This window comes from Eucalyptus grandis, chromosome 2, assembly GCF_016545825.1.
Source record: "Eucalyptus grandis isolate ANBG69807.140 chromosome 2, ASM1654582v1, whole genome shotgun sequence".
Classification (NCBI taxonomy): Eukaryota; Viridiplantae; Streptophyta; class Magnoliopsida; order Myrtales; family Myrtaceae; genus Eucalyptus; species Eucalyptus grandis.
In genome coordinates, this window is record NC_052613.1 from 10,269,074 (window position 1) to 10,340,724 (window position 71,651).

At 39.7% G+C, this 71,651-nt stretch overlaps 5 protein-coding genes across 7 annotated transcripts in view; 3 read left to right on the forward strand and 2 right to left on the reverse strand.

The window, feature by feature from the left end:
- The first annotated feature begins 5,960 nt into the window (after positions 1-5,960).
- LOC104421971 (DExH-box ATP-dependent RNA helicase DExH3) lies at positions 5,961-17,924 on the forward strand. Of its 3 annotated transcripts, none has more exons than XM_039304376.1 (20): positions 5,961-6,512; positions 8,193-8,347; positions 8,447-8,534; positions 8,734-8,973; positions 9,095-9,190; positions 10,291-10,479; positions 10,587-10,746; positions 10,830-10,960; positions 11,496-11,663; positions 11,746-12,018; positions 12,159-12,221; positions 12,279-12,353; positions 13,700-13,903; positions 14,059-14,128; positions 14,240-14,388; positions 15,293-15,601; positions 16,012-16,071; positions 16,204-16,356; positions 16,509-16,619; positions 16,742-17,924. In XM_039304376.1, exons 1-20 carry the CDS (start codon positions 6,147-6,149, stop codon positions 17,219-17,221), a joined length of 3,540 nt encoding a protein of 1,179 aa, XP_039160310.1. In that variant the 5' UTR covers positions 5,961-6,146; the 3' UTR covers positions 17,222-17,924. The 3 variants fall into 3 exon arrangements, 2 of the variants coding, with proteins under 2 accessions (XP_039160310.1, XP_010032464.2); XR_721116.3 differs by having other exon boundaries at positions 5,962-6,512; positions 12,159-12,353; positions 16,742-17,299; positions 17,422-17,924; XM_010034162.3 differs by having other exon boundaries at positions 5,962-6,512; positions 12,159-12,353.
- Positions 17,925-18,369: 445 nt separating this feature from the next.
- LOC104421979 (beta-1,2-xylosyltransferase XYXT1) lies at positions 18,370-20,325 on the reverse strand. The gene is made up of 3 exons (XM_010034181.3): positions 19,961-20,325; positions 19,744-19,830; positions 18,370-19,627 (listed from the first exon to the last, which is right to left on the reverse strand). The coding sequence occupies exons 1-3, from the start codon at positions 20,100-20,102 to the stop codon at positions 18,459-18,461; spliced, it is 1,398 nt and encodes a 465-aa protein (XP_010032483.2). The 5' UTR covers positions 20,103-20,325; the 3' UTR covers positions 18,370-18,458.
- Positions 20,326-32,488: 12,163 nt separating this feature from the next.
- On the forward strand, positions 32,489-33,298 carry LOC104434458 (organic cation/carnitine transporter 3). The gene has a single exon (XM_010047377.2). It carries the CDS (start codon positions 32,489-32,491, stop codon positions 33,296-33,298), a length of 810 nt encoding a protein of 269 aa, XP_010045679.2.
- A 113-nt stretch (positions 33,299-33,411) lies between these two features.
- On the forward strand, positions 33,412-33,969 carry LOC120290489 (organic cation/carnitine transporter 3-like). Its single transcript, XM_039306760.1, has one exon. It carries the CDS (start codon positions 33,412-33,414, stop codon positions 33,967-33,969), a length of 558 nt encoding a protein of 185 aa, XP_039162694.1.
- A 37,429-nt stretch (positions 33,970-71,398) lies between these two features.
- The window catches only part of LOC104421990, a 2,464-nt gene continuing 2,211 nt past the window's right edge, over positions 71,399-71,651 (reverse strand). Inside the window, exon 4 of the mRNA XM_010034192.3 lies at positions 71,399-71,651. This exon is cut by the window's right edge and continues 312 nt beyond it. The gene's annotated coding sequence lies outside the window, so the exon portion shown is untranslated.

The window sequence follows — 71,651 nt, forward strand, 5'->3', positions numbered from 1 at the left end:
CGCAACTCAATAAAAGAGTCAATAAGTCATTGTTGATAAGCTTTATACAAAATTCTTTCTCATTTCTCTCACAAAGTCAAATTTAGCCATAAATTTAAACTCGTAAGTGATGCAAATAGTATAATAGTGTTTGGCACCATCGAGCATGTCAACCTTGTTTTCTGTTCTTTTTTGGTTTTCCATCTCGCATAAAAGATAATGAAACATGTCCACTTTTTTCTCTTTACCACGATTTAGATTATACTAGTGCAAAAACATATGGTAGTTTCTATAATTAGTGTGAAAATACTTTATGTCTTTAATTATGTATTGAAATATAGATAGGCTTTTTCAAAAATGATAAAATATATATTTTATTTGGAAATAACATTTCGAAGGTGCCTAACGTAATTTTACTTCTTAAAATAAAACTCAAGAACTCTATCATCTTCTTCTTTTTCATAATGTAATGGTGGCTTTATGCATATCCAAATACTACTTGAAATTATTGAAAATAAAATTAACTCAGTATCAATTGGGGCCACCTCCTAGTCCCCACTAAGCATGTGATGCACATGAATGTGTTAAGGTGTAACATGCACTCTCAACTAGCCACGTGATCTCGTTTGCATATGCTAAAACATGTATACAATGTTGTCCTTCCATTGTCGGTTGCCTAAAACATGTGGGGGTAAAATGTACAAAAACCTCAAAACATTTGCTTCCTGTGTTTTGCACAATCCATGAAATTAGCAAGGTATTTCATAGGGAGAGCATGTGAATTTTTAATCTACATGTGTCTTTTCATTACCATAATGTTGGGTTCATCCTTGTTAGGAGAGAATGGACACATAAAATATGGTATGGGAAACTACAATAAAAGTCTTGAATCTATGTACGGAATGCAATCGAGTGCTAACCTTAAAACGTGGTGATCAAGTTGTCATTGTTTCCTAAAAAATATCATAGAATCCCGAATCTTCAAGTTAGAACGACTGAGTCCACAAGTTTGGTCGAAAGATATAGTTAGGTCCGAAACCCACATCGCAAGAACTCAATTCAATTCGTTCACGCAATTTTCAATTTTGCTGTTTGAAAGGACACGGTCGCAACAAGCCAAAAAGGGTTTATGACCCAATTACGCGCTTTCCTTTTTCCTTTAGAGGATGGTCATTCGCCATCAAATGGAATGGGCAATGGAAATATCCGGCTTTCGTGTGCGGTTTGAACAGAAATGATTGAGCTAATCAAGAAGGGGGAAGCAGAAAACGATCTTATCGCACAAATGGAAATGGGGCCGATGGCTACTAGAATCGCTCCCATCACATGAGAGAAAAGAAGGGGGTCTCTCTCCTTTTGGGGCTAGTGGGTGACACGAATTGATTCATTCACGCTTGTCAGGGTCCAATGAGCGAGACTGATGTTCTTGGTGGCTCCAGAGATGGAATCTGATGGACGGGCTCTGTTCAATCCATGCTTTATTGGACCAGGAAAAACCCCCCAAGTTGGCAGTTTTCCAATGTGAAATCGACTGCGAGTTCGAGAATGTCTAGGAACTGAAAAGCCAGTCTTTCTCTGTCTGTCGATGTTTGATTAGTGGAGGTTGTCCTTCGCTTGGTCGAATGATGCCCTTTTTTGATACACTAATGGAGGGGTAGCCTGTCCTTGCGTTGAACCCGGTTGGTTGTTTTTTCCCAATATGTAAAAAAAGGGGTTCCACCTTATCGTACAAATAATTCAGACCAGACTTCGTACTTTTCCATACACAAACAAAATAAAATCCAAATTCTCGGTCCATATCTTCTATAAATTTACAGCTGGATTTGTTTATCAGAAGATAGATGACTTAAAAGCTTTTCTCTAAAAATAATTACTTGTATTACTAGAAATAATTAGGTGACGAAAAATATGTCATTATAGACAATAATTTATGAGTAAATATTTTCGTAAACAATAAAAAAAAAAATTTCATTTGTTCATTTTTGTTTGCAATATGAGAAATTATTTATAAGATTTTTTAAAACATATATTTTTCACAAAATAAACACATCATAAATTCACTAAATAAAGAATCGGAGAAAAATTACAAGAAAAGTGCCAAGATATGACTCGAGGTTTTTGTTGTTGGTCAATTGGGGATTTAAAAATTTTATGTTGATCTATTGAGAATTTAGAAAAACTGAAATTAGATCTTGAGCTCATCGTCAGTGGAATACAAGTTTAAAAAATAACACGTGACAAATGACCCAATAGTGCATGTAGATGCCATGTTGGCTCTTTGATGCTTGCATTGCACTAGCAACAAGCTCGAGACTTGATTGGGGCTTTTAAATCTTAAATCCTCCATTAACTGAAATAAAATTTAAAATCCTCCATTGACCAATGGCCAAAACTTAAGTTATGTCCTTTAATTTGCTCTTTTTTAAATTGAGAATAAGAGTATCATAGTTATTTGAAGGGTGCACAAAGTGTGACACACTTACTGTAATTTTTTTTTTTGACACAAAAAACCCTAAATTTATTTTATTGACACCAAATTTTTAGAATAAATGTATCACATGGATATAAGTGTGGGGTTTTCTTATATCACAAGAAGAAGTTTGAGATGAATATGTTATACTGTACAAGTTTATGATAAATATGTTACATAGGTACAAATTTGAGATTTTTGGTGTTATAATTTTTTTTTTTTGAGGTAAACATATCACAGTGTCATGGTTTAGGATTTTCGGTGGCTTTTACCCTAGTATAGATACTATTATAAGATATACATAATATTAATTTCAAAAAGGTCATTATATCTATTATAAGATGTACATAATATTAATTTCAAAAAGGTCATTATGTTTGTTGTTCCCCTAATTTTAGATTCGAATCTCTATTATCCTATATCTGTTTAGACAATATTAAAAATGAATCTAGTACAAGGTTATTACCTTTTTACACTTTTACAAATTCCTTTCACTTTTTTCTGTTTTAAAGAGAACACAAGTTTTATTATTGATGAGGTTTACAGAATATGTTGATTGAAATCAAAGAAAGTGTGATGTTTAATGATATTCCTTCAAATGGTTCATCTAATGTTCTAGCAAGTAATGTTGTTGGTAAAATCACTATTCAAATTGTAGTGTCATACAATTTTACGATGCGAAATACGCTAAACAATATCGCTTGTACCCAGAATCATGAGTCAATAGAATATTATGGAATTGCAGGTTAAATCCTTAACCTCGGTAAATTAGTAAAACCGATACAATTTTTTAAGGTTGCATCTTCGTCTTAAATGGGTCTTTTTGCCCAATCCTTTTCAATTACCATGAGAGGGAGAGAGAGAGAGAGAGAGAGAGAGTTTTAGGGTCTGTTTACTATTCTATTACGTAAGCTTGAGGCCCACTTGCAGTTCAAGTTCAACAATGAAACTAATTATGTTGATAATGCCAATTCAAACGATGACAATGGATCCCATGAAGAACTTGATGAGGATGATGATGATGGCGGAAAATGGAAAAGATTTTAGTCTTGTTTAATTATTGGATTTGTGGGTTTCTGTTGTTGATAAATTATTGAGTGCAATTGGATAGCCACTTTGTTTTATTTATTTATTTATTTATTAATATTATATCATGCTTGAACAGTAGTTGGAACAATAGACTAGTGTATTTGTATGTTTCTGTTATGATTTTTGCTATGATAGTCCCTTATTCTTGTATCATATCTTAATGACTTCAGTTTATAGGGAAAACTCACTTCTATGTTATTTTGAGAAAATTGTTGAATCGGTCCTAAATTAAACGTTCTAATTTTGTTAATTTGGGATAACACATTTACATGAAATTTCAATATGGTCCTTTTATCCAATTTTTGTTGGAAATTACTTTGTGATAGAATGTCACATATAAAGGAAATTAGATTGTGCAATCAATAGAATTTGGACGATGCACAACATTTCCATGGATTATTTTTATTTTCGATTTTTCCCATTAATTGCCATTATAATGAAAATGTCAAAAGGGAAAGAAATGAAAGGGAAAATTGAAACCAAGCCATATAAATACAAATCTCAGCTAATATAAAAGTCGAAACGTTAACATACATGACTCAAAACCTAATTTGCATAATCATATTGTTTCATGTACAGCTCTCTCAATCATCCACATGCTGGTCTCCAATATTTCATTGAACTTATTCCACTTAAGAATATGCACCGGTAATTTGGCATGTATTATACTCTTGGAAAATGAGAAAAAACAATAAAATGTTCGGACGAAATACTTAGTTAAAGAAGTTATGGGAAATGTTAGAAATCTTCATATTTGGTAATTTGCAATGTTAAAACTCATTTTTGTTGAACAAAACTCACAATATTGAATGTGCCTTGAATGAGGCAATCATAAAATCCTAAGTGGCAGCAAAAGTAGTGTAGAAAGCAAGAGAAGTGCCCATTGCAAAGAGATAAATCAGCCTCTTGGTTATGTAGAGTCCTGTGTCAATGTTAGATGACATGAGCGCATCTCAAATTATATAAAGTAGATGTATTCACTAATTTCCTGAAAGAATGTCTTATCGAAACTCATTAACAATCTTTTTGCTCAGAAACCAAAAGTTAAGATAACTTCCCTTTCATCCAATCCGTCCACTCTCCCAAAAAAAAAAAAAAAATCAAATAGATGAGCTTATTAATGTCAATTATTCATACATGTACCAAATGAGCCATGGCCTATAGCTGCAAGGCAAAGCAGAGACTCTCATAATTAAGTTTAGAAAAAGAGAGAGATTACATAGATTTGGTTGTCTTCCATGTGGTGATTGTTGGGTTGGTTTATAATTTAGCAATGATTACTCTATGAATTAGGCATTGATCATAGTGCTCATTGCTCCTCCCTATGAATAGAAGATTTTTTCCTTAAAGTGCCGCAGGAGGGAGCTCTTTATGGTGAGACAAGGTCCCACAACTTGGGAATGACATGAATCAGTCAACAAGAACATTAATTGGGCACAGTGAGGGAGTGTGTTCCCATCACCCAGCCGTCCAAGTTCAAAGTCTCCATAAGTTCCATTCACCAATCACCATCAGTCATATCACTCGTTAGGATCATCATCGGTCCACTCATCCTGGCGTTGCAATTTCTTTATTTTTCTTGGTTGGAAATCTCAAAAAATTATCGAAATATGCAGTATCATCAAATCTACTAACTAATTTCGAAAACACAATTAAATCATTATGTTAATTTTACTAGTATAGAATGACATAAAAAAAAATGGCGTGCCTTATAGAATAACCAGAACACGTTCCTAAACCTGATTATCTTGATATTAAACTCATTCCTTCATGAATCAGCAGCTTTTCTATTTTAGTGCCGATATGCAGGAAATCAACGTCTTATAGGGCCAAAAAAGGGGAAGAAGGCACCGGTCTCTCTCAGGTTCATTCATAGATAAAAAGCCACTCATGTTGAGAGTAAGAAGTCAACAAGGAATCACTTAACCGTGACGAAAGTCTTATGGAATAGAATCCAACCTAAGGCACTCCACCTTTCAAAGATGCAAAAACCGCTCGACCGAGTTGATTGACTCGACAAAGCTCGACTCGACAAGGGCTCGTGTATCTATCTTCTCCCATGATAGGCCCGTATCGACTCGGCATATCGACTCGGCATAACGATCGAACACTTTTCTCTTATCAAAAGGTCAAGAGGGGCTTTGCAAATTGATCAGTAAGGCAACTGGTGTCATTCTATTCCTCGCCTCAATCAGCAGTACCTCCAGAGCCCCCACTTCTTCCCCAAACTGCTACCACGAGATAGAGAGAGAGAAAGAGGAAATGGGAAAGACTACAATTAAATCAGCCCAAGCAAGCAAAGGCTTGAGGGCCCAATTGAAATAGGCCCAAAATCATCAAAAGCCCAAATCCCAAAGGCCCAGAAGCCCAAGAGCCCCGAGCCCACTGTATCGTCTCCCCCATGCGGCGTTCTTTCTGTCCACAAACCTAACTTCTCGGAGCTCTTTTCTGCTCCTCCTCCGACCAAAGTTCAGCTGCCGATAAGCTTCTTCCCTCCGCCGCCGTGCAGCCGCGCTCCGGTGCCGTCGGACGCGGGCGGAGCAACCGCCGTGACGAAGAATCGGAGGCGCGTCCGACTGGGGAGAAAGCCTCGCCGGAGCCGGGAGCGATGGCGTACTCGGCCATTTTCCACGGCTGCCTGAGGGCCGCAATGTCCGCGCGGCCGCCGCCGCCCGCCGTCGTCCACCTCCGCAGGGCTTGCAGGGCCTCCGCGGCTCCCCCGCCCGCCTCCGCCTTGAGGGCTCGGGCGGCGCTGCTGAGGTCGGTGCGCCCGCCGACTTTGCTGGAGCGGCGGATGATCGCGTGCTTGGCCGTGGAGGTGGACCGGAGGCGGCGGAGGGGCGGCGGCGGCGGCGTCGAGTCGCAGTTCCAGCGCCGGCAGAGCTCGAGCTACGGCCGGTTTGCTTATCACGACGTGTCCAGCGACGAGTCGGACCTTGAAGTCGGTTCATCTCAGCAGCAGCAGCAGCAGATAGTGAGTTTGGAGTTTTCGTGATTTTAGTGGAGTGAATGAGTGTCGGTCGTGGTTCTGATTGAGCTTAGTATAGTAAAATTCGGTGAGAACGTTGGGATACGGCAAGTTTCCAATGTTGACGTTTGGGACTGAATTGGGTGTTAACTATGTGTTAAAGCAAGCCTGCAGTGAAAAAATTTCCGCCATTTGGTTTGAATTTGTCGCCTGTATGCTTCCCAGTAGTTAGTTTTTGAATTGTGCTTACGATGGAACTTGGTTAGACTATGCTTCCACTTTTATTCATGCCACCGAATGCCCTTGTAGGACTTTGTGTACAATTTGTTCCTCAATATGGTTTAAGGTGGAGTCAGGGATGAGTATGCTAAAACATGTGGATGAGGAAACTGCAGTGCATGTGCTGTAAACTAAAAGAGTCCGAAAGTTTGAAGTATTGAAATCCCATGTACACCTCAGCTTCTTCAAGGTGTGGTATGGACTTGGAAATAAGATACATTCTGGATGCCTACAGCTTGAGCACTAGAAGGAGTGCCTTTCCATGGCTAGTTATTTGTAGACATAAGCAACAATCAGAAATGAGATTAATGGGAGGGCAATGGCTATTGTAAATAAGCACATTCTATCTGGCATGGTGGTGCCATTTATGACTCAATCAGTCACATTTTAAGGAGATTATATGCCTTAATCAGTTATGTTTTGAAGAGTTTATCTGATAGAATGATATATGATATGATCAAAGCTGCAAGGAATATGCAGGTAGTTTTAAGTATTTGTCTGTTTAAATGTAAAAGGGCTTTGTCAATGAGGATCTCCAGGACACTGTTTAAGGACACTTAACAAGGAAATGTTTTGATTTTCAATGCATTGCTACCCTAACACAAGATGAAAAGTGCCTTGGGAGTTAGATTGTTTCCTTAGATAGGTGTTATTCCTAGGAGCACTCATTAACAAAATCCCATGTAAAATTAGATGGTTTTGTCAGATATTCATAGCATGCTTGTGCCAATCTCTTGTTTAGCTGTGACATTACATTTGCTTGTATGCATTCACTGCTGTCTTTAGGAGGTTTGAAAAAGGCTAGTATTGTTCCTTTAAATCCATATCGAACAATTTAATCAGAGGAGTCTAATATGCAAAGATTTTACGTTGATTTTATATTAAGAAATCAGTATAAGAAGTCTAGAACATGGCAATAACGTGTTACTTGTGGACTTTCACTATGGTATCATTTCAGCTAATTTGCTGATGAATGTAATTTTTTTGGTAAGTTGAATAAACAGTCCTAATTCTGATGTCATCCTGCCTTTTAACTCTTTAAACTTATTAGCTTAATAGATAAGCTTAGCAATTCTCAGGAATTTATTTGGTATGTTGGAGTAGTAGCCTACTGGTCTTTCTGTTGCCAGTAAAAAAAGAAGGCTGTGGATCCTTTGTGCCAAGCAACATGGCCCTTGTCTTAAGTGTCGAACAATGATTGCACTTCATAATTAACAAAAATTTGAAGCATCTCGTGAAATATTTGTAGCACATAGCCCCATCCATGTATGCACCTGGATAGCAGATGGTTCTTGCTGGCTTTTATGCCTTCTCTTTTTGGGACTTTTCCTATTTTTGCTTAGTTTGTGGAGTAGATTTCTTGTTTAATCTCGATTTATACTATTTTGGTGTTCTGTCGTGTTCTAGCACGCATCAACCCTTGACAATGTGGAAGAGTGGAAGTGGAAGTTGACCATGCTTCTTCGTAATAAAGAGGAGCAGGAGATGGTATCTAGGGAGAGGAAAGACAGACGTGACTTTGATCAACTTTCAGCCCTGGCAACCAGGATGGGATTGTATAGGTACTTAAGCTTATTGCAGATTGTATTACAACTACTTAAGACCAGTCCGTCCTTGTTTCATCAATTCTGCTATTTCTGATAAGCAATTTCCATTTGCAGCCATCAATATTCAAAAGTAGTTGTCTTTAGCAAAGTCCCTCTGCCAAATTACAGATCTGATCTTGATGACAGGCGCCCACAGAGAGAGGTACATTCCTGATATATGTACTTTTGTTCCTCTCTTTATAACTTTATTTCCACATGCTTATAGGAAGAGAGATATATGGATGAAGTGCCTGGCTAAAGTTCTACTAATAATGTAGTCATGGTTTTAAAACTTGGTGCTTCCGCATGGTGAATTTTCTTGTGCAGTGAAAATGTAGACTAATGATTTTGTGTGCATCCAGGTGGTATTACCTTATAGATTGCAAATGGAAGTGGATACACACCTCCAAGCACACCTTTCCCGAAAGCCCAAAAGTAGGGATAAGTTATTGTATTCTTCAAAATCATCTGGCGTTGATGGAGGTATTGCTGTTGATGATCTTTATGGCGAGCAGGAGCGTATTACGCCAAACAGTGTAGTTGTAGAGAAAATTCAACGCCGGAGAAGTTTACAGTTGCGTAATAAACAGCAAGATTGGCAGGTGAATTTAGCAATGCATCTTGTGGAATATTTTATAGATTGCCACATCTGTTTGCATAGTAAGTTGGGTCTTGATAATTTGCAACTATTCTTATAACTGACAAGTACTATTAACGTCCTAGGAATCTCCTGAAGGCCAAAAGATGCTTGAATTTCGTCGAAATCTCCCTGCATACAAAGAGAAGGATGCCTTGCTGAAAGCCATTTCAGAAAATCAGGTTGGTAGGATCTATAAGCTGGTTTCTGGTTTTGCTAAATTTTCATTTGTTCGCCTGAAGTGGAAGTTACATTGTTTGCTGGGGCTGCCCACTAAATTTTCGTAGCACAAAATAATAGTTTGATTGGTTATATCTAGTAAGTCTACGTTGGCTCTCTAAAACGTTTGAGGTTAATGGACCTTTTGCTTGACTGTGTGCCTCGAAGGAAGACAGTGACAGTAACTATGATAAACAAATAAAGTTTTCATCACACAGGTTGAAGCTGTAGTTATTTACCACATGGTACTTGCTCTCCTAAGATGCTCCTTCAAGTTCCTCTTTTGATAATTTCTTAGTGCAAACTAAAGCCAATGGTAACAATTAAACATTTCATAAATTACAGACTAGATACAAAAGGATGGCTTGAAGGATCTCCAATTGTTGCAGAGTCTGTTTGTAAAGCCTTAGAGGAAAATGTCATTACCTGCTTTATATGACGAAAAATTAGGATTCCTCTTCAGCATTTTGGTTGCATGTTGTTCTGATCTCCCTTCATGCGACATGAATTGGGCCCTTTTTGAAACCTCGCTTATCTAATCAATGAAGTGGCCATGAGCTTGAGGAACGTGCCTACCCATGCGTCTTATTTTGACAAATTTGTTTGGTATGCCTTTGTCACTGAGGTGTACCAGTTCTTCCTCCCGAACTACAACCCATCATTCAGATAGATGGAGGTAAGCTAATGAGCTCGGATGATGAAAAGTTTTTTTTTCGTTTTCTAATTGATTGTATTGCAAACAACAGTTGGGCAGACACCAAAACAATGAGCAGAAAAATCAGTTTTGGCATCATAGCTCTCCTTTTATCTTTTCATTGAAAACTTTTGAACTTCTTGGTGGTGTAATGGTCTCCCATGTCCCTGGAAAAATCCATATTTTCTTTTTCAAAAAAGCGTATTTTGATGAGTTCAACTGGTACAGAGGCTTGCTTGAATAGTATCAAGAAATTTACAACCAGGTATACAGTGGTTAGAATTTGTTAGGTATGAAGGTATTACATGATTTCCTTTTTACACTATTTTCACGGATAATTGTTGATGGAAAAAAATGTGTATCTTTTAGGTGGTGGTTGTCTCTGGTGAAACTGGATGTGGTAAAACAACTCAACTTCCTCAATACATACTTGAATCTGAGATTGAAGCTGCTCAAGGGGCTGCATGTAGTATAATTTGCACTCAGCCAAGAAGAATATCTGCTATGGCTGTTTCTGAAAGGGTTGCTTCAGAGCGAGGAGAGCAACTGGGAGATTCTGTTAGTTTTTTCATCTGGCTATGTGAATCTTGCTTTTAACTAGTTATGCAAGATGGAGTATTTACTGTCCTGTTGCTGAAGTATTTGTTGTTTTTTCCTAACATAAGGTTGGGTACAAGGTTCGGTTGGAGGGGATGAAAGGGAGGGATACTCGCTTACTTTTTTGCACCACTGGCATATTGTTGAGGAGATTACTTGTTGACAGAAATTTGACTGGTGTAACTCATGTTATTGTTGATGAGATTCATGAACGTGGTATGAATGAAGGTAAGTATGGAACTTTAGTTTTTTGGGGGGGCTATTTGGATATTCCTTTATTGCTGTTCTCAGCTGAATTCTGCATGTTTCAGATTTCCTTCTCATTGTGCTCAAGGATCTTCTTCGTCGCCGACCTGAATTGAGGCTGATTTTGATGAGTGCAACCCTCAATGCTGAACTTTTTTCTAATTACTTTGGTGGTGCTCCAATGATCCACATACCTGTGAGTTTGAGAAATTAGATATAAAATACCATACCTCTTTTTTCCATTGGATGCATTTTTTACTTTGTCTTATTGTGAGCTAGAGGTGTTTGGGCACCTATATTAGCCTGTAGGTTGCTTTTTGAGGATTATTCCTACGTTTTATGACATGATACAGGTACCTATTTTTGTCATTGGGGAGGTTATAACTTGATACTGCCTGAAAATTAAATTGCTATATTATGTTATTAAATGGCAAGCATAAAACTCTGTGTCAAGATGTAACTTGAGAAGAATTTACAGTAATTCGGCGGGCTTTGGAAAAAAGTCTCAAAATATGATGGTTCGTTCTCTTTACTGTTGCGCATTTTAAAAAAAAAAAATGGTCTTAATCTGTGATTTTGTGGGTAGCCATGAATTTTGTGGTCACAATTATGTTTGTGATATTCTCCTAATGGCTTAATATTTTCATTGTCTCCCTTACTATTTTCTGGCTGATCCACTCAATTAGAATTGTGTTCTTGTTTGTTCTGTGTGCTAATGTAATTTTCTTCAGGGTTTCACCTACCCTGTCCGAGCTCATTTTTTGGAGAATATTTTGGAGACGACTGGATATAGATTGACTCCACATAATCAGATTGATGATTATGGTCAAGACAAAAGTTGGAAAATGCAGAGACAAGCTGTTAAGAAGAGGAAGAGCCAAATCGCTACTGCTGTCGAGGTACGTAAATTAGTTGAGCTAGTTTAGTTATTTCATCACTGTTAAATTCTCAGACAATCCAATCTGTCTGCTTTTGCAAAAGGATGCACTTGAATCCGCGGACTTCAGAGGGTACAGTCGGTGGACACGTGAATCTCTGTCTTGTTGGAACCCGGATTCCATTGGCTTTAATCTCATTGAGCATGTACTTTGCCACATAGTTCAAAAGGAAAGGCCTGGAGCTGTATTGCTTTTTATGACTGGTTGGGATGACATAAACTCCTTGAAGGACCAGCTGCAAGCCCATCCTCTCTTGGGTGATCCAAGCAGAGTTCTGTTGCTTGCCTGTCATGGATCTATGGCCAGCTCCGAGCAGGTGATACTCCATCCTCCGTGCATCTTTCAGTCCGTTTGTAACATTGGTATCCTATTTTCATCTTTTGTGACACTCTCGAACTATTTTTATGTCCTTTAAATAATTAAATTGGTGATTACTCTTCTCCTTTTTCTTCACAGAGGTTGATATTTGATAAGCCTCCAGATGGAGTTAGGAAAATAGTCCTTGCTACCAATATGGCTGAGACTAGTATCACCATCAATGATGTAGTCTTTGTGGTCGACTGTGGAAAGGCGAAAGAGACTTCCTACGATGCGATCAATAACACTCCTTGTCTGCTTCCATCTTGGATCTCAAAGGCTGCTGCTCGACAAGTAAGATGATTCCTATTTATCTACTTTTAGGCTTTTGGAGAAGTGGTTCTTTATGCTTTATATATTGCTCATACCTTATTGGCATGAATCTCTTGCTTATAATTGCAAGTTCTGATTGGGGCCCTTGATCTCACTATGCATCTGCAACGTAAAGTTATTGGGGATGTTCTCGCCATTATCATTTATCTTGTCAGCTGATGTTCTCACAATTATCAGTTGTCTTGTCAGCCTGCTATGTGTCCTCTCCTTTCACCCATGGTCCTCTATACTAATCTTGCATATGATAGGGATATTACATTTTGCTTGCATTTTATCCAAGTGATTGACTGAAATATGCATCGTTTGGCAGTCTATCCTTTTTACTGTGACACTTCTATTGAGGACTAGGATGTGGTAATTGGTATGGGCTAGCGTATGGATATTCATCTCTAATCTCTACTTCAAACTGGCTAGCTTTCACTTCTTGTTATTGCAGTACTACTCTTGCCACCCAACCATCAAAATAAAAATTGTGAAAATGGATAAAAATTGGAAAGTTTTATTACTGAACATCCTAGATATTATTGAAATTCCCCCATAAGTGCACTTTGATGGTGAACCTTATAATTCCTACATGGATAATATTTCCTATCACCATCTTATGAGCGTCGCCCCCATGTAAACTTATTAACATCAAATGTGGGTGAGATCCATGCTCATAATCAACCAATTATAGGCATGGTTCCTCCTACCAGGGATGGAGGAAAACATAATGCCCTCTATGTTGTTATTTTTTGAAGACTTCTAGTGTTCAATTACGATAGATACACATGCAAAGTCATGGACATGGCAGACACCAGGAACATTTTCTTACCTGACATTCAGTTAGCATATGTGCAATTGGTCCAAGCCATTTGTTTCTGGACTCTACCTATGGATTCTGCTGTCGCCACTGCTTTGAGAGTCAGACACCAGGATACATATTCATATCTGAAATTCAATTCCTGAGTCTGACTAGAGTATGTGCAATTGATCTGAGCCATTTGTTCCTGGCCTGGACCTATGTATTCTGCAGTTGCCATTACTTTGAGCTTAGCTAACTTGTCTAAACTATGAAGTGACTGTTGCTGGCACAATTCTGATGTTTCTCCATAGAGAATTTGATAAAAAGGCATTTGACATTCTAAGGGTTTGAGCAGGGAAGTGTAATCAGTCGGGCGCTTCTTTTAATGTAGTGGTCATAGGTTTGAGTTAGTCCTCCAATTCTTTTGCAGCATGTGGCCTTCTTTAATTTTTATTTATTTATTTATTTATTTATTTTTTTTAGAATTTTCACATTCATTTCAAGTTTGATCTTTTGTTTGTAGAGAAGAGGAAGAGCTGGTCGTGTTCAATCTGGAGAGTGTTACCACCTCTATCCTAGATGCGTTTATGATGCTTTTGCTGACTACCAGTTGCCAGAACTTCTGAGGACACCATTGCAGTCCTTATGTTTGCAAATAAAAAGTCTGCAACTTGGAAGCATCACAGAATTCCTGTCTAGGGCATTGCAACCACCGGAATCACTTTCGGTATCAGTTTCACTTCCCTGTTCTTATTTGTTTGTTTCTACAATTTCTTGTGGTTGCTAACAGTTTTCAATTCATGTGATATGCATATGGCTTCTGTCTTCTAGTAGATTTATATTGATAATTTCTGTGTTGCTTTAAAATTGTCTCTCTTGTAGGTCCAAAATGCTGTAGAATATCTGAAGGTGATTGGAGCTTTAGATGAAAATGAGAATTTGACAGTGCTAGGTGCTGAAATTATATATTTCCTCCTTATGTTAATTGTTTACTGTGTATGCTACTCTTCCCTGTTTGCAACTGAACTTTTGGAAGGACCTGATCATGCTTGTTTCTTAATAGGTCGCCAGCTTTCAATGCTTCCAGTTGAGCCCAAACTGGGAAAGATGCTTATACTGGGGGCCATTTTCAACTGTCTAGACCCAGTAATGTCAATTGTTGCTGGTCTCAGTGTTAGAGATCCATTCTTGATGCCATTTGACAAGAAGGATGTAAGTTTGTTCTCTTTTCTAGCCATATTAGTATTGGATGCTTCCTCTGGCCATTTTGCTTTAACGTTTACTTCCCCATCACTTAATCATGTCGACTGTTTTGGGAATATGCTTAACATCCTCCCTTGTTTTCAGTGATTTTAAATCCAGACCAAACCGACTGGTTCAAATGGTCAATGTGCTTGACCAGATCTTTAACCATCCTAAATTTTGGACTTGCTCTGGAGATGGTTTAAACCCATAAGCCGTGATATCTGGCAAGAGATGTTGCACTTTGCCTCTTGACTTCTAGTATGCTTTTAGTGTTAGATGCACAAAACAATTTACTTAAAGCATGAGGAGGTGAGGGTAATCGATTGCCTGACCTCTTTCATGGGTGCTCAGTGCCTGATCTTGTGCCATGAGTACCTCAACATATGATTTGAATATTTTAATGGTTAAGTGTGCAACCTGCTCAACTGGCTGACCCAGTGTGACCTGGTCTTTAGTCAGCATGGGTTAAAAACACTGCCCATTTTCAATTAGGTGGGAAGACAAGTCTGCTTTAAAAACCCTGTTTTCATGGAATAATTGTGCTGGGAAAGCCCAATATGAAGCTTTTCAGCCATTTTCTGGCTGCTTGTGGAAGGCGAGGATCAGTAACTAGAAACTTACTCGAGAGGAATTGGCAGTTCATCATAAGGAAACATGTTAATTCCTGTGCTGAGATGAGTGGTTTGAGAGTCGTATTGAGCAGAAGTGCAGTGGCCTGTGGTAGCTTACAGTTCATGCAACCCCAGGGTCATATGATTGGCTGAGAAAATTTCAAACTTCTGTATTCTAATTTTATTTGGGTTGATATCTCCTTTCGACTGTGCTATAGAATTGTTGATGATATTCTCATTGTAGTTTCAACTTACTGTAGCTTGCAGAGTCTGCAAAAGCCCAATTTTCTGGCCGTGACTACAGTGACCATCTTGCACTTGCTCGAGCCTATGATGGTTGGAGAGATGCTGAAAGACAACAGGCTGGCTATGAGTACTGTTGGCGAAATTTTTTATCTGTGCAAACTATGAAAGCAATAGGCTCTCTGAGGAGGCAATTCCTTTCTTTGCTCAAGGATAGTGGCATTGTTGATCAAAATACAGAGTTTTCCAATTCATGGAGCCATGATGAGCATCTTATTCGGGCAATCATTTGTGCGGGTTTGTTCCCAGGAATAAGTTCTGTTGTGGTGGGTGAGATTGTTTTAACATGGTTTTTAAGTCCACATTGAAATGATTTGTTCTGCTTGTCCCCCACCCCAGCACTCTATTTAAGTTTTCTTTAGTAATTCTATTCTATAAATCTGGGGTCATCGATTGACCAAACTTTGACAAAGGAATAGTTGACACCACTTTATTTAAAGTGACTGCACTTTCTCATGCAGGGTATGTAAAACTATGCCTTTTTGTTTGATGAGATGAATATTATCTATTTGTCCACATTATGTAAGTCAAGTCTCTAATTAGGTGGAAACCAATGCAAACCAATGCAACTCGGGATCCTCTTTTAGTTAGCAAGAGATGTCACCAATCAATAAACATGTAAAGTTGGATTGCCCCTTTCTAGATCTATTGAACTTCTCAATTTGTTTACTTGCAGAACAAAGAAAGGTCAATTTCCTTGAAGACAATGGAGGATGGTCAGGTGCTCCTGTACTCTGTAAGTCTCTTTGTCGCTTTGGACAGCAAATCTTTTTCTGTAGAACATCTTGGAATTGATACATCAAAGTATTTCTTTTAGTTTCTAACGTGGAATATATTTGTGGATTATATTTGTTGACATGTGGAATAGAATTCTGTGAATGCGGGGGTCCCAAAGATTCCATACCCATGGCTGGTTTTCAATGAGAAGGTGAAGGTTAATTCAGTTTTCCTTCGGGATTCAACGGGTATCTCTGACTCTGTGCTTCTCTTATTTGGAGGAAACATTTCAAGGGGTGGACTTGTGAGTTCTCTCATCTCAGTTTTTTCATCCGTTGGATATTTTATTTTATTTTTTGTCTTTGGCTAGTTTCATTGGATTCTTAGATGGAAATTCACTTCCCACTGTATGTTCTCATCACACGATGCATTGTCTAAACTACTTGCATCTGATAGGATGGTCACCTAAAGATGTTGGGAGGATATTTGGAGTTCTTCATGGAACCTTCGTTGGCTGAGACATATTTAAGCCTAAAAAGAGAGCTAGGGGAACTCATCCAGAATAAGGTGAGGGTTTAACTTGTCATCATGAGGTTGAGTCCATTCCAGCAAGCTTTCTTCTTTTCCAGGTTACAATTCCTTTTTGTGTTTCCCGTATTCCTTACCTCAAGGTGCATGTTTGATTGCAGCTTCTGAGTTCCAAATTAGATATACGATCCTCCCATGATCTTCTAATGGCAGTAAGGTTGCTGGTCTCAGAAGACCAATCTGAAGGTAGATTTGTCTTTGGTCGCCAGTTGCCTAAGAAAGTGGCGAAAGTAACATTACAGGCCGCATCATCGAAAGGTGCAAATGGAGCTGCTGGTGATAATTCAAAGACCCAATTGCAAACTCTACTTGTTAGGGCAGGACATGAAGCACCAACCTACAAGACAAAGCAAGTGAAAAACAATCAGTTCCGTTCCACTGTGATCTTCAATGGATTGGATTTCACAGGACGGCCTTGCAGCAATAAGAAGCTTGCAGAGAAGGATGCGGCCGCCCAGGCATTGCTCTGGTTAAGGGGTGAGACTCATGTATCCTCTTCCGATATGGATGCTGTGTCTACACTTCTAAAGAAGAAGAAAGTCAAGAATCAGAGGACAGCACGCAGCAGTAGGTGGGGTTGACTTGACCATAGTGGCTGCTATATCTGTACACATTAATACTGTCAGCCACGAAGAGCAGAGTTCCTAATGGTATCAAAGGTTTGAGAACAAATTCTGGCTCTGAAAGCTTTATCTCTTCAGTTGATGAAGTCACATCAGAGAGTGTCTTTAGCACTCCATGACAGATGCTGAACTTCGTTCGCTGGAAAATGGTTTTACAGGTCAAATTTCTTTTGGTGCTAGAGGCTGGAGGATCAATCCTCTTCAAATATCGCAAAGCTCATCAGCTGGTCCTAACTACTCTAAGTGGTATCTCTGCCTCCTGTCTGAGGCAAGAATTGCTAAGCAAGTCTGCCGGCAATATCACATCCAAGACTCCAACGACACAGCGTACCTAAACCCCTGATGTGTTCTTGGCATGAAGGGAATATTCTTCTCCTTATGGTTCTCTCTCTCTCTCTTCTTTTTTTCTCCTGCAGTTGATTATCTTGTATATGAGTAATAGCACAGTTGAAAGTTTGGTGGATGGAAGAATTGCCTCCTCGTATCAAACCATTTGTCGAATTTAGATCGGCAGTGCTGTGCATATGGAAATGATGGATTGAACGATAACTAGCCTTCCAAAAATTCGATACCCTGGACAGTTGTGTATAATATCGCTTTTGTATTTCAAATTGTTCTTGGCCAGATTGGCAAAATATATATTCAAGGTAAACTTCAGTAAGTACTAGACGGATGCAATTGCATAAGGGGCTTGTAAGTATCCCGTCTCTCTCGAAGTGTGAAATTATCATCTAACTCCATTTCAATTTCAATTTAAATCTGTCGGCGGTTCCGCACTATTTTTATCCTTCCGTGATGCTCAATCTGTGCCTAAAGATAGTCACTAGATGATTCCGGAGGGGGCTAGGCGCCAGCAAGAACACCGTTGCTGTAGTCCTCATGCCCAAATTGTTTTGGAGACTCGTGAAAGAAAGCCACTTTCGTCGTGGTGTCAATTCCTGTTGGGCACTTTTCAATAACTTGCGACAAGGAAAATTTCGTGATGCCAGGATGGAAAGATCTTATGAGTGACAAAGGTGCTAAGCATGAATTCAATCCCCCAGACAGAGTTTAGGGCCCAGTGGACCAACCTCTGCAATGAGCACGAAAAATTGAGAAACATCATTAAAATTATGAACACTAACGTCTTCTTCTTGCGCCTAACAAGAAAAAGAAGCAACCTCTTCTATTAATGGACAATAAAAAATATGTTCACTCAATGCAAAAGCTCCATGGCTTTAACCAATGTCTGTCTGAACCTATTCACATCAAGCTCTACATTCTGCTTTTCCAAGTACCTTGACTTGAACAAATTCCAATTATGCTTATGATATGCGACTGGGTCCTTGAAAACCACATGGTCAAGTGGGAACTCCTGTATGAGACTGCTCTCCTTCTCCTTTATGTTGTACTCCAAATACTTGATGTTCATATGCCTTGCAGGATCACCAAAGCAATCCTTGGCATGCCATTCGAATTTTCCAATAGGGAGTATCTGAATGAGGACCGCGTTTTCTGGGAGGAAAACCAGGTTCGTTAGGCCAGCTCCGTGAACTCCCATCATCACGTCGCAGGAATTCATGATCACTGGGGTTCTCGACATGTTGGAGTCCAACTCGGAAGCAACCACTTCGTACCCCAACGTCTCAGCCATGCTCGTGATTTCGGCAAGGTTGGTGAAGGAGCGTGACCGCTTTCTCGACACGATCAAGAGGCGAGGCCGTCTTTTGAGCTTGCCGTCCTGTAATTTGATTGCGTTCTCCTTCTTTAGCGAGTAGGCGCTCCTGAGGAAGGCCCTGAAGTCGCTTATGGAGTGGGGAGATCTCGAAGGATCAATTGTCATCTCCTTGTGATGCTTTAGCCCCACAATCACTCTTGGGAAGCAATGGATGTTCTCCCCTGCACTGTCAATGTCGATAATTTCATACTTCGACAGATTTTCTAGTATGGCGCGGAACTTCTGAAGCCACCGAGGATTTTTATTTGTTACTAGGAGCTTGACTTCTCCTCCAAAATGCCGAGTAGTCGTAAAGAGCGGAATGATGATGTCGGTGAATGCATGAAAATTGTTCCCTGCATATCCTCCTGTTGAGAAAATGACTCCCGGAACGCTGTGGTGTTCGGTGCAAATGGGGATAGGTTGACGGGCCACGGCCGACGGTAAGATCGACCATTTCCTGATTGGACCCATTGCCGTTTCGTCGCCTTTTCGTGCATAAGGCCTTATGGTCCACGAGTCATTGCCGGTGAGTATTTCGGAGGGCGCAACGAAAACAGTGGAGGAGCTTCCTTGAACTCTAACATCCCCGGTGATCGAACAGTAATCTGACCTTGGATCCATGACGTTGCAAAGAGGCTCCATCTCCCTCGTGAAATTTTTCTGGACTGTACAGTACATGGCAAAATCAATACAATCAGGTAGAACAAGAAGGTGTCGTCTACTATATAATTTCCATCCAAATCACCAAGATGCTGACATTGAGATTGTCATCACAGCTTACCTGTAATAACTTCTTGCTCCTGAGATGCACTTTTCTCTTCAATCAAAAGCATCTTATGATCATCAACAGTTGTCAACCTCAAAGTCACTGCGAACACAACAGATGCAGAGAATTGTCAGAGAATATGCAGAACATGGAGGACTCGAATGCATGATCATCGATCACTAATTCACCATCTAAAGCACAAATAAACGTGTGAGTTATCAGACCGACTTACGAGCTGGTAGAGCCCCCAGGTGAGACTTGAGAGCAGTGAAAATGCTGGCCAAAATGAGTAAGCAAAAAAAGATTGCTCCATAACCCAACTTTTTCTGGTCACTTCTGCTAAAGCTCCTGGAGAGTATCGTGTCATACATCATCTTCACTCTGTTGCCCTCCTGAGCACCCTCAAAGAAGAGTGCAAGACAAAGAATGAATGACGTGTTTTGTTGCCTTTTGTATCTGCAGATTAAAGAAGATCTGCAACCTCAGAGGACTCGCTTATATAGAATGGCTTCCACATTGGAGGATGAGGCAAGAGTTTCAACTCTCATAAAGTTCATTTAGTCCTTGTATTATTGCTCCCCGAGGTACTACCTTGAGTGACAATTTTTCTTTAGGCTTAACCCGGTTTCTCCGAGATTTATTAAATGGGTTTTGAAAGGGACTCAGAAGTCGACTGATGAGACAAAGAACAGCTCCATCAATGATTGGTTGGGTGGACGTGTCTACATGAATCAAGAATCCATGGGATCCTGCTTCCTCGTGTGTTTACCCCTACAAAGTTGGTGAAATATTTTAAACGCTCTTCTTTCGTGACAAGCATCTTCTTTTGGGTTTCTAATACAATATTGGAGGATTAACAATTTCCAAAACACAAAGGTAAATAAGTTGGTTTTGCGGGTTTCAAGATATAATCTGCGCGTCCTCTCTAATGGTTCAAGTTTCTAAAACTAATGGTCGGACCACTTAATGTTAATTCAACAAGTTTAACCTAGTCGCTTACCGAACCATTGAAAAAGCATTTGGCATGGCTCAACCATTAGCACGCAGTCAAATGCAGGACGCAGACACCGACCGAGTCGGACAGAGTTTTAAGCAGCCAATTGAGCGGTGGTTTGTTAAGTCCACTCGAGGTCATTATTCTTACTATTAACATGTGTAATCAACAGTGCAGATTAAAAAAACTGGAACGAGTCACAAGGCGCATAAAGCCTAGATTAGGTGGTTGAATCGATTTGGACGTCTGAACAGTTTTTCTTTAGGTTCTGATTTGGAAGTGATCATTGTGTTAGGCAACCATTATAATATTTTCACCTGTTTGGAGGATTCTTTCAAAGCGATACGTGTGAGCTTAGAGAAAAGAACGATCATGGGTCCCTTTTGGCTTCATTCGTCTATAAAAATGGTGGTTGTTGAAGGGAAGTTTTCACACGATAATGCATTTTCCAGGCGATCTCTTCCCCACATGCTGAACATCAATCTTTCTGCGTAGCAGGTTTTTCTCTCCTCCATCGTGACATAAAATATGACTTTGAACACTCAATGAAGAGAACCTACCGATGCAGATCTTATATGCTGATGAAGACTATAATTCGGTGATTATGTCTTAAACTAATCCCGCCGACAACACGGTTGCGCGGAAGTGGAAACTACATGGTGCCTTAGAACTAATCCCTGGATGTCAACAAGTGCTTAGTTTATGGATGTCCTTGAGTCGTGGCCATGTATGGCCTTCCTCGGTCAGTATAGCTGCTTTATTATTTGTTATTATATGGTTTTGATGGGGTCAAATTCATCATGCTTCGACAGCTTATTTCCAGCATTTGTACATATATATAAGTAGATCCGAAATAAAAGGTTTTTGTAATAGCATGCAAAGGAGAGGGAATGCACTGACTCCCAATCCCTTTTTTTAGAATGTTCTAATGTTGAAATTACAATTTGTAGTACTTTCTTGGTTTGTTGTACTAACTACGTTGACTTTGAAGAGAGACAGATGCAGCCTACACCATTTGATCAGTCCAACTACTGTGTTGTTCAAATGAGAGAGAGAGAGAGAGAGAGAGAGAGAGAGAGAGAGAGAGAGAGAGGTAAAAATGTTTGTTACCAAGACGAAGTATACAATAGGTTTATAAAAATAAAAGATGGCATATAATATGATATATGCTTAGTTGATTGCGTTAGCAATAGCTATTTAGATAGATACATAAGCTAGTTGATGGGAATTTTCCAAAATATGTGAGGCAAGTATCATTGTCAACGAATTGAATCTCTTTAGTGAGTGATGCTGCACTTTCAAATCATTCATGACCAATTGAAGAAAAATAGCATTTCCTTTTCAAGGATCACGTGTACTTATCTCAATCATTTTCATGCGTTAGCATAGCATCGATTTTTTTTTCTTATCTCAATCATTTCATGCGTTAGCATAGCATAAAAAAAAAAAGTTTCTTTTGATGCGGAGGTTGGTAAAAGGTTGAGGTTGTCTTTGTACATTCGAAAGGCATTACTAAAATTGTCTCAGTCAAAGATTTCACCGAACAAAAAAACAAAAAGACACTTTCATGAAAATGGTTAATATTATTAAGAATTCCAAGTTGGCATCTCTATGACTTATTTATCTAAAATTAATTTTCGTCTTATAAAAAAATCTCAAACTAATACCCTATAACACTTTTACCACAAAACTAATGCTCATTTAACAAAAACTTTGAAATTGATATCATAAACTAATTTTAATCTAAAAATGCCTAACTAGTACCCCTTACCCTATCATTTGTCACTATTTCATCTAATATTTTATTAAAATGCATATGTGTTGACACGTGGTAAAAGATTGCAAAATATATCTAATGTGAAGAAATGCAGACTAACATAAAAAATCCACATGTATTGACATATATGCATTTTAGTCAATGATAGATTTGGGTTAGTGATATCGGTTTGAGATTATAAAAATTACTAAAAAATCTTAAACTTATTACAATTTTGTTAATTCAGTCATAAATATTTTACATTAATGTCAATTCAGTCAATCTAGCTAATTTTGGCCGATCAACATTGACTTGAAATTTTTTTAATAATATATTTATATATTTTTTGAAAAATTTATATAATTTTTCTTTTTTTTTTTGCCTTTCTTTCCTTTTTTTTTTTTTTTTTTCTTCTTTCAACCAGTTCCTTCAACCAGTTAGCCATTGGTAAGCCTTGCCCTTACCAGATTTGACAAGGTCATGCCTCACATTAGGGTTGGCCAAGCTCGAGCCTTGCCAATAGCTAGGTGAGGTCAACCTCACTAGCCCTCACCTTTAGCCGGTTGTCGGCGATGATTGAAGAGGGAAGGGAAGAGAAAAAAAAAAAAAATATATATATATTAAAATATTATTAAAAATTATCAATGTTTGGATTAGTCATATTATATAGGACGATCGATGTCCATGTTAGCATCAATTGGCCAAAATTAGCCAAATGAACTAAAATGGCACAAATGCAAATGGTTTTTGACTCAATTGGCAATATATAGGATTTAGGATTGAAATTGATACAAATACAATAAATTTAAAACTTTTTTAATAATTTTCCTATTTGAAATTATTTTTGAGATAAATATTAATATGGGGTAAATGTCTCATGAGTGCAAAACTGGGATTTTCATAAGACAAATATCAATTTAGGTAAATATGTCATGGCTTATGAATTTGGAATTTTTGGCGAAATGATCACTGATTTGAGAAAAATATTTCATAAAGTGTATTAAGACATATTTCTGACATTAGAAATGACAAAGCATGGAAATTTTTTATATGAAGTTCATTTCAGTCTCTCTCTCTCTCTCTCTCTTACCCGATCCGATAACTACGCTACTATTCCTTATTGACTCGATGAGATCCCACATTTCCACTTCCAATTGTTAGGGCTTTCATCGTGGAAAGAGCTAAGCAGCAGCCCAAATCCAATAGGGCCTAGAAAACCTTCGGTCATTCCATCAAGTTTGGGCTTTCTTGTGAGCCTTAAATCCCCATGAGTCCACCAATTTGCAATGCGTGAAACTTGAAAGCTACAATAGGGCCAACCCATCCATTTACTGTGATTTTTCCTTGGTGCGCATTGAGAGAGAGACACCACTAAGTGCTCCACTAAAATCCAGTGGTCACTTGGATTAAACCACTCACCATGTACTCAATTCCCTCGAGTGGGGTTTATCATGTAATTGAGAGGACAAAGGGGTCATCAAAGGCTCAAGAATTTTGTCAATAATTGAGCGCACAGTTCTACACCGTGCACATAATAGTTGTGGCCAATTTCTTTCCTCAAGTCCACATTAAGTATATCTAAGGTCTCCCACCACTAAAATGCACATATGAACAACACACAAAGCAACAAAACCTTAGCGCAACATTCAATGGCCAATTCGGCATCGCCTCTTCTCTCGAGATCTGGCTCGTCGGAGCTGGAAATTCCAGTCGCCGATGAAACCAAATCCGATTTGCTAGACGAGCTGACCGAATGGTGCATCGAAGGTCTCAACTTGAGGCAGTTCCTCCAAGCCATGCTCGTTTCGCTGGCTCGGTTCTTCGATGGACAACAGGCGTGCATCAGCGACTTCACCGATGCCGAGCCGTCGTGGCACTGCACCGGCGGGGCTAATACAACGTGTAGCTCGAGCTCCGACATCTGCGACATCCCCGACGGCTCGTGGGCTTGGGATGGGCCCCCTTCCAAGTCCATCGTGTCAGAATGGGCCCTCGAGTGTGCGAACTAGTTCATCACGGGCCTACCCACTTCATGTTTCTACTTGGGCTGCCTAGTAGGCGGTTTTGTATTCGCCACCCTCGCCGACGGCTCGCTTGGCCGTAAGAATTTGCTCGTCCTCTCGTGTTTCATAATGTCATCGGCCGCCCTGGCGACCTCATTTTCCCCCGACGTTTGGGTCTACTCGGCCCTACGGTTCGCGAGCGGGTTCGGACGTGCATCGATCGGCACGTGCGCGGTCGTTTTGTCGACCGAGATGGTGGGAAAAATTCAAGAGGTCTGATAGGGATGATAGGCTTATTCATGAACACGCTGGGACTACTGTCCTTGCCGGCCATAGCATACCTCCTTAGGGATGCTTCATGGAAAAATCTTTAGGTTGCGACCTCCGTACCCGCGCTCATCTACACTTCGGTAACTTTCTTCCTCGTAAGGGAGTCCCCGAAATGGCTCTTCATGCAAGGCCGCGACAGGAAGCCCTGGCGACACTGACGAGATTCACGTCGCCGGCGAAACACAGCAGGCTGGAACTGTACCTATCGAGGTTGCTCCACAAGAAAGAACCTACAAAACTGGGCCTCTACTCTTCGATAAAGTACATTCTTGAGCAGCAATGGGCTTCGAAAAGGTTGCTCAAGGTGATGGCGCTCGGGTTCGGCACTGGGATGATGGACTACGGCATGCTGTTGGGGTCGGAAACCTCGGTTTCGACCTTTACCTAAGCGTCACCTTCAATGCCTTGGTAATTCTACCTTCCTATGTGGCTTCCTACTTCTTGATAGAGAGATGGAAGAGGAGAGATTCAGTACTCAGCTTCACCATGCCCAGCGGGTCGCTCAGCATAGTCTGTGCAATCGTGGGAAGCGGGAGCTTGTTAGAGCTAGGGCTTGAGCTGGCCTCGTTCTTCTGCACCTGCGTGGCGTACAACGTGCTCCTGATCTACACCACCGAACTGTTCCCCACGCGCGTGAGGAACTCGGCGACATCCATGATGAGGCAAGCTGTGGTGCTTGGGGTGCTGTTGGATCCAACGTTGATATCGGCTGGGAAAGACATAAGGTATTTGACGTTCTTGGTGTTCGGACTGACCATCATTTGTTGTGGCTGTGCCGCTGCTTTCTTGCCGGAGACTCGGGGACTGACCCTCCGTGATACCTTGGATGAACAAGAACAGAGAATCGCCACAACTTCATGAGGCCATGGATAATTAACTTGGGGTTGTTTGAAGCTTCTTCTTTTTTTTTTTTTTTTCTTTTTTGTCTCTTCTAGGCATAATATTGCGAAAATTTGAAAGAGTCCTGGGATAGGAAAAGTTCATCTCATATAAATTGAGATAATCATCTAAAAATTCTAAACTTATTATACAATGGCCAATTCAATCTTAAATATTTCAATTTGGCAAATTTAATCTTAAACCTTTTGATGATTTATCGATGTAATCTTTTTAGTCAATTTTGGCTAGAAATCACTAACGTGGACTCTGGCCATCCTATAAAAAATCTATTTTTTCTTTCATTTCCTTTTACTTTTTTTCTTATTTCCTTCCACCGATCATGGGCCATGGGCAAGGATCGCCCTATCAGCCATAGCCCTCGCCAAATCTAGGCAACCTCAATCAACCACCGTTGAGGCCTAGTGGCTAGTAGAGGGAAATAGGGAAAAAAGAAAGGGGAAAAAAAGAAAAGAGAGAGATTTTAAGAAAATATAAAAAAAAAAAAATTGTCTTTTTCAACACCGACTGTGCTACATAAGATGGCTAGTGCTAACAAGACTACCAAGTTAGTGATTTCCGAACAATTACAAACAAGAAAAACACTTGAATGTGCCCCTCCCATATTTGTATAAATAGAATGAACCGTTTATAGATAATGGTAGAGGGACCCAAATGACCATAGGAATTGACTAGAAAAATGAAGGAAATTGTTAATACTTACCAACTTGATCTTGTTACCCTTGGCAATAAACATGTGTGAACCATTTCCTGAAGTATGTATCCAGAAAGCCTAAAGTCTTGATAATTAGCTCTCACTTGGCAAACTATCATAAAGTTTGGACTAAATTGACTAAACTACAAAATTTAGGACCATTGTAGAGTGAATTTAGGATTTTTTAGACAATTTTCTGGTAAAAATCTAATACAATTGACAAGGACTTGGCATGAATATGTGGCGGAGCAAGAAATGTGCTTGACCGTTGTAGATGCTCCACTACATATTTTGGTCATAGAGAGAGGGATGCTAAGCGTCCCAAAACTGTTTTACGTATATTATTAATTGGTCTTTATATTTGGAACATTAGTCTTTTGCTATATTTATTAGTGAATATCCACACAGAGAAGGAAAGAACTCAGTTAAGCTTATTAGAGAGACTGATTATAGTCAAAACCTAAGTTACGAAAATGGAAAAATAAATTGAGAAAGGCTAAGGAAATGAAGGATTACTTAAAAAATCTTAAACCTATTATAGGAACACTAATTTAGTTCTAAATCTTTTTACAATTTTCTAATGTAGCCATTCTAGCTAATTTTGGTTGAATATTACTGACATAAACGCCAACGGTATCATATAGAACGACTAGTGCTAATGTTGACAATTTTTACAAATTTTTAATTATTTTTCTAAATTTTTTCCTCATTCCTTCCCTTTTTACTTTTTTTTTTTAATTGTAAAATCGATTCTATTAGGCCTACTTGCAAGGAATACATCCTTTTGATATAAAAAAACTATCATCAAGTCTAGGGAATCCTTCATCATTGATGAATGTGGACAACTGGCCCTAGCTAGTATTGCCTGGAATGATTCTATCTCTCCATGTGTAAGATTCCAACAATAAACTCTAATGGTTCATCTTCAAGAGAGAATATGGATTCAAGATCATCATCGTCAAGAGAAATAACTATTGTTTCTCAAGCTTTTGGATCATCTTAATATGCTTTCCAAGAAGAAGAGATATACGTTTCTCTGCAAATCAAAGTTTCTAAGAAGAAAGGAAACTTATGCTTTATTTATGGACAAAATGGACATTTTGCTAAAAGGTGTTCCTTCCTAGGGAAAATCACAAACCATCGCGATTAAAGTTCTCAAAATTCTCAAGATTTTCAAGGGTCTTAGGGTTTGGATTATTGGGGTGGTTTCACGTGATATGTCTGTGGGCTCCCTGATACTTTCACAAACCTCATGTGGGAATATCAGTATAAAATCTTCAGGAAATATGGCGGGTTGAGTCGTAGGATACCTTATAAAGCCAGTCGATCTTGGAGGATTTAGATCTATGGAAAGGGCCTCATAGAGTTAAGGTAACTGGAAGAGATAGATTTGTCTTAGGCATTACTTGATGGGGCTAGCTGTCCATGTTCATCAATGATGAGGGACTCCATAGACTTGATGACAATCCAAAATCAAAAGGACAGGCGTATCTTGTGAAGGTAATGTTATCGATGTTTTGGATAAAGTATTCGAATCATCACTGGAACTTTCTTCAACTTGATATGGCTCAATCCAACAACAGTGTCTTGTAACCAAGTCTTTGAAGTAGTAAATAGGATTACCACTTGCATCTAAGGACGAGACCGAAGGACCTTTGGCAATATGCTCTCCTGAATAGTAGAACCATCCTTAAGAGACCCAGAACTATCCAAATGGGATATTCTATCTGAATTTGTTAGTGGGTTTATTGGAAGTCAAGAGCAATTTTTCTTAATCCACTTGTAAATGGGTTCATAGAATGGGAAAATCCAGACAAGTCATATAGTTTCTTCCTTTGACATAAGTGGCAAATTATTTACTACTTCAAAGGTATAAACAAGTTGCCAAATAACAAATCCTTCAGCAAATTGGCACAACTTTTGGAACCATGCATGAAGGTTTCGGTGGGTCTAGAGAGGAGATCTGCAAGGACATTCTTATCTCCTTTACGTTCTTTTGCAGGTCACAAAAATCCCCTAACAAGAGGATCTCGAGTCGCGGCCCTCACCAAATTTGAGTAAGAGTAAGGATGCCGTGGCCCTCACTCAAGTCTAGTAAGGGTCTCCAAGTCCTAACCTGTGACCGGCGACCTTCGCTAGCCAATGCTGAGGCTGCTGATTGATGGACACAAATAAGAAAATGAAAGAAAAAATTTAGAAAAAATAAAAATATATATAGAAAATTTATAAGAAATTGTAAAAATTGTTTAGGTCAATGTTGGCTGTAGTAGTAAAATGGTCAACTTTCATGTCAGCAATTGTCAATCAAAATTGGCCATAATTACTATATTAAGAAATTGTCTAAAGGTTTATAACTCAATTGGTCAAATTAAAATATTTAATATTGAATTGACATCTGTATAATAAGTTTACGAATTTTTTTGTATAATTATTCTGCATAAGATGATCGATTTATAAAATCATCAAAAGAAAAGAGGATTATCGAGTCCACTTGGAGTCGGTCAGAGCACGTCTTATGCTCATTTGATTGACTAATGTTTGTTACCTAGAATTAGCTTAAAAAATTCAAAGGACGCAAATTTTTCCTTCACCTATTTCACTTTGAATTTGGCCATCGGTCTCACTCAAACATTGCTCAACACACGAAGAAATGTAAATTTTTCTCATGTGGCAAAAATAAATTTGTCTTTATCAACTATTTCTTGAATACTGTCTTGATTTAAAGTAGTTTAAATGGACATGGAAGGTGATTCTGGGAACAAAATGAATAGCTGAGAGCATAGGGATGTGGGAAATTAGGGTTATGATTATGGGTTTTTGTAAATGAGACATCCTAAGAAAGGCCTAAGTAGGGCTTAATGTCATTGTGTTTATCAAGTGTCAACTTAAATGGGCCGCAAAACCAGAGCGAGAGGTTATTGGTAAGTCCATGGATTATTCAGGGGGCATGGAAAGAAGACATGAGGAGTATTTAATTTGTAATATCAATAGGAGAAATAAATGCAGATCACTTACTAGACGGGGTGAAAAAGCATAGAGTACTTAGTGTACACGCCACCTATTAGAAAGCCTAATCGAAAATCTTAAGCTAATAGATAGAAGAAGATCACACACACTCACATATATAAAGCATATAAACTCTCATATACAAGTCGAATTAGGAGTAGTGCGCAGGATTTAATTGATAAAGGTGGATGCACACATGAAAAGAGGTAGAACCCGACTCCAATATCACATTAGATTTTGCAAGACCTTGTCAATTGCTCTAAAACTTTAAATTATTAGATGATGATAGAATTTTATATCTAAATATTTTAGCATCACTTATGTTACTGGAGATAACATGAAATACAGAATGATATTCGAATATGACATAAACATGATACATTTCACCGGTATTTTATCACTAGAAGAAGACACGTTTTCGCCGGAATCCAATCATTCGTCTAAACAAAAATCGAGACTTTGTCATTTTACAATGATATAGTTTTCTTGATGGAGAAAGGACGTGCCTTCATGTCAGATCTCTAGACACACTAATCTGCAACATGTGCAAGTGCGTGACAGAAGAAAAGGGTACTGCTGAAACTTATCATTAAAGTTGCATTCCTTTATTAAAGTTGCATTATTTTAGCGAATCAATGATGAATGATGTAAAAAATATATTACCAAAAACAATCATTTCTATCTCTTACATTGATTAATTATTTCAAATAATACAAGTAATCATTTTTTAGGAAAATATTTTTTAAAATTATTCATTTTTGGCAAAATAAATAGAGTCTAAAATATGAATGAATGAATGAATGGACTCGCCATAAGATGCCGGTCATTGATGAAGGGGAAATTGTTGATGGAAAGATGGAGGCCGAAAATATGTAGCAATAATAATTAATTGGCTAATAGACTATAAAAAAAGTCACATTACTTCAGAAATTAGTATTGGAGACTGAAAAATCTGCCAATTTTCTTTGTATTTCCAAAGAAGAGGAGGATGACATGACTAAATCAGTAAACATGGTTAGGAAAGCACTCAGAATTTGGAAGTAATTCCAAATGATGGACTTGTACACTCGGCAGAACTAATGCGAAACCCAAATTATCATGGCTGCCAAATTTGCATCACCAATGGCCGAATGTGGTGTTTTGGCCAGAAAAAAAAGTAAGATATGAATGTATTTCGGAAATCTTTCACAAAAATGTCTTATCTCTAGTAGAGAGGTACATGTTTATTCAACGATGTTCAGTTAACAAGAGCTTGACATTTGCTTCCGAGATGGAAGCCGATTCAACAGACGGACCGAAGCATAATTTTTTCGGCGTGATCGAGAAGTCAGCTGACTTCATCATTTGTTCTCTAAGATTGATGTAATCTATTGAAAAAGGTAGGTTTCAGGTCTGGCCACCCTTCCCCCTATCGATTGAGCGGTCTACCTCCTAATACCATGCGCGCTAGGACCCCTCACTATCAAATATTGACCCGTCTCTATGGTGATAGAAACACTTGATTACAAGAATGAGATAGCTTGAAGATAAGAAATTAACAGGTGCAATCGGAATAACTCCGAAAGACAGACTTAAGGTGAAATTAGATAGGAAATCATATGAAGTATATCAACAGCGGATATTGACCGAGTTATGCCACTTTCAAGGTAAGGGCTTAGGCTCCATTGCATCCTCCTCCGCATTAACATTGTCACATTGTTTTCCCGAGCAAAGTGAAAGAAAATGTTCGTTTATACTGGACTTTTTGGATCGTAAATGTTAAATCTCCAACTTTAGAAAAAAGAGTTACTGTACCTACCTCATGCAAAAATTGTATTTCCTTACGATTATTAACCCTCTTTAGCGCCTGCCCTACACATGAATTTTCATGTAACAAATCGCAATTCCACGTTTGTTTTTAGTAAGAAATGCCTTTGTTTGCCCTGAATTCAAAGTAAATGATAAACAAGATACAGAAAAAATGGCTACTTCGTCATCACTAGTCTTACTTTTACTTAAATATCTTTTCGTAAATTTGTCAAAGAGGACAAGTAAAAAAAAGAAAAAAAAAACTTGCTTTTCATATTAAATATTAGAGATAACTAAGGAAATAGGAGAAATTCTAATTGAAATTTACAAAAGATTCGAAATTAGCATTGCAAGGACATCATAGATCGAAAAGAAAATGGTTATTATCTTGAAAAATCCCAAACTAGTATATATATGACAAATTTATCTCAAACTTATTTTTTTACCGCAAAAAATCTCAAACTAGTAAATCTGTGACAAATTTTTTAGTAAAAATCCATGACAAATTTACTCTCCTTTAGTTTTCATTAAATTTTATTGGATGACACTTAGTAGTTGACGAGTGTAACAATTTAAGGTTTTAACCTCTATTTGTCACAAATGTGTATTAATCTAATTTAACATAAATTAATAAAGAGTAAATCTATCACAAATATACCCGTTTAAGACTTTTGGTAGTAAAAATAATTTGTTTAAGGAAAATTTGTTGCAAGTGTACCAATTTGAGGGTTTTTATGGTCAAAAAATTAGTATAGGTAAATTTATCATAAGTGTATAAAGTTGAGGTTTTCGGTGATAATAACGAAAGGAAAAATGACAATGGTGAATTAACCTTGAGGTGTCACAACTCAAGTTACCGTCACAACATCCCCTCATAAAGATAAAACTATGAAAGGCATATCATGTGGCCAATAATCGGAACACGTATAAAAGATAAAAGGAAACCTTCGGCAGAACCCACTTTTAGATTTGCCATGTTAAAGGAGTAAAGTCCATCCAAAATTTTAAGGAGCAATTTAATGGAATGTTGGTTGGCATGTCAATTGTCAAAGAGATAGATGAAAATGGGGGTAAGTGGGGCATAGAGTCATCTAGTCAATACCCAAGGTTATTATGAATCTTTAGGGACCCAATTTGGCTTTAAATTCATGTGGTGACCATCCATGGCAGATTGTGGCCGACTGCTTTTCCTAGGTAAATCAATTAATATCCTTCCTATATATACAAGACCTTCCACCCCACAAGAATACATGCCCACATTTTTAACATAGAGCCAGCATCGAGATCAAGCAATGGCGAATTCAACGCCCCTCCTCTCACAAACTGAGTCGCCGGAGTCAGGAGTTCTGAACAGCGACGAGGTCAGCCTCCAAACCCTGGACGAGACGATCGAGTGGTGCGTCGAGGGGTTCGGCTGGCGGCAGTTTGCCCAAGCCCTGATCGTCTCGTTGGCCTGGTTCTTCGATGGACAACAGGCGTGCATTAGCGACTACAGCGATGCCGTAACCGCATGCGACTCGGCCTCGAACGGGACCGCCTACAATTCCATCATAACGGAGTGGGGCCTCGAGTGCGCAAGCTCCTTCGTCACGGGCCTCCCTACCTCGTGCTTCTACTTGGGCTGCCTGATTGGCGGCTTCGCATTCGCCACCCTCGCCGACTCCTCCCTCGGCCGAAAGAACCTGCTCGTCCTCTCGTGTTCGATAATGTCGTTGGCGGCCTTGGCCACCTCATTCTCCCCCAACGTCTGGGTCTACTCGGCGTTGCGGCTTGTCAGTGGGTTCGGACGAGCGTCCATCGGCACGAGTGCGCTGGTCCTGTCGACTGAGATAGTCGGGAAAAAGTCGAGAGGACTCATTGGGATGATTGGCTTGTTCTTCGGAACATTAGGGTTATTATCTTTGCCCGCCATAGCCTACCTCCTCAGGGATGCTTCGTGGAGATACCTCTACGTCTCGACCTCTGCACCCGCCATCTTATACTGCCTCCTCATATTCTTCTTCATCCGCGAGTCTCCAAAATGGCTCTTCATGCAGGGCCGCGATGATGAGGCCACGGCCATACTGAGAAAATCGCACCGCCGACAAAGCATGGCAGGCTGAAGTCGTACCTTTCAAGCTTGCCCCACAAGCAAGAAACCACAAAATTCGACCTCTACTCCTCGATCAAGGACCTATTCCGGAGGCGGTGGGCGCTGACCCGGTTGGCAAAGGTCATGGCGCTCGGATTTGGCATCGGGATGATGTACTACGGAATGCTGTTGGGGGTCGGAAACCTAGGGTTCGACATCTACCTAAGCGTCACCTTCAATGCCTTGCTAATCATACCATCCTACTTTGTGTCCTATTTCTTGCTAAATCGATGGAATAGGAAGAGCACATTGCTTGGCTTCACAATGGTGAGTGGAGTGCTGAGTGTGGCATGTGCTTTTGTGGGGAATGGGAGTGTGGAAATAGGGCTGGAGCTTGCCTCTTTCTTCTGCACGTGCATGGCTTACAATGTGCTCGTGATCTTCACTATCGAATTGTTTCCAACAAGCGTGAGAAATTCGGCGACATCAATGATGAGACAAGCCATCACACTTGGTGTTCTATTTGATCCAACGTTGATCTCGGCCGGCAGAGAAGTACCACATTTGACCTACACAGTGTTCGGAATCGTGATAATTTTTTGTGGATTCATGGTTCTTTTCTTGCCCGAGACTAGAGGGACGACGCTCTCCGATACCATGGATGAGCAAGAGCAAAGAGATTTTGGTTTAAATAATTCATGATTTCTGTAGTCCTTTTTGGGCGTATTTGATTGTTGCCGAGGTGATTGCTATCTTTCTTATTGAAAATTAGAACAACCAAACAGGAACAACATCCTTTTTAGTGATCAGCCTCTTACCGTCGCGGCTATGAAGAACCATCTTTTTAAAGTGGTCAGAGATAAGGCTATTACCTTCAGGAACGTTGATGATAATTTCATGAACAGAAGGTTGCGGCGGAGCTGGGGCTTTGACCCAATTATTTTCTGGAGACCCTTAATCGCCTCCCCAAGTTCAGCTGATGGGTGGAGATGGTTTCCTTTAGGGTGCTGCTGTTTGATTTGGAAGTAGTGGTCCTCTCTCCTCCTTGGTCGAGGTTTCTTGTTTTCTGGTAGCCGGTTGTTCATGCCATGCTTGTCTTTTGTTTTTTTCGGCTTCCTTGGTTTGGTTTGCTGCGTGTTCTAGTTTACATCTCGGCATCTTTCTACTCATAATGTCTTCTCATTTTGAGTGTAAGTTTTTGGTACTGTAATATTTTATTCAATTGGTCTTTCCTCAATATATTTATTACATTTTACCAAAAAAAAAAATCAGTAGCTAATCGAATGCCTTATCCTTACATTTATGTATTATAAGTTCAAGTTATTAACCTTAAAGCCTAATATATAGTTTGATGAGGAAAGAATTAATGTGAAAGTATGAAAAGAACAACATAACATGAAATGAGAAAGAGTTGATTCGGTTGAAAAACGTCAACAAAGGAAGAAGCTATCGTGGTCATTGTAAGAAGGCATCAGTGTGCTCCTCAGAATTATGGTCATGGTGCTATTTGAATTCGCCATAAAGTTTTTTTGCGCCAATCACGCGATTAGCTGACAGCATCATATGTTCTTGAGTGGATAAGAAGAAGAAGAGATGATTGATAATGGTTAGAAACATCTAGGGTCATAGACGTTATGTTATGGTCGTTTTGAAGCTTCTTTTACCTTGTGGACTCATTCTGATCATTTGAGAGGCTCCAAAATGAGAAGGATGATCAGAAGTGATGCATGATTTAACAGACAAAAGACTTAGCATGGATTGTGGAGGAGGAAGAGATAGGGACCTATGGACAGCTGTATGTTGTCGGATGTGATTCCTCTCTCTCTCTCATCTACCTTTTTGTCCTTTTGCTTTTAATTTTTACTGATCAATTTGTCCATGATATCACTTGTCACAATGCTCCACCACTCAAATTTTGTTTCCCAAGATTCCATTCTAGTCGATTGGCCACGTGATTCACAAGCTCCCTTTCCATTTATTCCGTGAGATTTTATGAAGTTATTGTGTCCAATATTCTGAAAATTTAAACTATTAAATGAAAACATAATTGAATATATATAAATATTTAGCACCCCTTTAAACTTGAAAATACACATAATGTGGAGGCAAATAAGGAGTTTGGAAAAATTTGAACTTAAAATATCATATTCTCATGTAATGTGAGATTTTATTGGACCACTACCAGCTACTTACAAAATTTAAATTAACAAGTGGAGGGAGACTGAGACTATCTATATATATAACATAGAAATCTAATTGTCGAGTGATTTATGATATTTTACAAATAACTTAAATTGAATTAGGAGTTGCACATGGAATTTGAGTAACAGGAGTGGATTCACATGCAAAAGGGACAAAACTTGATTTGATACCATAGAAGAATTTTTGGAACCACCACTAACTATTTTAAAAACTTAAACTATTAAATGAATATGTGATCTAATATATAAAAAAAAAAAAAAATCTAATAGATTCCTTACACGGTGTAGTGATTCACAAGTACATCCAAGAAATATTGAACATCGTGAAAATGGATCCATCTGATTCATCATTCATGACCACACTTGTGACATCTTAAAATTTCTCCATTTCCTATGTTATTTAGGATATTAATATAATATATGAGTTAACTGAATTATTTGACAACTTTGACAAATTACGACTTTACCATTGAATTTGTTAAGTTAGGACAATTTATAGAAAATTAATTTTCAATACCATGATGTTTAAGTATGTGAATTTGTACGGCCTATTAAATCTTTTGAAGGGTCAACGCAGAGACAGAATTGATGCAAATGCTTTGAAGGTTCGTGAACATACAAACTTTATAAGAACATAAAATCTATTGGTTTTCGCAGTATTTGAACACATCGTAATTGAGAAAAATCAGTTACTAAAATAATTCTTCTAACTTCCATATGCATAAATGAATAGTAAGTTAGCACATAAGTCGTTATCTAAAACTAACGCTGCAACATGGATCAACATAGTATTTGTTGGACAAGATCGATATACCTTGTAAAGCATATATGGTAATTATCGAAGTGAAATCATCGTGTTAAGATTACTCGGGCATTCTACTAGCCTTGCTATTAATTTGAGTGGTTTCGAAACGTTTCTTTACCTTGTCGGCATTTAAAATGGACACTGAGTTCTTTGATTATTTATGAAAATCTAAAGTATCTTCTGAAAAACAATAATGTTGCTCTTAAACCTACACGGCCAACCATTATCACTAATTTAGTATGCCACATCCCTTAGCTTTTTACCTTGTTTCTTACTATCAAATTACAACATGTATGGTGTCTGTTAAAATATGTCTCAAGTTTGAGCCCGTTAAACAAAAACCCGGCACAAATAAAATATTTCTTGATCGCTTACATTAGATTTGGATGTTGCCAAATATTGGAGTTTGAATTTTCACGTGGTCAGCAATTAGGAAAAGGAACTTAATTCCTCCTTCTAGTCAGTACATGAAAAGCAAAACAGGAAACTAGAGATATTGAATTCTACTAGGATTCGGTCAAGATTCTTATCAAATATATGGGCTGTTCTTTTTGTCTTCGAAACCGTGTGGTTACACCGTTGTTGATGAAGTCTTTGTGCAGTCAATGTCCGGAGAAAGAGCGAAAAGTCTTGAAGCGCCATGGTGACCGAGTGCTTGGCGTGGATTATTTCTCCGTGAAATTACATCAATAATTTTAGTGTTGAAGCCAGATTAAATTCTTGTGGCAAGAATTTGTTTATAATTCTTTCGCGAGATTAAGAGAATATTTCGTAAGGAATTTCAGAGTTAAACACTGCGTGCATTTTTTGTGTAATTGGAACTTGGGAAATACCGAGTGTTTGAAAGACTCAAATGTGTAATCTCTTTGTATCACTTGATTTATAATGAAATTCATTGCTGCTCTACCCATGGACGTAGGTCACTACGACTGAGCTACATAAATCTAGTATCCGATTTATTTTCCGATTCTGTTTATTTATTGTTTGATCGCTTGTTTTTCGCAACAATATCACTTTCAGGCCATTAATGTTCCTGATAAGCTTGCATATCAACTTACCAAGGCTCCTCATTCATGCACCTACTTGGCCAATCAAGCTCTCTCCCCTCTACAACCGCAAGCTCTGCCAGCTAAAGATAGCCACTTATCACTCATTTAACTTACCACATCTCCTAAATTCTCAACCGTATCTTTCAATGAAGAGAAGACATCGTACACGACATCACTTTAATCTTGATTGGTTAATGCATTGAATGGACGAAATGTCAGACTTATGTCTCATTTTCTTTCCAACCACCATTTTTGTCACTTAACTCGTTCCTCGTTCTTGTTCTTCTTTATCAAAACTAAAAGGTCTGTCACTGAAAGGTACTCCAAATCCCTTGAATTTTAAAAATTTGCAAGCTAAGATCAAGAAGTTCAACTTAGCATGCTCCATTTAATCAACGTTCTTTCAGGTAAGATTTTCTCCCTCAAAGTATCATTAGATTAGGTGTGTCATTTGCTTAACTAGTGTTAATTCAATATTGCATCACTTGATTTTAAGGTGGATCAAGCTCTATGTTCAATCAAATCTGTCATCTAAGGTTAATGAATCTTTAGGGACTAAAGTGGGTCGATCCACTTAGGCCTGTTTGGTTCAACATTTATATAGATTTTGAGACTCTATAGTCCCTTGGACAAATGCGAATAATGTTTGGTTCATTTTTTGCTCAACTTTGGGGAAATACAATTGCATTTCCAAAGGGCTCTAAGAGCATTTAGCCCAAGGTAGATCCAAAAGTCCTTTGGGAAGTGGTATTCTCGGAATGCAAGTCTTACCCTCATTGACTATTCATTCACAATTCATCTTCTCTACGGTTTGCACTAAAGAGCCGAACGGAGGCCGACGACTGCCGCTTGAGGAGTCGCACGATCTCGACGACCACCGCCTGGGGTCGCATGACCCAGGCAACTATTGGCTTGAGTCGCGTGACCTAGGCGACTACTGCCTAGGGGTTGCGATTGCCGCCTGGGGTCATGTGACCATTGGCCTAAGTCGCACAACCTAGGCGATGCCGCTTGAGGTTGTGAGAACCAACCTCAAGCAAGGCTATTTGGTGGTGGAGCCCCAGAGTCGAAAATCATTTGAAATTTTTTTGAACAAAAAAAAAATTAGCAAAAGTCATTTACAAAATGTAGTTTTTACCAAATGGCATTTAAGCCAAAGTTGTTTTCCACTGCACTTTAAAATTACAATATTACCAAACACTATTTGCATTTTAGAAAACTCCTTTAGCCCAAAGGTATTTGCATTTTCCCAAAGATATTTCCCCAAAGCCAGACCAAATGAGCCCACAAGCCCCCCAGGTTCATAATGCAATTAGAAGATGCTATAAGTCATCCTATAGATCATGGCTATATTTCATGAATAAAAACATGGTTGAGTAATTTCAAAAGGATTTTGAATGAATTTGATGAGAAAAAATAATAGAAAGATGAAAACTATGCATGTGAAGAGATAAAATAGTAATTTTGTGTAATAAAAAGGCAAAAACATAAATTCACAACATATAAATTCTTGCGCTTTGCTAGTATAATGGTCTTTGAGCTACTATAAGAGTAACAACATGTTGTGAGTCGTATTTTCTTGAAGGAGTGAATACCCCAACAATTTCCAATTATTTGTTTTTTTAGTACAAAACAAGTTATTATTATCATTGTATATTAGGGACAGTTATATTTCTCTAAATTCTTTTGTGAACGATTAAATTAAGTACATGATTATTCGTTAGTGATTAAGTTAAATTAATTAAAGGAAATAAAATTGAGTAAAATATCTAAGTATTGTAGAATAGGGGCAATTTTGTAACTTTCAAATCTTAGGGGCTTCATATTCTAAAACTGAAAATTCCGGGGACTGTTTATATGTTAATGATGGTTATGACAGGTAGGTTCTTAGTTAGTTTTACAATTAATCACCTAATCTAGTCAATTTATTAAACTAGTCCAAATTTGGATTAGATTGCAAAAGTAATGTGAAATGTGGGTTGTTTTGGTAATTGTGCAAAATATATGACATGCACATGATGTCAGTAAGATGTTCATATGCAAATAGCAAAAAAATGGCCTTAGCTAATTAAGTTGATTATTAAAGCTAGATTAAGAGAAAATTTAAGATTTGAACCACATTAGAATTAATGCTATGCGATTTGCATTAATGAATTATGTAGCATGTAGCGTGGAGATATTACGGGGCATAAGATTTTTAAAAGCTCATTTTATTAAATGGAAATCATTAAGAAATTATTGTATTATAAATTGGTGCACTGTTGTGAAGGAAGTTCTATAACGATGTTCTTTGAGACATGTAAATGGTTATATTATTGGTGTTACATTTGCATGTGATTCATGCCATGTATGAGGTGAAATGAGAAAGCTAAGGGCATGTTTGATAACCATTTATTCTATTTTCCAGGACAATTTCTAATCAGAAATAATTCTTTTTTATTTTACTTCTCGAACAAATTTCTAAGCATTTGAAGGCATTTGATAACTGTTCAAAAAAAAATTATTCCCGAAATAAAATTGCAGTTGGCACCGCCTTAAAATTAAATCTAAACTATTTTCTTTTCATTTTTTAATAATTTTATTACTTTTTTTCTTCTTCTTTTTTCTTTTCTTTCTCTTCTTCTTCAAGCTTTGGCCAATCGCCAACCTCAAGATGACTGGTGACCAGCCCAACGAGGGCTAGTCACCTCATTGGAGCGTCGTCGGCCCCCGATGAGGTTGCACCTCGACTACCAAGACTCGTCGGCAACTAGGTGAGGCTTGGCCGAGCCTTGGCTAGTCGAGGCTCGATCACTCGCCTTGGCAAGGCAACTCTGAACTCATGGTGGCCTAGCAAGGGCAAGCCCCGTCAATAGCTAGGCAAGCTCTGCCACGCTAGATCTGGACAAGGTCAACCTCGCCCAGCCAAGGCTCGCCAGCGGCCAGGAGAGGTTCGGCCAACCGAGCGAGGCTTAACCTTGCCTAGATCTGGCGAGGCCGAGCCTCTCCGGTGGCTGCGCGAGCTCGTCAAACCTCGCCCAACCGGTCACCGGTAGCCAACAGCAGTGGACAATGGCGACGACAGTGGAAGAAGAGGAAGAGAAAAGGAAGAAAAGAAGAAGGGAAAAGAGAAAAGAGAAAAGAAATTTGGGTTGCCTTGATTTCGGAATTGTTTCCTGAAATAGAGAAGCAACTTTTTTTACTCATTAATTCTATTCCAAATATATTCCCAACTAAACGGACTTTTATTATTTTTTTGTTCCCAAGAACAAAAGAATAAAATCCGGTATTACATACCCTAAGTATCCATTGTGGCTGGATTCATTTAGGTTTTTAATGGCAAATTGGAAATAATTAAAAACTTATATGAGATGAGATTGTTGTGAACACTTGGATTGAATTATGATTGTTTTATGATTAATAGTTTGTGGGTTTGCAATGGTGGTAAATGGATATTTGGTTTTCATTGTTAATATTGAAAATGCTAAGAGATTCATGTGATATTATTTGCACCGCCATGACATAATTTCACGTCACAAGCATTATGTTATGATTTAGATGTCAATGATACCATATGATAAAGACATTTATCATGACCTATTCGTCAAAAAGTAAACTCCCTTGTATAAGTTCGCATATAAAAATTTGTGAAAAAGACAAATATTATACCATCTAAGACGGTTTTCTACAAGGTTAAAGGAACTAAAGTCCTATGATTCATACATGAGATGATATATGGCTTGTGTAGCTTGTGAAGTCATATGATGGAATAGTTGTCATGATAGGGTTATATGGTGGTTTATTTATCCTCGCTAATATAGAAGACACCTATGAGTGGGGTGGCAAAAAATGTGTTTATGATTTTGTCCCTCAAGAGTTGATAATGGCAATGTATCATTAGTTGAGATGTTATCATTTCATCAGTAACAATGCCTCATTAGTCGAGATGAAACTTGACCAATGATTAGTAAGAAATAGATACTTACTTATGTATATCGGTGAGCTACTATATAGTATATGCCCATCATGAGATTTGTGCATTCATCTATATGCATTTGAGTGTTAAACTGGATATCGCACGTTTTATGTCAATAAGGAAGTTAAGTAATATGTTTTGAAAATTTAGGTGAATATTCGCTGTATAGATTAGGTTGACCTCATTATTACTATGGTCGGCAAGTGCTAGGGAAATTTGAGATGATTGGTTAGAACTTGTAATGGCTTTTATGAATATGTTCGGTGGAACACGTGGAACTTTGACATGTTTCTGAATCTATGTTATGATACGTGCTCACAAAAGACAAAATGATTACTATGTTAGATTGGGATGGTTACAAACTCTTAAATCCTATAGAATACATGCACTTTCCTCGTGCGATCAAATTATTCTATTATGAGCATGTAAATAATAATAGAATAAGTTTAGTATATATAATAAATTTGACAGATGAGTGGTTGGTATTTTGTTTTAGTTATAATGATTCCTTGAAATGATATATAATATTACTGGTTGATTGTTATTATATTATTATGCTCTCGGGTCAAGTATTGAATAGATCTCCTACTTTAGATGTAGAGCTTAGATTTATTGAGTTTAGGATTACTGCAAGATACTTTCCAAATTGGCCAAGTTCAGAATTCAGGGGTGTTTAGATTAGCGCTTCCGAAAATCTTTTTAGTGCGTCTTTTGTACATATAGATTTTATTATGTATAGTAAAAAAAAGTGTGTAAATCATTTGGGGCCCAATATATTAATTCTTTCGACTTTTTTTTTCGAAAGAAAATTTCATTCATTTGTCAAAATCAAGAGAAACATAGAAAACTTTCAAGCAAAGCAAATCGCAAAAGATCTGCAAAACAAAATAAAACCTAGAAACCAAAAGAGTGTCTATAGTTATAAGCACGCTTTCATCTCAAAAGACCAGGGTCATCACAATATTGAAAATAATCGACAATCGATCACTGGAAACATCAGTGATGGTCACACACTACGATTTTCCCCTCTAGGAACTATGGCTTGCAGTGCATGTTTAGATTCGGCATCTTCAACACCATTGCCATGCGAAGACAACAACATATTGAACCACCACAAATCAGACACTTTCAAAAAACACCCATATTTATATTTAGATCGAGAGAGAAAATCTCTCAAATTTAGATCTACACCTGAATTAAGAGACAAGAGTTTCTACTAAATCTCGAAGAAATCATTGAACCATGTATTGGGCATCCTATTGGCTGAATTGGTGATGACGTTATTACAAAATTTTCAGCTACAAGTAATTTATTCACTACGACGACGAAGAAAAGTAACAATAACGAGTAAAAGAAGAAGCTAAACAAGGCAAAAAAAAAACTATCAAATTAGATAGGGAGATAAAAAAAAACACAGGAATTCAAGGCCTAAAAAAGAAAAGCAGAGAAAGCATTGCAGTTGAGAGCCTACAGGTGAAAAATGTTGGGATATAATATGCGGAAACGATAGGATCTTACAATTTACGTCAACGCGAAATCATCAGAGAAACAAACGAGAAAAATAAGGACACCAGAAATTTACGTGGTTCGGTCCGAGTATCGGTACCTTTGTATGTCCACGGGGAGAGTCGACGAAGAATGATCTACTAAAATCGGAGAATCGAGTTCTGATAATCGCCAATCGCCTTTCGAGTGTTTCCCACACCTAGATTTAACCCCAAACCCAAAGTGTTTATAAATAAAAAACTCACTTAGAAATAACCTCACGGCACAAAATTTATCGCGATCTTCAAGCTCAAAGGAAGAACACACGCGGCTCCTCTCCCTCGTAAAGTTGCAGCAGGTTCTTCAACGTTGGCTTCGGCGCTCGTACGTGTTGCTTCGTAGGGTTTCTTTCAGCAGTCCAACGCCCTCACAAAAAAAAGAACAATTCTGTTCTTATATATGTGGGCCAGATCAAAGGCCCACCACCACTTTTGGATTCCTACGCATGGAGGACTTCACGCCGAACGTGTGTGTGTGAGTGTGCCCAAGGTCAAAAGTTTGGCCTTGGGCCCCACCATTAACCAATCTTCAATTGCTGAAGGGAATCACGTGCAGGGGCTTCACTTTTCTTTTCTTCAATTCGGATTCCGCAAGCTTCCATGCCGCAAAGAGGAAACTTTGCTTTCATTTATTTTTATTTCCTCTTTTGTAATCCTTCTTGTAGTCCCACGAAAACTCGAGACATAATTTAATAATTCTCCACCTTGACTCGATGTTTGAAACCAAGTTATAGTGCTCATCATCCATACTGCTCTCCCAACGCCCCGACGGGCGCTCACTCTCCATAGACGCCAATAGAGCTCAAGCAGAGCTTGAGCTTCGCCAAAAGAACAAATTTAGTCATCATGTCTGCCGGGTTATCTGTTGTAGAAATCTTTTTAACAGTAACAATACCCTTAGCTAAGACATCTCGGATGAAGTGGTACCTGATGTTGATATGCTTCGTTCGCTCATGATAAACTGGATTGTACGCCAAATATATCGCACCTTGGTTATCACAGTGTATATCCAGACTTTTCTGTTCTAACCCAAAGTCCGAGAGCAAACTCTATAACCATATCGCCTCCTTCGTTACAAAGGTTAGTGCCATGTACTCTGCCTCCGTTGAAGACAAGGCAATGTGATCCTGTAAGGACGCTTTCCAACTAACTGCACCACCTGCTAGCATAAATACGTACCCTGCTAAAGAACTGCAATCATCCAAGTCACCGGCGTGATCCGAATCCACAAAACCAGTGGTCTCACTACTATTGCTGTCCCTCCAATATATTATACCCATGTCTGTTGTCCCCTTCAAATATCTGAGGATCCATTTCACAGCTTCCCAATGAGCTTTACCAAGACGCTTCATATAGCGACTAATCACGCTCACAGCTTGTGAAATATCAGGCCTAGTGCACACCATAACATACATAATACTACCCACGGCACTAGAATAAGAAACACGGGACATATGCTCCTCCTCTTCCTCAGTCTGCGGTGATAATTTTTCTGAAAGTTTAAAGTGCTTCGCTAGAGGTGTACTTATAGATTTCGCCAACTGCATATTAAAACATGCTACGATCTTCTCAATATATTTCTTTTGAGACAGACGTAAAACTCCTGCAGTCCTGTCACGCAAAATCTCCATATCGAAAAAAAATTTTGCAGCACCTAAATCTTTCATCTCAAATTCAGCATTTAACTGCCTTTTCAGCACATCAATATTAGACATATTCTTAGCTACTATCAGCATATCATCAACATATAAGAGTAAATAAATCAAAGAACCATCATCCAATCTCCTATAGTAAACGCAGCTATCCATCTGACTTTTTGAATAGTTTTGACTAGCCATGAAAGCATCAAAACGTTTATACCACTATTTAGGAGACTGTTTTAGCCCATACAAAGATTTCTTTAACAAGCAAACATGATCTTCCTTACCCGGAATAGCAAATCCCTCTAGTTGCCTCATGTAAATCTGCTCCTCCAACTCACCGTGAAGAAACGCAGTTTTCACATCTAGTTGCTCTAACTCGAGATCCTGCGAAGTAACTAAGGCAAGTAAAACATGAATAGAAGTATGTCTTACCACAGGAGAGAGCACCTCATTGTAGTCAATGCCCTCACGCTGTGTATATCCCTTCGCCATAAGTCTCGCCTTATACCTTGCTGCCTCGACACCGGGAATGCCCTCTTTCCATTTAAAAACCCATTTACTTCCGACAATCTTTTGGCTCTTGGGTACTTTGACCAGCTCCCATGTCTGATTTCGATGGAGTGATTCCATCTCTTCATTCATAGCCCCTAGCCATTGCGATGACTCCGAACTAGCCATCGCCTCAGAGTAAGATGAAGGCTCATCTGTCTCCACCTCATCACCTACAGTCAATGCATAAGCAATATCTATATAACCATAACGTACCGGTGATTTAATTTGCCTTCTCTGTCTATCTGCGGCTATAGTCTGCTGCGGTTTTGCTGGTTGTTCACTATCACCGACTTCAGGAACTGCGGCTTCATCTACAGTCTCAACCTCTGTTACCTTCGAGGTCTCTGGAGTCTCCATCTGAAGCTCCACCTCACTTATGACACCATGATCTGTCTTCTCTGCTGGTTGTGTCTCAGAACTCCTCCGTTGAAGCATTGCAGTCTCGTCGAAGATCACATCTCTGCTGATTAGAAAACCAGGTGATCTGGGATCAGTGCATCACAGCCGGTAGCCTTTCACCCTATATGCATAACCTAGAAATATGCACTTCTTCGCCCTCAGCTCAAGCTTATCATCACTCGCATGAGTATACGCAGGACATCCGAATATTCGTAATCCGGAATAATCAACAGGTTTTCCCGACCATACTTCCTCATGAGTCTTTCAGTCGATAGTAGATGATGGAGATCGATTAACCATGTAACATGACATGTTCACTGCTTCAGCCCAAAATTCCTTGCCAAGTCCTGCATGTGAAAGCATTCATCAAGCTCGCTCAAGCAAAGTTCTGTTCTTCCGTTCTGCCACGCCATTCTGCTGTAGTGTCCCAGGTATGTGCGGTGTCTTACAATGCCTTCTTTTTCGCAGAACTCCGTAAAATCTTTACCACAGAACTCCATACCATTATCGGTTCTCAGGCACTTGATTTGCTTATCTGACTGCTTCTCAATCAAAGCCTTAAATTTCTTGAACCGATCAAACACATCATATTTGTGCTTCAGAAAGTAAACCCATACATTCCTCGAATAATCGTCGATAAAAGTCAGCATATATCGGGCACCTCCTTTCGAAGGAACCGAAGACGGGCCCTAGACGTCTAAGTGAATATATTCAACTGGTCATTTGGTTGAATGAATAGTTGTCGTAAACTTAACTCGATGCTGCTTCCCATAAATTTAGTGCTCACATAAGTCTAGATTTCCTGTTTTTTTAACCCTTCAACAACCCCCTTTCACTCAGCATCGCCATACCTGCCTCACTCATGTGCCCCAAACGCATATGCCATAATTGAATCAAGTTAGAGTCTAACTCACCTGATGAAACTGCAGCGGTTCCGGTCACGGTCTCTCCCGGTAGATGATAGAGAGTATTCACTTTCTTTCCCTTCATCACTGTCATAGCACCTCGAGAGATCTTCATTACTCCACCTTCAGCAGTGTACCTACACCCAATGTCATCGAGTGTCCGCAGAGAAATAAGGTTCTTCTTGAGCTCTGGTACATGCCTCACATCTGTCAATGTGTGCACCAACCCATCGTGCATCCGAATCCGAATTGTCCCTATCCCCACAGCCTTACAGACTGCATTATTCCCCAAAAGAACCCTACCACCATCTGCAGCTTGATAAGTAGTAAACAAGTTCTTATGAGGCATCATATGATAAGAACATCTCGAATCTAGCACCCATTCGTCTCTTGACGAAGTAGCAGTCACACATAAGACAGCTTCTGCATCATTAGTGCTCCCCTCAGCAACGTTTGCCACACTGCATTGTGCTTATCAACTTTATTTCTCCGCTTTGGACAATCTCTCATGATGTGCCCCTCCTCGTGACACTCAAAGCACTTCACGCGTCCCTTAGACTTTCTATGGCGTGATTTTGATTTGCTTTTACCTCTGCTGCTACTAGGCTCTCGATGTTGTTCTCTACCCCGAATCGTCAGTGCTTGCGCTGCTCCTTTCGCCAGACCGTCATCTCGCAACTTTCTCTGCCACTCCTTAGAGAATAAGACAGACTTTACCTCCTCTGATGTAATAGTAGTACGCCCCTGCAACAGCGAATCAGTAAAGTGCTCCCATGACTCTGGTAAAGAAGCTAACAACATCATGCCCTGTTCTTTATCATCAAGTATCTTACCGACGTTCTTCAAATCCAACATGAGTTTATTAAATTCATCTAGATGGGTTCTGATAGACGTACCTTCAGTATATCTAAATTGAAACATCTTCTTCAACATATACAAGCGATTGTTCAAACCTTTCTTCACATAGAGTGCTTGAAGTTTTGCCCATAATGCTGCGGCATCCTTCTCCTCAATAACCTCTAGTAAGACCTCATCCGACAAATTTAACAGGATTATGCTCTTTGCTTTTTCCATCAGCTTTACCCTCTCTGAGGCTTTCATTATAATCGGCAACTCATCTTCGCCATCTAGTGCCTTGGCCAAACCTTGTGTTGTCAATAAAGCCCACATCTTGATGCTCCATAACACAAAGTTATTTCTCCCATCAAACTTCTCAATCTCAAATTTCCTCTCAGACATAATTGCAATAACAGAATTTCCAAATAATAATTAGACAAGCAAAAGCCCCAAATCACAATCAAGAAATCCAACCCCAAGCTCTGATACCAATTGTTGGGATATAATATGCGGAAACGACAGGATCTTGCAATTTACGTCAACGCGAAATCACCAAAAAAATAAACGAGAAAAATAAGGACACCATAAATTTACGTGGTTCGGTCCGAGTATCGGTACCTACGTCCATAGGGAGAGTCAACAGCAAATAATTCACTAAAATCGGAGAATCAGAGTTTACAATCGCTCAAGTGTTTCCCACACCTAGATTTAACCCCAAACCCAAAGTGTTTATAAATAAACAACTCACTTAGAAATAACCTCACGGCACAAAATTTATCGCAACCTTCAAGCTCAAAGGAAGAACACACGCGGCTCCTCTCCCTCGTAAAGTTGCAGCAGGTTCTTCGACGTTGGCTTCGGCACTCGTACATGTGGCTTCACAGGGTTTCTTTCAGCAGTCCAACGCCCTCACAAAAAAAAGAACGATTATGTTCTCATATATGTGGGCCAGGTCAAAGGCCCACCACCACTTTTGGATTCCTACGCATGGAGGACTTCACGCCGAACGTGTGTGTGTGAGTGTGTCCAAGGTCAAAAGTTTGGCCTTGGGCCCCACCATTAACCAATCTTCAATTGCCGAAGGGAATCACGTGCAGGGGCTTCACTTTTCTTTTCTTCAATTCGGATTCCGCAAGCTTCCATGCCGCAAAGAGAAAACTTTGCTTTCATATATTTTTATTTCCTCTTTTGTAATCCTTCATGTAGTCTCACAAAAACTCGAGACATAATTTAACAAAAAAAAAAGACAGAATTCAAGGCTTAGAAAAGAAAAAGCAGAGCAAAGCATTGAATTTGAGAGCCTGCGGGTGAAATTTCTTTGAGATGGTTTATTTTTGGGAGAGAGAGGGTTGCCGACAAAGAAACAATTGTCGAGTTTAGTGGGTTTGCTTTCTCTTTGATTTGCGAGGTTTAATTGTTCGAAAAAATTCAGGTCACGACAATACTTCTCTTGGTAGGTTGTTAGATCCATCTCAAGAATGTCAAATCAAATAGGAACTGTCGATCATGGAGTGAGACCATTTATCGCCACTGTAGTCACTAACAGGGATCCAAGAAATGGATCATTTATTGCCTCTGAAATCATTGGTCAAGAAGAAGAACGTGTCTGTCGGCATTGGGGCACAAATTCTGTGGATGGAGAAGAACGCTGCACAAACTCAGGCCACTGTCCATTTTCTTTTTCAAAGCGAAGGACAGTGCATGATTTCTTCTCTGGTACAATGAAAATAAAAGGAGAGGATCTTATGCTAATTTGAAAGTCCCCCACTCCAACTTCGTTTTGCTTAAACCTTGCCTCGCTTGGGTATCGACTGGGAAAATGTTTTCCCCTTAAACTAGCTCGAATGGACAAGTCGAGCCGAGCCTATGTCGGGCCTGACTTTGATGCCCGGTCATTAAAAACAACAAAAATGTACGTGGTAATTTTATGGTTTTGTCGCCACTTTGCCTCACTTGAGCCATAATTTTTTGGGAGAAACGATTCGATCAGTCATAAATTTATTGTATAGATGTCAATTTAACATAAAATCATAAAAATTTTGGATGAAATACCAATGTAGTCATTTTCGTCAACTTTCGCTGGAAATCCCTGACGGGAATGTGTTATGCATAGAGGTGAGCATCAGTTCAAGGTCGACCCTTGACCGATCGACTCTGGACTAGCCCAACCCTATTAATCCTAATTCGATTCTTAACGGGACTGGATCAGTTATTGGTCCTAAGACCCTTGGCAGATTGGTCCTCAATCCTGGGAGTTTAAGGTTAATCCAATCCGGACCAACCTCAAATAATATATATTATATATAAAAAAATATTTATATATAATATATATTATATATATTATATATTTAATATGTTATATATAATATTCTTTTACCTGTTCTAAAATTTATAACTCTAACTTAATGTAAACGTCGTCAACAAGTCGTCCTCCTCCAGCATTTTGTTCTATCCTCTTCTTTCTTTTCTTTTTTTTTCTTTTTTTTTAATATTTTCCATATAAATCGAAAGAACAAAGCCATAATTAGAAATTTAGAAACCCCCTTTGTGAGCAACGCTTGACACTCATCCCGCTCCTTGCTCGCCCCGCTCCTTGCTCGCCACTCGCTCGCAACTCGTCGTTCACTATGCAACTTGCCACTCACCCCTAGCAATGCCGCTCCCCCCTCACCCCTTGCCTCACAGCTTGTCTTTCACCTTGCAAGGGATCAGTTCAACCCTGACCATTGTTGACACCTAAATTTTTTGGGTTAATTTTTTGCTAAATAAAAAATAAATAAAAATCATAATCACATGGCATATAGTTTAGGAAAATTTTATTTTTTGTTATATTTCATTAAGATTTTTCACATATTTAGGTAATATACACTGGGAGATGCACTTTTGCACAAAAGGGGAATTTTCTTGATGGAATATGCGAAAAACATTTCAGTAATATATTTAGGGGTATCGTGCTCAAGCAAAATTAGAAATGAAATATACCCCAATATACAATTTTTTGGCTTATAAAAGGGGTCATGTATGGTAAATTGATGGGGGTTCCTTTTCTGTAAAAAAAAAAAAAGGCACAAAAAGTGAAAAGTGAAAAGTGAGGGAAGAGAGAGAAAAAAAAAAGTGAAAAAAAAAGGAAAAAAGAAAAGGGGCTTCGTCTTCCTCGGCGAAACCCCGTCCCTGCCAACGCAGCGCCGGCGCCGGAATCCGAGCAACCCGCCAGTCCGCCCGAAGCCCACGACGCCGCCCCTCATCCAAGCTGCCCTCCTTCGCGCCGTCGTAGCCGCCAGTCTTCGTCCGTGAGCCCCGACGACCCGCGTCGCCTCGACGCAGAGCACCGTTGTGTGTCGCCCGTCCCCCGATCCGCTCGTGGAGCCACGGCCGCGGCAGATCCGTGGTCCAAACGTCGGGATCTCTCCACCTGTAGGTCTGAAGCTCCGGCGCTCCTATCCCGACACCGCCGCGCCGCCCCGATCGCCGATCGACGGAGCCCGTCTCACCGGCCCGCGAGCCTCCTGCTGCCTCTTCCCAATGCCGGCCGTCGCTGCACCTCCCCCGGAGCCTGACTCGAGCCGGATCACAGGCCCTCCGACGATGCTGCTTTCTTGTCTGTGCTTGTAGATCTCCTCCGGTGCTACTCCGGTCAGCAACTTGCAGGCGATCTAACGCCTTTGCCCGAGCCCGAGCCAAGGTGCTCCACTCTCTGCCTCAACCTGAGCGAGGCCTCCCGCTGCTGCTCCTCGCGACGTCACCGCTCGCCACTGATCCGCTCGCTGCCGAACCCCTTTTGCCGGAGCTCCGACGACCGGCGACCGACGGTGAAACTCCCCTCACCGGGGCGTCCATCACGTTGCCGCTTTGCTTGAAAAAAAAAAGAAAAACAAAGAAAAATTAGGTAGTTTTTCCTTTACTTATTTATCTTATTTTATTTTTGTTATTTTATTTTATTTGCTCTTTTTTAGTATAATTATTCCTTGATGCAATGATGAATTGTCTGACAAGAAATTGCCTTAAAATTAATGATTGTCAGTCCGATTTTCGCGCCCGAAATCCGACTCGCAATTACTTAAAAAAATCATTAATCTAATCTCCCGCCCGAGATATGATTCGTGATTTATGTGAAATTGGCCAACCCGATCTCATGCGCGAGATATGGTTCGTCAATTTGGGTATCAATATTGCTTGATTTGCTGTGGTGTTACTTAGATTAGTTTTCTTTATAAAAAAAAATGTAGTTTTAGGGTTTGCATGCTCATAATAGGAATTTTATTTCGAATTTTCAAAAAAAAAAAATCAAATCAATTAATTTAGGTTGCTAGTTCTTTTTTAACTTGGATTGCATGTTCAATTATTTGGCAATTATTAATTTCGAAACAAAAACACAAAAAAAAAAAATCATCATCATGCATATATCATGTAAAGTTAGGGTATATTTTGCATGTCATTGCATATTAAGATAAAAATTGCACTTAGTTTACTTTAGATATTTTTTAATTTATTATAAGTTTAGGTACTTTTTTAGATATATTGCATTTTAGGATTATTTGGGTTAAGATAATATTTTAGTTTAAATTAGGATGTGGCTCAACCTAATTCCTAATATAAATTAAGTGGGATCTTAATCTAGTTAGGTAATTTTCACATTTTATTTCATTCCGAATTTCATGAAAAATACAAAAAATGTCATAGGTTAAATTAGTCTTATTATTTAGGATTAAATGCATTCTTTTAGGAAAAAGAAAGAAAAGAAAAAAAATGTCACATGCACGTCATTAGGATTAGATTCATTGAAATGCATGTCATGTGGTAGTTGTTGTTAGGTCCATCCAATTAGAAATTACATGTCATTAGAATTAGGTCATTTAGTTAATATCGCATTGCATATTGCATGATTTTTATTAATTAAGTGAAAAAAAAAAAGAAATTGCGTGTTAATTAGAAATCATATCTAAGGTTATTGATGTGAATTTTAATTTAACATCGCAGATACTTTCGTTGCTTTGAGGTAAGTTTTTGCAATTTATTTATTGTTTATCCGGGTGTTAAATTGATGGATTGCGCACCCGTGTGGTCACCTCACATGTTAGGAAATAAAATCAATTTAAGCTGCCTGCAAAAACATTTTTGAAAATAAAAGAATGGTACCAAAAGAGCATTAGAGGAATCTAGTGTAACCAAGTCCCCGTACCCATAGTCTCCGGTTCGTATGAGTAAAGTAAAACTCCCGTTACTTTACTAGGGTTTCTAATCGACCCACCAAAAATAGATTAGTGGCGACTCCTAATTAAAAAAAATTGCATGTTAAGAACTTGAACCGAAAGTCGCGAATTGGTATAGACTTGGGAGAGCCCGAGTTAAGTCTAGGCTTAACAATCCATTAGCCAAAACCCTAGGTGATTCAAACCCGAAAAATTGGTCGCGACAACTTGGCGACTCTGCTGGGGACTTGAGTTAAAACTCTTAGTGGACTTAGGCCAATTTTTCTTTTCTTTTGAAAGAGTTTTTGTTTGGCAGCGAGGATTCCAGGTACGTCCCTAACATTTAAGATGTTAGATGTTTTTGCAGGATGTGAGATATAAGGGGAAGTGTTTGCTAACCTTTGTTTTGTAGGGAGGTGTAGGAATGTATGGTTTATTTTCATGAACGAAGTGTTGCTTGATATAAACTGTCGCGCATGCCTTGCATCTAGCACTACACTATTGCACACACAACCTGCCGCCAGACCTGGGCCGCATAGGATCATTTAGGATGGTGTTGAGATGGATACCACTCCGACCGCATGCTCGCGGTACGAGTCGCCCATCTCAATCCCGAAGTTTCTTCCATGGTGTCAAGAGTACTCACCTCGGTCCGCATGCCCGCGACCCGAGTCGGCTCTTTGACCAAGCTAGAGTCATGAGGACCCGACATAGTCCACAAGCTCGTGGCTAGTCTGATCATCCTTGTGGCTCTACCTTGATAAGCCTTATAAATTAGAAATCGAGCCACTTACCATGCGCATGTCTATGTGATTGCCCATCATTGGTAAAGCAAGTTCTCTAAATTTTTTCCCTTTGCAATTTACTTACTTTATCGCATTATTTTGTCGGTCCATGGCATTAGGATTGTCCTGAGTATTGATCAATATACAATGGGGACACCGGACATTCGAATTATTCTCCCTCCAAGGGAAGAGCTTAGTGCTTGGTGGAACAAGTTAGATCAAGATAGCCGTCATTTCGTAGAGTCACATATTGGTCGACTGCTTCCATTGCTGCGTATCAACATCCATGGCAGCCTCGTCCAAGCACTCGCCCATTGTTGGTGCCCCGAGACCTCTACCTTTATCTTCAGCGGTAAGCATGAGCTCACTCCCACCTTGGAAGAGTATAGCATTGCCATAGGAAAGTCCTTGAAAGCTGAATTGATTAGTCTGCCTATCGGAATAGATCCTGTTATGGCCTTATCTGATTTTCTGAGAATTAAGGAAGACGATATAAGAAATGTTTTAAAGGCTAACCGCAATGCATGTCCTTTATCTTTTCTGAAACAATGTTTTGAGAAAGGCACTTCATCTCAAATGCGAAGGGTTTTCCTTTTAGCTTTCTTTGGGTTTATAGTTTTTCCTTACTGCAAGAATGATATTAACCCTTTGATCGCTCAATTAGTTAAACAAGTGTTGGAAGGAAAGAATTTTGTAAATACTGTTCTAACTGAAACTTTCCTTTCTCTCACTCTGTTTAAAAGAGGTGGTGATAAGACTTTCCATTCCTCTCCTGAACTTTTGCAAATTTGGTTTCTTTCACATATAAAAGGGTTTTGTGGTCTAATGACTATACATGATGTTAGTAATTCCAATCACCCTACTATGAGATTTGAGAACAACCAAAAACATGCACCGGATTATCATTATTCTAGGTGGCTAGCTTTCATGAAAAAAACCAACTTCCAAGGATTTCCTATGGCATGCTAAATGGTTCCAAGTTTGGGTAGCGAGACTCTCGTGTGGAGGAGTTGGCCCAATCCCTCTATTGGGATTCACTGGAGCATTGGAGTACTATCCGACTAGAGTGACTCGTCAATATCAAGTCGTACAAGAGCTTCCCCCGGTGTTACAAGTGGATCTGCTCCAAGTTAGCTTTGTTGATGGAAGCCGAGGCCATGAAGATTCCATTCTCACCATCAAATCGATGTGGGACATGTGCCATCCACGAAAGCTTAAATGGCCCGAGGAAGAGTTGAAGGGTAAAGAAAGGAAGTATTATGCCTCGACTAAGTACATTCAACAACACAAGATTCCTGAGGAACTGCTTCCGAAGATACCAAAGGTGCCATTGAGGATCACCAATCGTGCTGAGAATAAACGCCTCAAAAGAGTTGCTGAAAGAGCTCAAGAAGAGAATAAACGATTGCGCTGAATGGTGTCTCGAGTGTATATTGATCAAGCCAAATGAAATGCTTGAATCAATCTTGCTATTTTTATTTTTAGATTAATGTTTAGGAAGTTGGGTCATTTACTTTCCTAGTTCATTTGTTTAGGACATTTCGAATTTCTATTTTGATAGGCTTGTCAAAAGCTCCATTGATGAATAAAATTTCTAGAGTATTGCCATGGATCGGCGTATTTTCATATGAGATACTTATTTGTGTTCATTTCTTAAAATTAGGTGATAACGGATCCACGCTCGCCCATTATCACGCGATTAAGAGCAAGAATGGCCGAACAAATTGAAATGCGTGATCATGTCTCCGCTATGGAAGGCCAACTCCAACAGTTAGCTGCCTCTATGGAGCTTATAACAACTCAAATCCAATCCCTCCAAGTGAATCCGGCTCCTGCACCCGCTCTCCCTGAGATAGTCGTCCCGAAGCTGGCAATCAAAGCCCAAATGGGTGGGGATGACATGCCCAAGCTGGAAGATGATCCATTCCCGATTAATGTGGAAAAGGCTAAGCTTGTCAACATCCCTAAAACGGAGCAGGATGAACGCTTCGCAAAATTGGAAGAAAAGTTGAAACAATTGCAGGAGTCGCAAAGTTCACTCCCGTTCGACTTGTCCGTGTACGAGAAAGTCAAGATGCCAAAGAAATTCAAAATGTCTGATTTTGAGAAATACGATGGTACTTCCTGCCCAAAAGCTCATCTGCAGATGTACCACGTGCGTATAGCCCAATATGTCAAGAACGAGCCTCTCATGATCCAATCATTCCATGCAAGTTTGACTGAACCTGCACTGAATTGGTATGTCATGAAGAATGTGAACCTTCTCAACACCTGGAATGAAGTGGCTGACGCATTTCTCAAGCAATACAAGTTCAACATGGATATTGCACCTTCCCAAGAGGATCTTGAGAGAATGGGAAAAAAGAAGAGCGAGTCGTTCAAAGAGTATACTGTGAGATGGCGAAATCTGGCAGCTCAAATCACCCCTGAGCCTACTAACAAGGAGCTGATGAAGTTGTTTATCAAAACACTCCCATCCAAGTTCCGTAATCAGATGGCCAGCACGTACGTTGAAAACTTCAATCAGCTTATTCCTGTGGGGGAACAAATCAAGATGGGGATAAGGGAATGATGGTTTACTGAACCATCGAGTAGAAGATTTTATGCCAAGAAGGAGAATGAAGCTGCTGTAGATGTAAATGTGGCTTATAGCCAGGAAAGTGCCAATCGCGCCCTGGCTATCCAGATGAATCCAAGGCAACAGCAAACTACCGGCCGTCAATCATTTGCCTAAACAAGAAGGCAGTTTTCTCCTCTCCCTGGATCTCCATCCCAAGTGTTGGCAATCCTAAGAAAGAAAGGTTTGCTTACTAGCAAACCGAAGCGCCCTAACCGCGAAAGCATTCGTGGTTACGACTCGACGAAGAAGTGTGACTATCATAGCGATGAATTGGGACATTCAACTGATGAATGTTTCACCCTAAAGCACAAGATCCAAAACCTCCTGGACACAAAGGCCTTTTCATTTCAAACTACTCGGCCAAACGTCCAGAAAAATCCGTTACCGGAGCATGAAGGTACGGTCAACGCTATCCTAGAGCCTGAAGTTGGTCAAATTAAGAACTCGAATGTACATGTGGCAGATGCTTACAACGGCCTAGTGAGAGCTGGATATTATCCAGATCATGAGGATGTCCCTCTATCACTGATGAAGGAAAGAGTCACCAGGATGGTGGATGACGGCATCATCGTCTATGCTGACCTTAACTGCATAGTTTCCACTATTTCCCCCATCATTATCGATTGGGAGGAGGAGCAAGCTGCGCTCAATGCTGATAAGGAGGAAGTTGATCCTTCACTTGTGGACATGCCCCCACTTGAAGATGCATTCGACGATGAGATAGTGATTGAAATGCCTCAACCGTATGAATATGTCAACAATAAGGCGGTCCCTTGGTCCTATGATCTAGATGTTGACCTCGTTACAAGGTCTGGTCGGACTTATTCTCAAGCCAATGCTCAACCCGCGAAACATGTCACCGATGAAGAGGCTAAGGAGTTTCTGGCCGTGATCAAAGCAAGCGAGTATAAGGTGGTCGAACAGTTACGAAAGATGCCCGCCCAGATTTCTTTGCTTGAACTCCTGCTTACATCCCTTGTGCATCGAAAATCGCTAATGAAGGTGTTAAGTAAAATTCGTGTACCTGAAACGGTCGAGGCGGACAAGCTGGAAGATTTTGTGGGATCGATCCTTCTTAAGGACATGATTGCCTTTTCTGATGAGGAATTCCCTCTCGAGGGTAGGGGGCATAATAAGGCACTCTATGTATCTGTCAAGCATAAGGCTTCTCATGTATCCCAAGTACTCATTGATAATGGGTCCACCTTGAACATATGTCCACTGGCCACTCTTCATTGCCTCAAGGTGGACCCGTCCAGGATACATGCTGCAAAGACTTATGTCCGAGCTTTTGATGGTACGAAGAAGGAGGTGCTTGGGGAGATTCACCTTGATGTGCAAATAGGGCCGGTGGTTTTCAATGTTCCCTTCCAAGTAATGGATATCCCTACTGCCTTTAATTTTCTGCTGGGTCGTCCCTGGATTCATACTGCTAGAGCTGTACCATCAAGTCTACATCAAGCTATGAAATTCGTAATCAAAGGGAAGCTGGTCACTGTCTATGGTGAAGAAGATCACCAGATTTATCATGAGACAGCTATCCCCTATGTAGAGCCAGACTTTGAGTTCGAATCGAGTTACCACTCGTTTGAGTTGGTATCCACTATTCATGCTTCTCGAGACTCACCACCACCAACTCCTGAAGTTTCAAATGCTGCTCTCATGGTGGGAAGAGTAATGGTTGGAAATGGTTTCGCTCCAGGTAGCGGTCTTGGAAGAAATGGCCAGGGCATTTGAAACCCTGTTGAAGCCCCTCAAAGGTCACGTGCTACTGGATTAAGGTACCATGGAAGAGGTGGGGAAAGTTCTGGAGGACGAAGACAGGAAAGGCGGAACTCGCCACCTGACCACGGGCGAGGAAGGCAAAACCCATTACCCCCAAACATTCGCAAGACATTCCCTGGTCCTCCCATAATGATGCAGGATGAAGCAGAAATAATGGACACCCTGGGGCAGCCAAGCGGAAAATTCGACTATCTGGTGAAGTATTCGGCTCCTCCTAGTTTCTACATTGATCCCCGCGACATTGTCCCAGATGGATGGGGTGGCATGGATGATCCGACACCCCCGGAGACGGAAAACCCCGAAGATGCATTGGAAAGAATCTCTAGTCTCTTCGATGACGTCTTCATAGGGACCATTGACGAAGGACCTCCGGAGGAGATGGGCTCTGGCCCACAATAGAGCAATCTTACAGCATACAAAGGTGCGGAAATGGTCCAATCCAATACAACAAATGCAGATATTGATGATCCTGAAGATTCCATTGAAGTGCAGCATAGCTGGGAACAACATAAAAAAGCCAAGGCCCTTACATCCGAACAGACTATCACTATAAATTTAGGTGACACTAAAGAGGCCAAGGAGGTGAAAATTGGGGCAAATCTCCCCAAAGACGAGGCCAAGCGCCTAATTCAACTACTGAAGGAATATCAGGATGTCTTTACATGGACCTATGCTGACATGCCTGGTTTAGACCCATTGATTGTCAAGCATTGCTTGCTTACTAATCCGAACGTGCCACCTAAGAAGCAAAGGCTCCGGAGAACTAAGCTCGAGCTCTCGAAGAAGATAGAGGAAGAGGTGATGAAGCTTCTGAAGGTGGGATTCATTGAAGTCTCACAATACCCTGAATGGGTGGCTAACATCGTGCCGGTGATGAAGAAGGATGGTCGAGTTCGAGTTTGTGTCGACTATCGAGATTTGAACAAGGCCAGCCCAAAAGATGATTTCCCACTGCCTCACATAGATGTCCTCATGGATAGTACTGCCGGATTTGAATTATTCTCGAGGAAGACAAGGAGAAGATTGCATTTATCACCCCGTGGGGGACCTTTCATTACAAGGTCATGCCCTTTGGACTCAAGAACGCAGGGGCAACTTACCAACGAGCCATGGTAACACTATTCCATGATATGATGCATCAGGAGATTGAAGTCTATGTTGATGATATGATTGCAAAGACTCGGCCCAAAAGAAGCCATGTGGAAACCCTAAAGAAGTTGTTTGATCGACTTCGCGAATTCAAGCTTCGGCTAAATCCCACTAAATGCGTGTTCGGGGCAACATCCGGTAGATTACTCGGATTCATTGTAAGCAGTAAAGAGATTGAGATCGACCCATCCAAGGCTAAGGCCATATGCGAGTTGCAACCTCCAGCAACGGTGAAAGAAGTTCGGAGCCTTTTGGGAAGACTGAATTACATAGCTCGGTTCATTTCCCAACTCTTTGAAACTGCCAAGCCATTCTTCAAGCTCTTAAAGAAGAATGCACGAATCAACTGGGATGATGAGTGCCGAGAAGCGTTCAATAAGTTGAAGCAGTACCTGATAAATCCACCAATTCTTGTCCTGCCATCACCGGGACATCCCTTGATTCTTTACCTCACCATTCATAGTGAATCATTGGGCGCAATGTTGGCTCAAGAAAGTCCTGTCGATAAAAAAGAACGAGCCATTTATTATCTGAGTAAAAAGTTCACTGTATTAGAGCTGAAGTATTCTGATGTGGAAAAGACTTGTGCCGCATTGGTGTGGGTATTGCATAGATTGCAACAATACACATTGCACTACCGGACGTTCCTTGTGACTGAGAACGACCCCATCAAGTACTTACTTGATTGGCCAACTTTGGTGGGTAAGTTGGCTAAATGGCAGATTTTGATCTCCGAATTTGATGTTCAATTCATGCAACAAAAGTCGGTTAAGGGTCGAGCAATCTCGCTGATCTATTGGCCGAGAATTCAGGAGTCTCTAATGACGATGACAGTTTCCTTGATGACCGTGTTTTGAGTGTAAATGAAGACTCATGGAAGATGTTCTTTGATGGAGCTGTAAACTTGTCTGGTTCTGGAACTGAGGCAGTTATGATATCCCCAGATGGGCAGCACTACACGGTAGCTGCAAAATTAATATTCCCATGCACTAACAATGTGGCCGAGTATGAGGCTTGCATCCTCGGACTTCAAGCCGCAATCAAGATGGGTGTGGCCAAGTTAATGGTATTCGGAGATTCAGCACTTATCATATTGCAGACTGTAGGTGAGTGGAAGACCAAGGATGCCAAGTTGCTCCCATACCACGAGTATTTAGAGGGTCTCGTGAAGGAATTCGAAGAAGTTTCGTTTGAATACTTGCCAAGGTCTCACAATCAATTTGATGATGCACTTGCGACTTTGTCATCTATGTTACAAGTCACCGACGGGTTAGAAGTCGAGCCATTGAAAATAGAGGTTTTGCCGAAGCCGGCTTACTGTATGATCATAACTGAAGAACCTGATAGAAAACCATGGTATTACGATATCATGAACAACATTAAAAGGCAAGAATTTCCTGAAGGAAGCACTCCCGCTGATAGGAAGTACATCACGAAGATGGCCTCAAAATTCTTCGTCAGTGGCGAGAATTTGTACAAGAGATCTTATGATTCAGTCTTGTTGCGGTGTGTGGATGCAACCGAAGCCACTCAAATCATGCAAGAAGTGCACGAAGGAATATGTGGCCCTCATATGAATGGGCACATGATGGCTAAGAAGATTATGAGATTAGGCTACTACTGGCTCACACTAGAAAGTGACTGCATCAAGCACGTACGAAGTTGTCACCGTTGCTAGATTCATGGTGATAAAATAAATGTTCCTCCAACCGAGCTGCATCAGTTTTCCGAGCCATGGCCCTTCTTAATGTGGGGCATTGATGTGATCGGCCCAATAAATCCAAAAGCTTCCAATGGGCATCGATTCATTTTGGTATAGATAGACTATTTCTCCAAATGGATTGAAGCTACATCCTTTGCAAGCGTTACTGCCCGCAATGTTGCAAAATTCATCAAACGCGACATAATTGCTCGCTATGGCATCCCCGAAGCAATCATCACTGACAATGGAACAAATTTGAACAATAAAATTGTTGATGAGTTGCTCAGCGAGTTCAAGATTAAGCATTTGAATTCAACCCCTTACCGCCCTCAAATGAACGGGGCTGTTGAAGCGGCCAACAAGAACATTAAGAAAATCTTAGCTAAAACAGTCGAGAATTATCGAGACTGGCATGACAGATTACCCTTCGCACTAATGGTATATCGGACATCGATCCGTACTTCTACTGGGGCAACGCCTTTTACTTTGGTGTACGGCATGGAAGTAGTTTTGCCTGTGGAAGTGGAGATTCCGTTTTTGAGAGTTTTATCCCAAGCAGAGTTGTCTGAAGCTGAATGGTCGCAACAAAGATTGATGAGAAAAGACTGAAGGCTCTTTGCCATGGCCAAGCTTATCAGCAAAGAGTTGCCAGATCCTTCAACCGAAAAGTACGACCGAGACATTTCGAGGTAAATGATTTTGTTCTAAGGAAGCTGTTGCCAATTTTCCCCTATCCTGAGGGCAAGTTCGCCCCAAATTACAGTGGTCCATATGTGGTGAAGAAGGTACTTCCTGGAGGTGCCTTGATCTTGGCAGAAATGGATGGTCGTGAGTTTTCCACTCTAGTTAATTCCGATGCTGTCAAGAAGTATTATCCATGATAGAATTTGCCATGTCTTGTCTTGAACTGCAAGTATTTTATGATGAATAAGATGCCTTAATCAGTTGAATTGTTCAAATTTATCATAAATTTTGCATTCTTCTTCCTTAATGAATCGTGTAAGATAAATTGAATGTGTCAAATGAGATACCTTAGAATGATGAAAGGCAAGCCTTGTTCCATACACTGTCCCATACACTAATCCTCGGTGAGTTGTGTGGAAGAGTTCCATGCCCGCAAGGAGGAGGGTGATCTCGCAAAGGGTACGCTAACCAAGGTGATGAGAGGCAGTTCTTTCCTCTACCCGAAACAGGTATACCCATTGTTTAGCCATTTGAGCCCATACACGTGAAGAGTTTTTAAATCATCCCTATCAAGGATCATCCCACATTGGGACAATATTTGAGATGAATGATAGGAATTTTCTTACTCACACTTGCATCAATCTTCGAGTATTGCTTCCGCATTGTAACTCGTACGATAATTCAAAGTGCCCTAGGATGATGAAGAGCAGTTCTTTCTCTATCCTACACACTTTTATCCATTGCATAGCCCACTTGAGCTTATGAATTCATTTCATATTAAACCCAATTGGTGATCATCCCCCACACTAGGGCAAGACAAAAAAACTCAAGTAGCATGAACTAGAATGCTGACAAAATGGAGACTCTGTTCAAGGAAAATAAGTGCAAAAAATGGGGCATGAAAAAGCAGTGTGCCTGGTAAAAGCAAGGCCAATGCCAAAAAAAAAAAATCAAACTCTTGATATAATGAGTCGTATCCCTAACAAGGCGGTACTAAAACTCAAATGCTGTTGCAATCAATGGAGATTAGACGTGAAAAAAAAAAAAATCTCTGACAATGGAGAAGGAAAGTGGTGGAAATGTCAAAATGATCACCAACTTTGACCCTCTAAACACTTTTTGAGCCTAATGATTCTTTCATTTCACAACCCATGAACCAAGCCTACGTTACGTCCCTTGCAAAGTCTCTTCAGATTAGGGCACTTGAATTAACGTAAGAGTTCATATACTTGAAAGCATCGCTTGAAGAAGTGTAAGTAAGATAATTACTGCCTCATTTCATATGTTTCTTGACTTGAAAATTCCAAGACAGTTACGAAATGTCATTTTCAAATAGCCTCGACTCAAAGAGTCCCCTTTGTTAAGCCATTGACCAAGTCAACAATACGGTCCCTGTTAAAGACCCCTCAGATTGGTAAGGGCGTACCACTTGCGAGATTGCTCAAAACCCTTGTCTGGCATGACGATGGTGAGATAGAACGATTGTCAAGATCCTATATCAAGGATCTGGATAAAACAGCCCTTTTTAAAGAGGACGAGTGAAAAGTCTTTTCAAACTGAAGGATCCCTCATTTGACACATCCATGATACTCATGCGTTCAGATTAGAATCATCTTTCGAAATCATTCCTATTAGAATTAGGATGATGCATGGTTGATAGAAATCATTATGCATGAACCTTATTGGAATTAATGCATGTCTGTGATTACAAATGTATGTTGCCTCTCCTATGATCATGTTTTGCATGAGACATATCTCCAAGGAACAGAGATGTCACCAGGTAAGTATATCCTTATTCATACCTTAAATACTTGTCATTGCACAAGTATCCCCTTTTGAATACATTGACACTCAATTGAGTTGTCTTCAAAGTTTTTTCTCCAGACTCAGTCTGATTAAGGCGACCGAAGAACGGTTCGGGTCCTGGTCAGATGATCTATGTTGCAGCGCTGGGCGACCGAAGAATGGTTCGGGTCCTAGCCAAGCAGAATCTCTGTTTAAGCGACCGTAGAATGGTACGGGTCTTAAACAACACTATTTTGCTCTAACAAGCGACCGTAGAATGGTACGGGTCCTGGAAAAGCAATTTCCCCATTCAGGCGATCGTAGAATGGTACGGGTCTTGAAAAATCAATTTTCCATCAAGACCACCGTAGAATGGTACGGGTCCTGGAAAATGAATCCCCGTTTAGGTGACCGTAAAATGGTACGGGTCCTAGACAAAACCTTTCTGCCATACTGGGAGACCGTAGAATGATACGGGTCCTGAGAAAGCGGCTCCTTTCTGCCATATTGGGCGACCGTAGAATGGTACTGGTCCTAGGAAAGCAGCATCTTCACAAAGTCATGTTACTATTCTAGGCGACTGTAGAATGGTATGGGTCCTGGACAGGTAGCACCCACTACCTCAAATTACTCTATCCTCCTCGAATGTAAGTTATTCCAAGTAGGTTCATCTATCATTTGCATTAGTATTTCCATGCATCATATAAATTGCATTAAAAATGGAATTCATGTTCCAACAAAAATCATTCATTGCATGAGCATGACCAAAATTTAGGTCTCAATTTGTCTTTGAAGGTAACCTCTGCGAGCTCACCTTCAAAGAGGGGCAGCTGTTGACACCTAAATTTTTTGGGTTAATTTTTTGCTAAATAAAAAATAAAAATAAAAAATCATAATCACATGGCATATAGTTTAGGAAAATTTTATTTTTTGTTATATTTCATTAAGATTTTTCACATATTTAGGTAATATACACTGGGAGATGCACTTTTGCACAAAAGGGGAATTTTCTTGATGGAATATGCGAAAAATATTTCAGCAATATATTTAGGGGTATCGTGCTCAAGCAAAATTAGAAATGAAATATACCCCCAATATACAATTTTTTGGCTTATAAAAGGGGTCACGTACGGTAAATTGATGGGGGTTCCTTTTCCGTAAAAAAAAAGGCACAAAAAGCAAAAAGTGAAAAGTGAGGTAAGAGAGAGAAAAAAAGTGAAAAAAAGGAAAAAGAAAAGGGGCTTCGTCTTCCTCGGCGAAACCCCGTCCCTGCCAACGCAGCGCCAGCGCCGGAATCCGAGCCGCCCGCCAGTCCGCCCGAAGCCCGCGACGCCGCCCCTCGTCCGAGATGCCCTCCTCCGCGCCGTCGCAGCCGCCAGTCTTCGTCCGTGAGCCCCGACGACCCACGTCGCCCCGACGCAGAGCACCGTTGTGCGTCGCCCATCCCCCGATCCGCTCGTGGAGCCACCGCCACGGCAAATCCGTGGTCCAAACGTCGAGATCTCTTCGCCTGCAGGTCTGAAGCTCCAGCGCTCCTGTCCCGACACTGCCGCGCCGCCCCGATCGCCGATCGACGAAGCTCGTCTCACCGGCCCGCGAGCCTCCTGTTGCCTCTTCCCAATGCCGACCGTCGCTGCACCTCCCCCCGGAGCCTGACTCGAGCCGGATCACAGCCCCTCCGATGATGCTACTGTCTTGTCTGTGCTTGCAGATCTCCTCCGGTGCTACTCCGATCAACGACTTGCAGGCGATCCGACGCCTCTGCCCAAGCCCGAGCCGAGGTGCTCCACTCTCTGCCTCAACCTGAGCGAGGCCTCCCGCTGCTGCTCCTCGCGACGTCATCGCTCGCCGATCCGCTTCTGGACCCCTTTTGCTCGAGCACCGACAGGTGAAACTCCCCTCACCGGGCGTCCATCACGTTGCCGCTTTGCTTGAAAAAAAAGAAGAAGAAAAACAAAGAAAAATTAGGTAGTTTTTCCTTTACTTATTTTTCTTATTTTATTTTTGTTATTTTATTTTATTTTATTTGCTCTTTTTTAGTATAATTATTCCTTGATGCAATGATGAATTGTCCGACATGAAATTGCCTTAAAATTAATGATTGTCAGTCCGATTTTCGCACCCGAAATCCGACTCGCAATTACTTAAAAAAATCACTAATCCAATCTCCCGCTCGAGATCTAATTCGTGATTTATGTGAAATTGGCCAACCCGATCTCATGCGCGAGATATGGTTCGTCAATTTGGGTATCAATATTGCTTGATTTGCTGTGGTGTTACTTAGATTAGTTTTCTTAAAAAAATAAAAAAAAAATGTAGTTTTAGGGTTTGCATGCTCATAATAGGAATTTTATTTCGAATTTTCAAAAAAAAAAAAATCAAATCAATTAATTTAGGTTGCTAGTTCTTTTTTAACTTGGATTGCATGTTCAATTATTTGGCAATTATTAATTTCGAAACAAAAACACAAAAAAAAAAAAAAAAATCATCATCATGCATATATCATGTAGAGTTAGGGTATATTTTGCACGTCATTGCATATTAGGATAAAAATTGCACTTAGTTTAATTTAGATATTTTTTAATTTATTATAAGTTTAGGTACTTTTTTAGATATATTGCATTTTAGGATTATTTGGGTTAAAGATAATATTTTAGTTTAAATTAGGATGTGGCTCAACCTAATTCCTAATATAAATTAAGTGGGATCTTAATCTAGTTAGGTAATTTTCACATTTTATTTCATTCCGAATTTCATGAAAAATACAAAAAATGTCATAGGTTAAATTAGTCTTATTATTTAGGATAAAATGCATTCTTTTAGGAAAAAGAAAGAAAAGAAAAAAAAATGTCACATGCACGTCATTAGGATTAGATTCATTGAAATGCATGTCATGTGGTAGTTGTTGTTAGGTCCATCCAATTAGAAATTACATGTCATTAGAATTAGGTCATTTAGTTAATATCGCATTGCATATTGCATGATTTTCATTAATTAAGTGAAAACAATAATAAATAAATAAAAAAAATTGCGTGTTAATTAGAAATCATATCTAGGGTTATTGATGTGGATTTTAATTTAACATCGCAGATACTTTCGTTGCTTTGAGGTAAGTTTTTGCAATTTATTTATTGTTTATCTGGGTGTTAAATTGATGGATTGCGCACCCGTGTGGTCACCTCACATGTTAGGAAATAAAATCAATTTAAGCTACCTGCAAAAACATTTTTGAAAATAAAAGAATGGTACCAAAAGAGCATTAGAGGAATCTAGTGTAACCAAGTCCCCGTACCCATAGTCTCTGGTTCGTAGGAGTAAAGTAAAACTCCCGTTACTTTACTAGGGTTTCTAATCGACCCACCAAAAATAGATTAGTGGCGACTCCTAATTAAAAAAAAAAATTGCATGTTAAGAACTTGAACCGAAAGTCGCGAATTGGTATAGACTTGGGAGAGCCCGAGTTAAGTCTAGGCTTAACAATCCATTAGCCAAAACCCTAGGTAATTCAAACCCGAAAAATTGGTCGCGACAACCATACTTAATCCTAATTAACAAAATGTGAAGTTGCATATTCATGATTTATAATAAGTATTTTGAACTTCATATGGCTTAATTATATTCCACAGGTAAGTTTCACTTACACTATAGCCTAGAATTCTCTTCTCTTAAACTTCCCATCTCATTCCATTTCCCAAGTAGAATTATAGCATGCTTCAACAAAAACTTTATCTTCATGAGCAGTCTTGATTGTTTTTAAGCTTTGTTACTTTTAGCAATTATGAAATTTCTATTGTTATATTATCTTAAATTTATGTTGGATATGCACTGGTATTTATAGTTTGGTTTATCAATGCTGTATTGTTGACGGATATATAATTTCAAATAGTAAATTTGTCCTTTTACAGAATACAGAAAATGAAACAAAACAATTATTAGTTAGTCCCAAGTTGACCCCGAAACCGTACTAGACCGATAGTGTGGTCTAGTCCTCAGTCCTAGGCTCAATAAGATCAGTTTTCGGTCCCAAAAATTGAGAACCAATACCGTGCGGGTTAATCCCTAGATTAGGTGTTGAACTAGCTCAACCTGAATCATGCTCACCCCTAGTCATGTAAGATGGTTGTCGATAACTAAACTGCGACGTCAACGATTTTCAACTAAAATTGATTGGAATGATTAAAATGAAATTTTACACAAAAATTTAGAACCATATTAGTAAAATTGAAAAGCTTAAGATTGAATCTGTATAATAGGTTTATGATTAATTATATAATTTTTTCTAAATTTTTGGTAATGCAAATTTTGAGTCTAGGACACCTAAAGTGCCAAATTTTGGCACAATGCAACACTTAAGTGCCAAAAGTTAGGAAAATGACACTTAAGTGTCAAAATCAAAGTAAAACAAATCGGTTAAGTGCTAACGGCGAGAAAATCCGGGCAAAACGCTGACGTGGCGATTTTTTGGCGAGCCAAGTGCAAAACGACATCGTTTTGCACATTGATGTGGCAAGTCAAGTGCAAAACGATGTCGTTTTGCATGCTTTGACGTGGGTAAATAATTAGTATAAAATTTAATTTAATTAAATTTAAAACCAAATTTAAAAAAAATGGGGAAGATGAAGGCAGCCGACGACGAGGGCTCGGCCATTGCCGCGCCGCCGCTGCCTCCCCGCCATCACCGGAAAGGTAGGGGGAGGGTTGGCCGGGGTCGGCGAGCCACGGCCGGGGCCGGCGACCCCAACCGACGATAGTGAGGGCTGTGAGCCCTCGCCCGCATTTGGGGCGAGGGTCACGGCCCTCCCCCGCATCCGGCGAGGTCGCCGGCCCTCGCCCGAGACCGAGCCAAGGGTCGCCGCCCACTTTGTGAGCCCTCACCACCGGCCCTTGGCCGAGGCTTGGCGACCCCAACCAACCCTTTCCTCACCTTTTCGGCGACGGCGATGATTGAGCCCTCAATCGCCGGTTGCTTTCATCTTCCTTTTTTTTTTTTTTTTAATTTAGTTTTAAATTTAATTTAATTAATTTTTATATTAAAATTTAATTATGTCAAAATGATGTCATTTTTGTATTTCTTTGCTTTGAGTCAGCCTTCCGACGAGTCATGTAAGAGAGCAACCTTAATAAAAAAATTGCCATATAAGATTTCTAGCGAAATTTGCCGGATATGACACTCAAGTATCCCATTTTTTTTTAAATGATATTTAAGTATCACTTTCTTAACTTTTTGCACTTAAGTGTCTCATTGTACTAAGTTTTGACACTTAGGATGTTATTTTGCCTACAAATTTCCCAAACCCGATCCATTTTAGTTTCAAAGGAGCCCAAGTCTACTTGCCAAGTATGAAAGAGTTAAAAACTTGCCAAGTATGAAAGAGTTAAAAGGTCAGTGTTACGAGAAAAATGGCAATCTAGTAGTAGGATTGCAATAATTCGACAGAATTTTCAAATAATGTTATTTTTAGACCAATTTCTTTTTCCCCTTCCCATATTTTATGGTGATCCCTCACTTCTTTCTAATATCAAAGGGAAAAGACCATCAAAAACCCCAAACTTTGTTCAAAGTGACAAATTTACCCCAAACTTTCTTTTTTGTGACATAAAAATTCCCAAACTTTGCAAATTGTGACACATCTACCCCACCAAGGGCATTTTCATCTTATTTTTCTATTTTCCTTTTTCTTTTTCTTTTTCTTTTCTTCTTCTTCTCTCTTCCCTCCGCCAACCATGGCAAAGCCTGCGGAGGGAACCCGACGTCCGGCGAGGGCTACCCTCGCTGACATCAGGTGAGGGCAGCCCTCAGCTAGGTCGAGCAAGGGCACCCCTCGTCCAATGCCGGCGAGGGCACCTCTCGCCGCACCCTCGCCAAATTTGGCGAGGGAGGCCCTCACCCGACCCAGCTGAGGGCCGCTCTCACCCAACGCTGGCGAGGGCGGCCCTAGCCAACCCAAGTGAGGGCGAACCTCGCCCGACACTGGCGAGGGCAGCCCTCGCCGAACGCCAACTTCCCTCCGCCATGGCCGGCAGAGGGAAGAGAGAAGAAGAAGAAAAAAAGAAGAAAAAATTAAAAAGTAAAAAGACCAAAATACCCTATAATTTATGGTAAATGTGTCACACAGATAGAAGTTCGGGATTTTTTGTTTCACGAAAAAAATTTTGGGGTTTTTCATGTAAAAAAAAAAAAGTTTTGGATAAATTTATCATTTTGGACAAAGTGTGGAGTTTTTGGTGATCTTTTCCCAATATCTAAAGCATGGCATCTAAAAAGGGGTGGTTGATGTGGAAATAACATTACCTTTGCATATTCAAATATTTTGGGAATAAATCTCAATACAATAAAATTGATTGGTCTTGCATTTTCTTTTTCTCTAAAGCAACAAATATAAATGATGAGATAAAGATACTTAATAGAAATTTTGCACGTTGAGATTTATTAAAGAATCTTTTATTAGTAAATCAATGTCCACAAGGTGTCTCGGGATGCCTGAAAGTTTGTGCATTTCACACAAATCTAACTTCTTTCCTTTGAACAAGATTGTATTTTCTCCTATAAATTTCAAACCCTTTTAATAGAAGTGAATCAGTTTTTCATTTTTATGTAGAAAAATCCCACCAAAAATCCTAGCCTTTTTTTTTTTCATGTGGAACACATCTCTTGAATATTTTTTGTACCGGTGACTCAAAATACATTTCATCATGATTCTGTTCAAAATGGCCGTTCAAAATCCTTCGTGGCTCGTCCCGCAAGGCAATGTTCAGGCTTTTCCAATGCTTTCGCTCATCCTCTCCTTGGAGAGAAACTTATGTTAGATGACATTGTCCACCTAAATCTAATATCATTGAAGCTAACACTTTCGTTGGTGAGGCAACGTCGGATTGATCACCGGTTGTACTCAAAAAATCGTTATGATAATGTCAGTGGCAAAACGCGCACCCACTGCATCTAATAATCTTCACCAAACAGGAGACCACAGACTTAGAACTCCATCTGCATTCAAAGCCCATTAGGGAAAACTGTTCAAAAATGTGCTAAAATTATTGCAATTTTGTCAATTTGATTATATACTTTTTCATTATATCAATTGAGTCATATTTTTTCACTTTTTGCCAATTGAGTTCATTCGACTAATTTTAACCAGAAATCGCTAAAGTGAATGCATATCATCCTATGCGACATTCCCGATGTCAAGGTGGATAATTTTTAATACTATTTAATACCTTTTTTCGAATTTTGTAATTTATTTTGAATTCTTTTCTTCTCTTGTTCATTTTTTTTTTCTTTTTCTTTTCTTTCTTTTGTTTTCCTTCTTGCTCTAGCTGGTCGCTGGGCCTCAATGATGGTTGATAACTAGCCAAAAGCAAGGGCTAACGAGGTTAGCCTCACCCGACCTTGTCATCATCAAGCAAGTTGGAGCCTCGCCCAACCATTGGCGATCCTCAACCTTGCGTCGCCTAGTGAGAGGTGAGGTCAAGGCTCGCCATCTCCGAGCTAGCAAGGCAACCTCACCAGTGGTTGGCGGGGTTGAGTTTTGCCAAAGGCAAGTGAGGTTGACTTCATCAGCTAGAGAAAGCTAGAGAAAGAAGGGAAGAAAAGAAAGAGAAATAAAAATAAAAATAAATGAAAATTCTTTAAAAAATAAAATATTATTAAAAATTGCCAACATTAGCGTCGAATATGCCACGTAAGATGGCTAGTGTTCACATTAGTGATTTACGGCCAAAATTGACTTGATAAACTCAATTGATAAAATGTGAAAATGTTCGCTCAATTGAGATAATTAAAAAGTTAGGACTGATTGACAAAATTGTAATAAATTTATGACTTTTGGATAATTTTCCCATGACCAATATACACATATGTTCCAATGTTATGCGTGTGTCAGATAATCTACGCTTTATCATCAACAATACCATGGTCTAAGTTTTCAAAACAAAAAGGAAACCAAAATATGTAGGATACAAAATTTTGAATCTAGATTGGGCCGGCGGAGCAAACTTTTCATGTAAGGCCATTTTCCGAACTGGCATCTAACTTTAAAAGCTGTCCGGCGCTGCCATGACCGTGATCAGCTCTAAGGCAAGTCCCACTTACTTTGGACTTTCAGCTTTGCCAAGGTCATAAAAGCCGAACCAAACACCTCATTTTTTTTTTTCTCAAAAGCCTCTTGGGAAAGCTTAACCGAACATAATCTAATTTTTTCATAAGTAACCCCAAACATCCTGTTGCAAGTATGTGGAGCACGACTAAAAGTTGTCAATTCGCGAAATTTTCAGGCGGTGGCAAACCCTATACCGTCTCGCATGCGTATTGCTCACTCCTCAGCAAGTGATTTCAAGGAAAAGGGTTATTAAGCAGATTTCATTGGCATTAGAATCAGGAATGTGCGCGCGAGTCTCGAATAAGTCTAACTTGTTCAAAAGATTCTGTAAACAATATTGCTAAGAGAAGTTCTCAGAAGCTGCAGTACAAAGAACCAAGTTGGAATGCTAAGTTATCTTCAGTGAGTCCAACAACATATTTCTTCCTCTCCCAGACCATGACAACTTGGAATAAGCAGTCTTTATTATGCGAGGATTTGGAGAAAGAAAGAAACGGGACACCTTTTTTTACAGTAAGAATTCACACTTAAAACAAATCCTGGGGAAAACAGTTTACTAAACGGAGTAACAGCAAACCTAACCTAACATCCTTGATTATGTACAAATGTGTGCATTCCGAACATTTTCTCATCTCTGTCGTGGATAACTGAGTGTAGATAGAACTGGTTTTAAGATACAAGAATACTTATCAAGTCGAT

Bases quoted from the DNA above. Each gene is read 5' to 3' on its own strand.
- LOC104421971 (XM_010034162.3), top strand. From the start codon at position 6,147: ATGGCGTACTCGGCCATTTTCCACGGCTGCCTGAGGGCCGCAATGTCC. The intron at 8,348-8,446 runs GTACTTAAGCTT...TTCCATTTGCAG, and splicing joins ACCAGGATGGGATTGTATAG to CCATCAATATTCAAAAGTAG. The intron at 8,535-8,733 runs GTACATTCCTGA...GTGTGCATCCAG, and splicing joins ACAGGCGCCCACAGAGAGAG to GTGGTATTACCTTATAGATT.
- LOC104421979 (XM_010034181.3), bottom strand. From the start codon at position 20,102: ATGATGTATGACACGATACTCTCCAGGAGCTTTAGCAGAAGTGACCAG. The intron at 19,831-19,960 runs GTAAGTCGGTCT...TTGTGTTCGCAG, and splicing joins CCTGGGGGCTCTACCAGCTC to TGACTTTGAGGTTGACAACT. The intron at 19,628-19,743 runs GTAAGCTGTGAT...TGTACTGTACAG, and splicing joins GGAGCAAGAAGTTATTACAG to TCCAGAAAAATTTCACGAGG.
- LOC104434458 (XM_010047377.2), top strand. From the start codon at position 32,489: ATGGCGAATTCAACGCCCCTCCTCTCACAAACTGAGTCGCCGGAGTCA.
- LOC120290489 (XM_039306760.1), top strand. From the start codon at position 33,412: ATGGCGCTCGGATTTGGCATCGGGATGATGTACTACGGAATGCTGTTG.